Raw genomic sequence first — 72089 nt, 5'->3', positions numbered from 1 at the left:
AAACGGAATCAAATACCAGTACTTAGTTTCAAAATACAATCACAGAAAAGTAAGCGTGTGTAAATACTCTCCTTTCAAATCTGACGTATTCAAAGCAATTCACGTCTAATTTTCTATTAGAATGGTACTAAAGCCAAGGTGGAGGCCGAGGCTACCCCGTTTACAGGTCAACACCAAATGCCAGGACTCGTCCTAACGTGTCTAAACCTAACCTACCTCCAAGTTATAACGAAGTTATCACTGATTCAAAATAAATCACCGATAGGTTAGTAGTGGTTTGAAAGCAATTACCTATACTAAACCGGACTATTTTGGTAAAGATGTCGTACTTGCAATGGTTTAATAGTAGCAAAATTTCTTCCAACATATAAATGTTTAAGGGATTTGTTTTTTCCAGCTAAATCGGCATCGAAATCTGAAAGGACTCGACTTTAATTTGAGCTGTTAGATTGTCATACCTTTTGAAATAACTAGTTTTTCAGGCATTTTCCTCCTGTCGTATGTTTATATTTATTACCAACGTTCCAATCAAGGTACTAGAACCTATTTTGTTATTCCCTATTGAAATTGAATTCATAGTTTGTTTATTTAAAAATGGATAGAGCACACATTCCACTATTTAGATATTCAGGGTGTAGAAAGTAAATTATTTTTAATTGATTTTAACATAAAGAACAAACTATTTAGCTGTGCCAAGTGATTGAAAATAGAGTCTTCAAGTTTAAAGCAATTAACAACGAGATTGAAGTTATTAATCATATGAGCATTCAGTTAGGAACTGCGCTCAAAACTATATTTCCTCGAATGTCTTTAGAGTATATATCAAAAGACCTGGTTTGTGGAGGTTTTTCAACGGTATACGCTTGTACGCGCGATTATCGTGAAGAAGTTGCGTGGGATGTTGACACCATCTACTTGTCACACGATAGCAAAGAACTGTCACTGACACAAAACATTAAAGGAAAAAAATACAAGACTATGAAAAACAAATTCTTAATGACAATTGTAAAGAAAAACAGAAAATAAATGTTTTATTGCACCTTAGTGTATTTTATTGTGGTGGGTTACGGTTAAGGTTTGAAGTGCGACTAGGATGATTATTAGAGTTAGGAGTTGTGGATGTAGAGGCCGCTTCAGATGGTAAGGGCAACCCCTGACTTCTATGTTGTGATCTTAGCCATTGACGTTGTTGCTCGTTCAAACGCCAAAGGAAGGGTATTTGTGAATCTGGGTCCTGTTGCACCTGCGCACCTTCACGCAACATCGGTCTGACCCGTGCAATAGGTAAATTTCTCCATGACGGGTGATTTTTGTATAATTTCTCATTTTCGGTTCTTATTATCTTATTACTTAATTTTTCTAAAATTGCCTAAAAAATATTTAATTATTAAATTCTAAGACCCAATTGGAAATCATAATATCTTTATTTCGTGCAATTTAGGAAACTATCGAAAATTGGTTTTAAAAGTTTTTCAGTTTCTTTAATCCGATGTTTAAACCTCATGTTATTATATAGTTCCATGTTATATCGATCTTCCAATGATATTACATGTACAGTTATTATATGTGAAAAACTAACCAACAATTTTTTATTTTTTACACAAAGATGATTTTCTCTCATCAGGTAAAGTTGTTGCGAATAGCTCCTTGTTGGTGTTTAGGTTATTGGGAGAACTAATATTATCTAGAAGAACTAATTAACCGACTGAAAAATTAACTAGTCTTAATATACTTTTGTTGGTAATTTTGTAAATGAATAAACTTTGAGACTTTATTTGCAGGAAATAGTTTATTTTAGCAAGGTTAAAATTAAATGAACTTCTCGCGTTGGAGGTAATTTCGAGAGTGATTTTTTGAGAGGCTCACTAGCAAGAGACGCGAGACCCCATAGGTCACGTGTCCGTTTTTTATCTTAGAACAGCAGAGGTTTTTTAAGCTGTTATCTTAATCGCCTATATTCTTTTTTTTTACATTGATCTATTTTGTTAATTTTAGACTATACATTATTAATTTTTATGATTATTTGATTTGTTATTTACACAAGATAAAATTACTAATTTTTTTCTTTTACACAAAGTTCTAAAATACTTTTCATGGGTCCGCTTTAAAACCAAATGGCAAAGTGTCCCAACCTTTAATTACACGTTTGTTAAACGTAAATCCAAAGCTTTTTTCTAGTTTTCGACTTAAAAGAGTGGCCGACGTTTTATTTCTAATGACGTTGAAAGGAACGTCCACTTTTAGACGTTTTGATTTATTTTTTATAGAGTTCACTATAGCTTCAAAGTTTATAATTTTCTCGTTAACACGATTAAGGCAAATTCCTTTAACCTTCACGACAGATTGACCGTCCGAAGTTCTGTAACCGTAACTCTTGGGACCATTTGAAACAAACTCTGTAATTGTAGCGTCCCCTAGTTCGTTAACCCAACACCCTAAATTGTTACCCGTGGGGGGCTTAAAATCGTTTTCCCCCGCCACAAATAAAACGCTATCGGTATCCGTGTATAAGGTTTCGAATAAGGTTAATCTTCCGTAGCACGAAACGAAACAGGCCACATACGGATTTCCTTTGAAATATGTGGGTACAAAATCATCTTTGTTTTTGTACGATAATAAGCACATTTCTTCATTAATTGGTCTTAAATCTACCAATTCCTTTGTGTCATCAGATAAGATACGTACAAGTTCTGTACACTCGTTAACAAATAGTGTTTTGGTTTTGTTTGTATTCATACCAAAACGACCCCAAAGACTGTTGAGACAAATCTTTGAAATAGCTCTCAGCGCGGGGTTATGGACTACTTCGTCCATCTTGATACTTATACCTTCAGATTCGTAAATCGATTCAATATATTTTTGTTTTTGCTCGTCAGTTTTAACGGAAGACGGATAGCCGGAATTAGCTTGTTTTATCTTCAAAAAATTGTTAACATAACCGCCAAATAGTCCATCGTTAACATGTTTTTCATACTGAAATGTCTCGTCGAAATGATGTACTTCGTATATTTTGATAATTTTATAACCCATTTCTACGGCTTTGTAAATTTCAGGCGAAGGCCAAATACCCGAAATAATTCGTTCCTTGTCAGAATGTCGACACTCTTCATTATTTGATTCAAGGGCACATGACTTACACAGGGGGAAAAACAATTTTCCATTAAACCTATATGGTAAAACTGGGATATATAGGTCAGTCGGGGGCAAGAGTTCACACGATATTATACCAAAATAGGCATTTTTTTCATAGTTAAAGTTACTATTTAAAATTTTGGGATGTCCTTTTGGGTAGATTCCGTATTTATTGACAGCGGGATAGAGTGACATGAGGTCGTAATAATAAATTTTTTCGTTTTTTGCTTCATCCGGTTTATGATATAATTTGAAGACTTCTGTCCTTCCACCGTATAAAGCCGACCTGGCTAATATTGGCGGAGGTACCTCTACAGTCTCGCAAAAGGTACTACAAGCGACATTTGTCTTTAACAACTTTTCAAACTCGCATTCCCACATTATTATATACTTTGCATTGGGGTGTAACTTTTTTATAAATTCTATTCTATCCAGACCCTTTTCGTAACAGTTTTTATTTGTATCATTTACTAAACTGTTCCATTCACTACCTTTAAAACATTTCGGACAACCGTGATACGCGCAACCATTGAACTCTAGGATAATTTCAGGATCCTTTGAGTAACCGTCAACTAAATAAGGTCCAATTCTTTTTTCTCCTTCAGGAGATAGGGCTGTCTGTATTTCTACCTTCATTTCTTTACTAACCCAAGCCAACCACTTGATTGCTTTACTACTTTGGTTGTATGACCCACGATAACCCGGACTAGGTACCACACCCAATGTATTTTTTTCTAAATATTTGTGTAAAAACACGTTAGTACAGGCCCCCGATATTGTAATAGCTCCGCAATTAAGAGGATCTAGACCCGATGCTTTTTTGTAAAGTTCTCTAAATTTTGTAATTCCTTTTTGTAACACTACTACATCTTGTACAGCGTATTCCTCTAATTCGGTCATTATTTTGTACGTGGATTTTTTACCTTTTTCACTGTACCATAAATCAAAGGCTTGTCGGTCCTTTTCATTCATAAATTCAGGTTGAAACGCGGTCTTTTCAGGTAACGGACCTTCATAGTTTAAAGTGTCCTCTTTTAAGAAAATATAAGGAAAAAACTGTTTTTTGTAACTACCCAATTGAAAGGTTTCTGTAAAGGCTCTCAGAGGAAGGGCCACGAAGGAATAACTACAAATAAACCTAAAATTTTGACTTTTAATAAAGAGAGCTAGAATTTTAGAGCCGTCGAATATGACGTCTGGTTTTACATGGTTATTAATTAACCAATTTAATATAAAATACGAATCAAAACCTTTAAAATTGTGGGCCACTATAGTCAAATTCTCAAATTTAGGTTTACTTATTTTAATTCGTTTATTGTTCCTTGTATAAGATGTCTCATCTTCTGTTTGGGTCAGATATTTCATAAACTTATCAACACAATCAAAACCTCTAAAAATTTGATAATCGTATTCGGTATCATTAATTTGCATGGCCGAAACTAATAGAACTGGGGTATGTTTAGAATTCATATCAATAGTTTCACAGTCAAAATAACAAAATCTAGTTTCTTTAAAAGCATCATCAAGGGGTTGAACGTAACACATTTTGGGAGGGTGCTCAATTTTACATCTAGAACAAATTGTAAGACATTTATGTTTGTCATCGCGAATTTCTTTGCAACATTTTAAGCACCGTTTAATTTTTAAACAAGTGTCATTTTCTATGTGAAATTGGAAACATTCAGGCCCTTTAAAGTATCTATTACAGTTTTGACAGCGAGATATTTCAATCTGAGGGTCTTCGTGAAAGGTCTCAGAGTAACAACGCCAACATTTGGTTTTTTGATTAAAACATTTGTGTTTTTTTGCGTTCTTTGAATTAGTAAACGTTGTTAAACACGTATTACAATACGACGTGGCCCCAAACATACTGGCTAAACTTTTAATGACGTGCATGTGTTGATCTATTTGTAATAGAAAAATGTTTTTTCTCCGAAAACATTTCACCTTGATAAACCTTTTTGAAATTATCATTAGCACTGAAAATAACTATTTGATACTCGGGTTGCAATACTTTTTGAAACATTGCAATTTTGTCTAAACTAACGGGACCAATAGGCACATTAGCCTTGGCATGAAGCTTTAAGGCTTCTTCTTTTTACAAAGGTCTATGACCTAGTTGTATACGTCTATAACGATTAAAATCAAAAGTCAAAGTACTAAGCTTTTGTTTCTTTAAATATGTTAAATCAGCAACCATCGTCCCGCAAACGATTGCTCTTGATACGCATAGTTCGTCATCGTTTATTATGGGTAAAAATGTCCTTCCTTTCTGAATATATTTGTCGAGAGCTATCATCGATCTATTTTTAACAGATCGACGACCTGATATTGGTACATTAACGTTTAAAAATATAGCATCGAGCCTGACATCACCCTCGAGAAAAAAATTTCGCCGGCTTTGACTTACTTGACTAATGGCAGTCATTAATCTTTCCGCCGTTAACTCATTTAGGGCCATAAAATTTAAATTTATAGCATTTTCCAATAAGTCAGACCTAACACAAAATCTAACGTTATTGTAACCTGGAGAAGATTCTAAAATTGTCTCTATAATGGATTGAAAGATTTTTATCAATTGTTCATATACTTCTGTCAATTTGATCATATGAAGGTCTTTAAAAATAATTTTATATTCAGAGGCTAAACAGTTGAACTTTCGAGAGACAGTTTGGTTAACTTTTGATAATTCGTAAAACCTTTTAGGAATGAAATAGGAAAGATCCAAAGGCTCTTCTTCGGATGATGACATGTTTTCTATTTGATCTTAGGCGCGACTCGAAATAAAACTCTTGACGTAGACCTAGGAAACAAACTAAAATATCTAAAATAATATACACTACAAGTTCTAAAATAAAAAAAGTATTAATTTTTCTAAAAATACGTTTTAAAAATTCTTTATTGCGTACATTTTCAAATTTCTTATACAGTTACAGGCATTTTCTTTAAAACTTTGTCTATAAGACTGACAACTTCTGGTACCTCATCAAACTTTAAATTTAATTTTTTTTCGCGCATTTCCCCCCTATATTTTGTTATTAAATAGCCCGTATCTTTAAAATTTTCCAGTTCCAACATTCCCGGGAAACATTGGGTCTGTTTTATGGTACTGCATGGTTTGCTTAAATTTTTTTTAACTTCTTCTATCACGTCTATCGAAATACATATTCCATATATAAGGGGTTTTTTAAAAGCGTATCTTCTAATGTCTATATATAATTTATTGTTTAATTTAACTAATTTTACACCGATATTGTCGCTCTCGTTAAATTTAATTTCGATAGTTTCCCACGTTTGATTTGCCGTCTAAAGACAATAATGATACATTTGGACATGCAGTTTTTAAAAACGTGGAAAATTAAAAAAATCTTACCATGTCTAAAGGCATCGAGAGAATTTAGTTTATGGTCGAGAGATATTGGCTCAAGTGATTGTACGCCGCGACTTGCGGGGTTATATACTATATCTAAAACGGTCGACGTATCACGTTAAAATAAGTACATTTTGAACTACCATAGATGTAAAAAAATCTTGTTTCCGTTTTACAAAAACAGCTGTTAGTTATAAGAGCGAAAAATATATTATAACCTTGACGTCATACGTATATTTCGAATTACCTTTGACGCCAACCTTGTTTTCGCTTTATTAAAACACCTGTTAATTATAACGAAGCAAAATATAACACGGTATAGGCGCTATATTATTCACCTTTAGGTATAACGAATCCTTGGGTCCTAGCTAGTTTGATAGTATTTTATGGAGCGAAGTCTATAACCAACAACTGTTAGTTATAACGGAGTAAAATATAACACGGTATAGGCGCTATATTATTCACCTTCAGGTATAACGAATCCTTGGGTCCTAGCTATTTTGATAGTATTTTATAAAACGAATAAAATACACTAAAAACACAATAAACCATTTAAATTGCAATAAAATATACTAAAAGTACAATAAAACTATAATAAAACACAGTAAAACACAATAAAGCACTCCTCTAAAACTTCACTATACCACAATAAAATACAGATAGGCAGTTGTTTAAATGGTGAAAAGATAAGGTTTTAAAATGGGCTTAAAATATTAATTACATTAAACCTACGTAAAATAATTAGAAACCCATATCATTCAAACATTTTCTTTTTATTCGGATTCTACAAATATTGTTAAACACTATCCCTCGTCTACACAATGTAGAACTTACAAGCGTTTTATTAATTAAGGAAAGTCTGCGAAATACTTATTCGCGAAATAATTATTCGCGTCATTGGATCTCATGTGATCATGAACTTCATTAAACATTAAACTGTGAGTGTTATCACACAAACACTCGGCTAACCTGCAAATCTGCATGGCCTTGAATATATAATGCGTAGCTGTGTCGTTTTCATCACTATAATTTTTCCTTATGGTTTTGTTAGTTTTATATACCATAAACATACACATATGAAGAGCTAAGTTAAGAACTCTTAAGTACTGGTTTGGACAATGAAATTCGTATCCTCCATAATAAAATGTACGAAATTTACATCCCTCCTCATTACGAGGATGGCAACTACCTAACTGACAAATATTTGTGGTTCCATACATTTTGTTCGGTGTCAGGTGTACGGTAAATTCGTGGATACTATCCCCAGTGAATTCTTCCAATTTGAATTGATGAACCTTGTTATTTATGATACATGGAAACTGTCTAACAAACATGTCAATTAATGACCCTGGGGGTAATTGCACTGTAGAAGTTAGTAATCTGTACATTGCCAAGTGTTTCAATCCAAAATTTATATTAGGGCCATTAACGTATTGCCATATATAACCTTTACCATCGGCTACATTATAGACTTCATTCGGTGTGGGGTTTATTAGTAAATACCCCGTTTCGGGATCTGTAGTCCTTTCGGATTTTCCGTAATCTTTATCCCATCCGATAGCACCAATTTTTTCAATTCGTCTTAAGTTGTTTCGTCTAACGACGGCTTCTAAAGTAATGGGTGAATTCATTCTACAATCCTCACTACAGCAGATAGGTTAGGAAGGGGTGTCCGGTGTATTGTCAGTTTCGGAGAACGCTTTTGATTCGTCCCTGATGGTGTAAAAATTAACCAAATACTCTAACTGTTAGTTATAAGAGAGCAAAATATATTTTCTATACGTACATTTCGAGTTATCTTTGACGTCAACCAACCTGGTTTTCGCTTTATAAAAGCAACTGTTTGTTATAAGATATAAAAATATATTTCCAATTATCTTTGACGTCAACCAACTTTGTTTTCGCTTTATAAAAGCAACTGTTTATTATAAGATATAAAAATATATTTCCAATTATCTTTGACGTCAACCAACTTTGTTTTCGCTTTATAAAAGCAACTGTTTATTATAAGAGATAAAAATATATCCTTTACAAAAGTAACCTTGGTTCGCTTGTTAAGGACTCTCGCTAAGGGGATTCGAACTCGTGATACATAGAACAACGAGTTTAAAGGCAGATACGTTAACGAGCGAGCCAATGTTACTTGAGGGTGTATTCGGTTGATGACTATAGTACCGTGGATTTATTAATATAATATGATTCTTTCCCCCCGTGACGAAAAGTATATCTGCTGGATAACCAATGTAGTTTTTGCTAACGCATTAGTCGAAAAAATCGTTTAGTTCTAGTTCTTGATAATATGTCTACTGATAAAATGAAACCTTATCCGACTGGATGTTATCAATGCGGCGAAAGCCTTATTGAGTTTCCAGATCACGCCGGACAAACGTTTTATTGCGATGGAGATCTCGATTGTCCTTTAAGACATCACACTGTTTTTGTAACAAAAAATAATCACATACACCCGATAGAAGAAAAATTTCAACCTTTGAGTCCGGATAGAGTGTGTTTAGTATGCGGTACGTATTCGTCAGCGAAGGACGCTCGTAACGCCGAATGTTCCGAAGAAGGCACAACTTGTCGGTTTACGGCTAAATCCGTTATAAAAGCGAGAGGCACCACGACCGTACACTGTAAAATTTGTTTTTTTTTGGCATTTAAAAAACACCAAATGCGACACGAAAAACCGTTGCTTCAAATGCGACAAACTTTACCTGATGAGAGAAAATCATCTTTGTGTAAAAAATTAAAAATAATAATAAAATGTTGCTTAGTTTTTCACATATAATAACTGTACATTCCCAATAGCAATCCAATATTATAACGATATTTTTCGTTTGAATCAACTAACCATTCCACGAACATCTGTCACGACAAAACGGAAACAGTAGGTGTACCATTTTTGAACATTTTTCTCCCAATGTTAGTTCAATATAAACCAACTAGTTTTTCTACCTTTGGCTGCATAGTGATAATTTTATCTTTGCGTATGAATTTACAATTTGTTGTTTGTACATTTTTTTATTTAAATGAGAAAGTATACAGATCATATACAAATAACATTGAGATTACTTGAATATCAAGTATTGATTAACTTAGTTTTGAAGCTGTTGTTTGTACATTTTATATTTAAATCAACATTTATACAGATGAGATTACTTGAATATCAAGTATAGATTAACTTAGTTTTGAAGGAGTCTATTTTCTCAGGCATACTCCAGGAACATTTCGTGGAGGTTATAGTTGGGCATCATATCGACGTCTAAGACTTATACAAATTCTGTGGGGGCAATTTCTTCTCGCCATCTTACGTAATAAGTTGTTGGGGTACGGCCCTTTATGGCTATAGTTTTCACCCGCAACTCTGACTGACTGTAGTTTATCTATCAAAGATTTACAAGGGTCTCTGCGACTTTCTTCAGCCGTTAATGGATCTAAGCGGTTAGGTTTAGACACGTTAGGACGAGTCCTGGCATTTGGTGTTGACCTGTAAACGGGGTAGCCTCGGCCTCCACCTTGGCTTTAGTACCATTCTAATAGAAAATTAGACGTGAATTGCTTTGAATACGCCAGATTTGAAAGGAGAGTATTTACACACGCTTACTTTTCTGTGATTGTATTTTGAAACTAAGTACTGGTATTTGATTCCGTTTGGGCTGACAAATCTTTGTTCCTTTTGTAAGCGTAACTCTACACCCGTATCATCTCTTATCAATGACGTCACAGCTACAATTGTAGAAGATTTAACCCTTGGCAATGCACGTTCAAAGATTCCATTCGTCTCTTATCAATGACGTCACAACTACAATTGTAGAAGATTTAAGCCTTGGCAATGTACGTTTAAAGTTTTTATCGTCTCTTATCTATGACGTCACAGTTATAGAAGAGACTGACTTTTAATTACCATTAAAAACAATACCAGAATCAAAATAAACTCCTTGAAAAAAGGTTAAAATTTTGAGTCAAACTAAATATTACAATGGATTGCGCAACTTTCAGCCTATCATTAACCCTTGGCCATGTACGTTTAATAAATTCTCGTCTCTTATCAATGACGTCACAAATACAGTTGTAGATTTTCCCGCCAATGACGTCACAGATACAGTTGTAGATTTTACCGCCAATGACGTCACAGATACAGTTGTAGACAGGACTGCCAGATACCCGCGCAATGTTTTCCCGCCAGGGGGCACAGCCGCCAGGGGGCGCGCGGGTGCCCGCGAGTTTTCCCGCGAGGGGGCGCGAGGGGGCGCGCAAGTTTTCCCGCGAGGGGGCGCGCGCGAGTTTCCCAAGGGGGCGTGGCGAGAGGGCATTGACACTGTGACCTTGACATTCGACACCTACACTCTACACCTACGGAGGTACGAAGTGTAGCCCTATACTACTGTGTTGTTCCCTTCAGATAAGGCTTCTTCTACTTTCATGTCAATGAGGCTCATTTGCCCCGTTATGACAGAATTTTGTGTTTTCAGTTCCTTGAGTTCAGCCATTACGCCATCTAGTTTACCATTAACTTCTGGATGCACCACTAGCAAGGGGTCTTTAGGAGATGAACCGTTGTCCAGTGATCCTTTTATATCCTTGAGACTTGTGGATATGGATTTGTTTTGCAACTTTAAATCCGAAACTTCGCAGCCAATAGTTTGCAGTGCATCCATGATTAAATTTTGTTTATCCGTGGTTGGTTGATCTGGTCGAGTCTCGAATGCACGATCCCTCAGTTCCTCTATTTTCTTAACAAGTTTTGGGTATTGCACACGGACGATGGATCCAAGATCTTTTGTCGTATTTTGATGAAACTCATTTTCGTCATTATGCTTCGCAAGTGAGCTCTCCCTCATACCTTCGAGTTCTGCCTTAATTTCAATGTTCTGTTCTGTGATAACTGCAACCTCCTATCTCAATGAGCAGATTATCTCGATACTCTGGTTGTTTTCTTGGTCCAGTTGTGTGTTAGGAGTAGGCTTAAGTTTAGGATCATTGATTGTTGTAGGTGTAGTAATTGTCTACCTAAGAAGCGTAACTTCCTCCATCAGCTGTTTATGTTCAATTTCCATAGCTTTGAGTCACTGAAGAAGATCCTTCATAATTCCATTTTGGTCACATAATGCGTCACTTAGGCATTCCGGAATGAACTTATTAAGAAAACTAACTACTGCTTTACCCGCGGGTTTAAGATCTGTTTTTTCCTTAAGTGTTTTACCAGAAGTTTTGTTGATTATATGTGTTCTTGTTTTGGAGTTATTAAAGGAGAGCGATGGTGTTCTTAGGTTACTTTTTGGAATTTTCTTTATGTGCTTATGGCTCATGGACCCTTGAGTAGGTCCACTTAAGAGCGTAGTCTGTGCTGTGCTGTTTGGACTCAGATTAGGTTCTGAGGCAGTCACAGAACCCGATAGAGATGGGTCGCAATAGCCACAAATAAAGTCACTGTAATCTACATATACGTGCTCAAGGCAGCCTGTATGAACCCTAAAGACACACTTTGTACATTTTATACTCTCCTGTCTACCATGGACCTTATCGTTACAAATTGGGCAAGAATGTTTATATGGAGCCATACTATTATTCATTACCAGAAAGAATGCTTACAATTTTAAATTTTGCTATACCATTCGAAAAACTAAGGAGGGTCCAAAACTTAAAAAAAAAAGTTTAAAATTTGATAGATTGACAATCTAACCGTAGTCCGCGGATTCAAAAGAATGACTGATAAGGTTTTAAAATTTAATCGTGACTTTAAAAAATCAAATGTTTTTTAACCCTATCTCGGTGTATACACGTGGCGGAATAAGTTTTTAATTTATTTTTTTGATTTTTAAACTTTCCTTCCCTAAGTTTAAACCGGTAACTGTTCTTGCTTTGAGAGGTAAGTAATTGAAATATTGACTTATCTTCTTTTATTCCAGGTGCTTCCAGGACAAGGCAGGATACGTTGGCAGTTTGCGCGGAACGGAACCCGTAGAGTGGGCCTTGGTCACAGGTAAGAGTACTTTAAAACTCCAGGTATAACTTTAAAATTTGATAGACTGATAATCTAACCGTAGTCCGCGGATTCAAAAGAATGACTGATTATCAAATGGTTATTAAAATGCTAAATTGAATAATGTTTTTACAGATCTCTCTTATCATTCAACTGTTGCGGGTTCCGGTAAGCAAAATATTTTCGCTCTTTATTTACTCAATCTTCTTGATTATTTGAAAATAATAATAATATCATTTTTATCTTTCTACTAATAATAAAATGATTTTTTTCTATCTACTAATAATAATATGACTTTATCTTTCTATTATACATTTTGTTTTTTTTAATATTTATTATAAATTTTCTCTTTTTAATAATTATTATAATAATTCTTACTAAATATATACGTTTCCAGTATTTAAATAAACTTTTTAGTCCAAACATTTTTATGCAGTGCAGCGGGAAAGATTCCTATTGGTTAGTTGTCTAAGCCAACCCGGGGTCTCAAAATTTGATCGTCTGCTCTATCGCAAACAGATGTTTGTAATACGGGTATCATCTTCGCCGATTTTGATTACAATTATGTCGCGTCTGAATCCTTTTGAGGTTGAGCCTGAGTATACGGAAGAAGAAATCTTAGCTCGTGAAAGGAAGACACAAAATGAAGTTCTTGGTAATGCAGAAATTGAAATAAACTTGAATGAAATAAAGAGTCACTGTTCCTGCAATAAATGCGTACCCGAGTGGTTAGGCCTTGGTGATGATGAACAAGTAGAAAATTTAAAAAAATTTATAAATGGGAAGGATATCGGGGGAACTATAATTTGCTGCAAACAAATCGAGGATGTGACAAAATTTTTAAACGATGCTGATAATTTAGAAGGCCCTGTCCAATGCGTAACAGATGATTTAGACTATAAATGTATGTGCCAAAGAAGACGTATTTTAAAAGCAACGTATAAAAGTTATTTGCATTCACGCAGAACACCAGTACCCTTAAATTTTACAAACAGGTAAAAATACTGTTTAGTTATTATTTGCCCTTTAACTGAAGTTAATATTATGTTATTTTATTTTAGGACATACCGTTATACGGCTTATCGTTCTTATACTCATTTAGTTTTTGATAAACTGGGAAGAGCAGTTAGGAAACCAGTTCCGCTTTGCGTTCTTCTTGACATACGGAAACATTTTCCTAAAAATGATGTTCATTCTTACACAAGTTACAAGGCTGGAGCTGAAATTGAAGCTTTTAGAGCTAATTAGGCCATAATTGTGATAATTAATTAATGGTTAAAGTTCAAATAATTTAGTGATGGCAAATTATCTTTTAAGCCATATCTGTGTTTAATAGGGTATTTGATAATTACCATGTACATAAGAGACCATGTACGTTTAATAAATTCTCGGGCGTGGCGAGAGGGCATTGACACTGTGACCTTGACATTCTACACCTACACTCTACACCCCCCTCGCCACGCCCCCTTGGGAAACTCGCGCGCGCCCCCTCGCGGGAAAACTTGCGCGCCCCCTGGCGGGAAAACTTGTGATGGCAAATTATCTTTTAAGCCATATCTGTGTTTAATAGGGTATTTGATAATTATCAGTAGACTTACTAGAACTATTCAGATTTAGGTTCTAAATTTTTAAGTGTTCTTTAGTCCTGACTTAAACTTAATGATATGTTTGGTCAAAGATCTTCAAGTTTTTGAAGTTAAATTTAGTGATGATTAATTGGTCAAGGTTCCTAAATTAAATTTAGTGATCATTAATTTCTCAAGCTTCCTAAATTAAATGTAGTAAATTAGCCAAAGACCTTATCTTAAATGTAGTGATATGAAAGTTGCCAAAGCCCTTATCTTAAACTTAGTGATATTATTATTAAGGGACATTATTGGCAGAAATTAAGTATTTTTATTCCGATTCCTTATGCAGAGTCAAGCTTCAACACAGTTACTATCCTCCTAAAACTTTAGCAGACGACGGGCCCCACGGAGTCACTGGTAACGATTAAACGAACCCACTCTAAAAAAATACTTATTTCCCGCCCTTGGGAACTCAGCTTTTCCTGTTTGAAGCAGACAACATACCACTTAATATTTTCTAACCCTCACGGGATTGGCTGATTTGGCTCTATCCCTAAAGAGGTTTTTATTGGCCGGTAGGTAAGTGCGCTAAAATCGAGACCCGTTGCTAAGCCTAACAAATTTTAAAAAATTTAATTTCCATTGAAAAAATTGTTTGAAAAATCAGAAAAAAATTTGAGACTTCATATTTAATTGAAACGAACCAGGAAAAAATAAAACATGGCACTAAGATTTTCAGCTGAGAGTCTCCCTTTAAAGTCGCCAAAGCCCTTCTCTTAAACTTAGTGATATATAATTTTTGAAAACTCTGGACTTAAATTTAGTGATATTTAATTTTTGAAAACTCTAGACTTAAATTTAGTGATATTTAATTTTTAAAAACTCAAGATTTAAACTTAGTAATATATATATTAATTTGGAGAAAGATGCTATCTTAATTTTAGTGGTATTAAATTGACCAAAGTTCCAAACGTTGGGAAAATACAGCTCACTAATTTCAACCATTTAACAGTAGTGGATGTTAAGTTTTTGTAAATCATAAAGAGTTTTTAAATTGAATACATCATTTAAAAAGTATAAAATAATTCTTTTTCACTCAAATAGCCTTCTTCTTTTTGCCGCATCAATTAATATTTGTTTGTCAGGCCGTGGAGTTGGCGCAATATTACTTCTCTTACGCGTAGCTGTCATCAAATTAGCAAGGGGAATTTCATCTTGATCAGTTAATTTGCGTTCGACAATGCTTTCAAGTATCTCATAAATAAATATATATGACTTGGGCTCTTTGAGAGGCCTTGCGTGCCATTCACCAGTAGCTTTTGAGTAAAAGTATTGAAATTCTTCCTTGTTTGTGTCGTTTATTGACTGGCTTGACTCCTTTTCAAAATAGAATTTTCGTTCAACATTGAAATTGTGGTCCAAAGCTGTCAACATTGTTCGAGCTTCCATAACATCATGGTCAAATTCTTGCTGTTTAGGGCAATATTTTGTTATGAGGCTATGGTACGATTCCAATTTGGACGTATGAGAGAATGCGCAAACGTTCTTTATGTCCTTCAAGAGCCTCTTTTTGTGTACAATGTTTTGAAGAGCGTCGTAAGGGGGGGGGTGTCAGGTGTCAGCCATTTTCTCTTCCTTTGCACTTCGGTTGAGAGAGGCTCATGGATACAACGTTGATGGTGAGGAAGGCTTGGAAAATAATGAACATTTGTGACGTGAAACATGACCGATTCCCACATATCAAGCTTAACATCAGGGCTCACCTTGCAGTTTTCTGCGGCAAACCACATATGGCGGCTGAGGGATTTAATCCAAGGTTGAAGATCCTTGTTAGCCTTTTTTTGGCAATGGCTGAAATATTTTTTGCCAGACTTTTAGCCAAATGCCACACATCAAATTGATGGTCTATTGAAGGATAGTTGTCTCTCAAAAATGCGATTACCTGTATGTGACGATAAGTTGTTATCATGGAGATTTCCATTCCAAAGCTTTCCAGTTTCTTGATGCATCTTTTTAAAGCTTCCAATTCCATGTTGCTGGACTTAAATTCAACCTCATTTTTGCTTATAAGCTCAAAATGGATACATTTATCGCTATCGTGATCGAGAAAAGTGTAACCGCAATATTTAGCAGAGTGTCCTGGTGAATCAAAACGACCATCTGCAGAAATATTTACTCGCGAAGAGTTTTTTAATTTCCCAATAACATCCATTTGCTTTTTTTTTCCATGCTACCCTAATTTCAGGTATGGCGTAATTCTTTTGGATGGAGTAGAAAGTGGTCTTTTGGATTCCAATTAACCCCATGAGGGATAAAATTGAGTTTGTACGTTGGAAAGTCGATCCAGAGAGCAATATACTTGAAGCCAACAGCAAATATCCTGCTGTAAATCTTCCCAACAAAGGCTGTGAGCGCCACATAAAATCATGGCCATTAAGACACATCATATTCACTGTTACTAGGCTCCCGCTGGTTTGTAATTTAAAATTTTCTGTTACGTCAAATGCGCTTCCACAGTTAGGTTTCTCACACCGCAGTTTAGACATCAGCTGGATCAACTGGCTCTCGAACACTATATATTTCTTCTCCTCGACTATTGTCTTTGGAATGGATTTTTTAATTGGCGAATAGTTTGATGATGAAGCCGAGTCCAATAAACTGGGTTCATAGAGAGAAATATTTGGAGAGTTTAAAGGAGAAACCTCTGAAATAGTGCGGGAGATGAATTTCTTTCTGTTAACGCGATAAATGGGGAGTGTGCCGCAGTTTTACTATGGCGGAACAATATCGTGTTAGAAATGGACTTTGTGGGTGTTGTATGTACTATCTTAACGGAGTATGGATGGTCTCTTGACAGTGATTTTAATGTCTCGTCATGTACTGTTAAAATATCATTCCTTATTTCTTCTTCCGTACATGTTTCTGTGGCTCTATCGATAATTAAATACGAGTCTGTCTGAATAGCAATTCCATTACTTTTCAACATCAGTGGATCAGTTTGTATTCCAATTTCCACTGTCTAACCCCATCTCCGTTATACCACTTGAACAGGGATATTCATGAACGTTTGGAATGTTTATCACTCGTCCCTCCACATTTGGCAGGTTTAAAGTTGGTACAGAAACAGATCTCAACAGTACCACTTGTTTATGTGCAGTTCCACCAAACCGAATATTAAAACATTCCGGTGGAAAATGATCCTGGCACACTCTAAAATTATTGCTAAGTTTGTTCCATTCACTATTAGGCAAAGGCTTAGCTTCCCGGCTTATTATTGCTGCTTCAAAGCGTTCTTTGACGGATATCTCTGCGTATTGAATCCATTTTTTTGCCGTTTCTAAATCATTATTGGGATTAGGAATTCTAAAAAGGCTAGGACCATTTGGTATCTTTCGTGTTTCACACCCTTTTATAATGCATCGATTCATTTTGACGATCGCTAAACTGTAAGATTTCGATAGAGCAGACGATCAAATTTTGAGACCCCGGGGGCCCGGGTTGGCTTAGACAACTAACCAATTGGAGTCTTTCCCGCTGCATTGCGGGAAAGACTACTTCCAGGGGTAATTGTAACCATCATAGTATTAATATTAAGGCTAATTATTACTTAATTAATTTTCATTTGAAAAAAAATATGTTCGATCTATGCATTTTAAGCCGTGAAGAATGATTTAACACCAAGAAAAAACTAACCCGAACTATTCCTTTAACGATTCAGAAACGTATATTGGGCTTGTACAATTATTTTCATGGCAACGTACTCGACATAGCAGTTGATCAAGTTGATGTATCTGTTACAATGGGCAAAAAGCATTAGTGACGTAGCCATTATCCCCTCTGAAATAGCTCTAAAGCTTTGCGCGTGCTTACAACTGATATTTATTTCAGCACGCGCATTCTTAGCATTAGGCTTAGCTAGTTTTTCTTAGAATTTTTCTGTTGCTGCTACCATGTAAGTTCAATCTCTATTTAAATCAGTGTTTACTGTTATTGTCCAGTTTTGGCCACTTCATGACAAGCTCCAGTGACAGACTTATGTTGAACATATCTTATGAACTTATGAGTTATCCATGCTCGGTCTAGCCAATTCCATTCTCTATAGCCTCGCTGCCTCGGCTATGGCACCCTAATGTTTCCAATTTTTGCACCGCCTAAAATTTAAAGGGATAGTGCAGTCTCAGTTTATACATAGTTTACAGACTAGGACGATTCATACCATTTACACGGGAGGCCAGGCTTAAGGTGTTACGCAAGGAGGCCTGACTCACTGAATGGGTCTAAAACCAGGCCTCCTTATGTAAATGGTATGAATCATGAAAGTTATTACCAATATAATAAATGTCTCTATTTCAAAATCTAGCCAACAAGATGGATAGACTAATGTCAATATCTGATAACTGTCAAATTACACTAAACATATGTTATGAAGGAGGAGAAATACGACAGGGTCAACGAGACCGCAATAACCCGGATAACAATTTAAACCATCAAAGAGAAGACCCAAGAGAAGACCGTCAAGAGGAGAATGAACCGTTGGTGAAAAGGGAAGTATTAAACCATCGTCCAGCCCAAGAGGCGTTTAGGGCACAGCCTCGAGGAAGGAGGCCTGTAGGCAGACCCAGGGGAGCCCAACAAAATTTTCCAAGAAACATTGGAGAAAGAGTTCACATTCAAAATCCGCAAGGAGCCAATCAACGTAATTTTAACGCCGACCCTCAAAATGATCATCCAAGAGACCATGGACCATGTCCAGGGGGTAACAATTTGAGAGAGTGACAGAGCACATTGTCCCGTTTTTTTTTCATCACAATTTTCATAAACTTCACAAAAAAATTTCTGTTGCCATGAATTCTATATTTCCCTAGGATGTATTAATATTAATTTTAAATTTACATAATTTTAACTGTAACAATTATTAGCAAAAGTCCATAGGTCTTCGTAGAAAAAGTGGGTATCTTGGAAATTTAGGCCACTCATGAGATTTACAGCGCCCCAAAAATTTTCCCTCCAAGCGCGGATAGAAACCTTACGGCAACATGCCCGTCTTTTTCCCAGGAACACGAAAGAAATAGTATTCTCGCGCCTTCAAAAATAGTTCCTCTGGATTTGGTGAAAGCCGATGACGTCATTCTAGAAATGCTCTCTCATTGGCTGAATATTTAAATGTCTATCTCCTTCGCCCATGCCGAGGCCTGAGGCCAATTTGAACTTACGCAGTTACGAACTTAAGCTGTTAAAAATTACAGCATCGGTTAAATCAACTTCTATTATTTAATATCTTCAGTATGAATGAAAAAGATAAACTAGAAAAGGATGAATTTTCGGTGCGTTCGATTTTAAATTACTATCAGGATGACTTTTTTGTTACTGATGAATTAAATAATCGTCGAGCAGCCCTAGAAATTATGGATCGGAACGGATGTTTGGATATTTTAATCGGTAAACTGGCCAAAAAATACTCATCACTAATAGACGAACACAGATCCAATTCAGGTGCCCAAGTAAAACTAATCTATTCATGGAATAAGTTCCTAACTAAATTGATGAATGACACATCTTGCGAAGCCTTTGGCATAGTGTGTGAAAAGATTGATCTAATTCTAATTATACGCTGGATCAGTGACAAAATCATGGATGGTCATGCTTGAATCAAGAGACTTGTAGATTTAAGTAACATTTTATCAGACCAGAATCCACTACAGCAGTTAGAAAACACATTACGTGAGGGACACATGCGCCCAATTAATAGTGACCGATTGTACTCGATTAATCGACTGGGTGGAGGTTGCCTAGGAGAAATTTGGAAGCTGAATAAGGCCAACATGCAAATCTACCAAAAAATTAGAAAAGCATTGAAACCTCTAACTCAAATCCAAAGAGATAAAGCTCATATATTATACAAAATCAGTCTCTCCCTGCGTAACATGGATCAGTTTGCCAAAGATCTGCCACCAGCCCTGATTCACATCAATGAAGGTGGATTAATAATACCACACATCACTCTTTTCGATTACGTTTCAAAGATTAGTGATATTATTGTAGTGGGATGGAAGAAGTTTCAAGCTGGGCCAGGCATAAACCCATCATTTGTATTAAGTATGTTAATTTTCAATTTGCATAGGCAGTTATCCTTATATATTTTTTAATTGTTTAAGAAGAAACAATGAAGCTGGTAATGGAAAATCACGATCTTAAAGACGAATTTCACTCCCAAATGTTGAAGATAAATGAAATTCAAGAACGCAATTTTTTATTTCAAGATTTAGAAGAATTTAGAAAAATTTGGACGAGGAAAATTTCGCATGCCAAGCTTGGAGACTTGGTTCGTGTGAAAATACAAGCACGAAATGATAAAATGGGGAAAAGAGGATTAGGTGGACAAAATTTAAGATGCTACCTTTATAGAAATAGTATTAAAACCAAAAAGGGACCAAAATTACCAGCCAAAAGATCTGCTGTCCAAAAAGTTAAGCCAAATATGGATAGAAACCAAAGTGATGCCAAAAAATTGGCTGTTCTAAAAAATAAATCCAAAATTGTGATAAATAAAAGTGATAACAAGCCTCTAGTCAAAAAGGGTGAAAGCAATGGAAGTGGTAAGAATCCTCAAGTCAAAAAGAAAGGAAGTCAGAAAGCGTTAGTCAAAAAGGAGCTCATTAAAAAAGTTTCTAATGTTACGCCCGCAACAAGGTCGCAGTCAAAGAAAGAACTAAACAAAGTTGAAAAGTTGCGCAAAAAATTATTTTATGAAACAGTACAAAAATTACCTTGAGAAATAACAAGAAATTGTTGTAGGAAACCCTGCAGACCAGTAGTACTTTGAAATATTACCTCAGCATTTGTGATATTAAAATTAATTTCAATAAATGGTCTTGTGCTACCAAATTATTATAAACTTTTATTTCATACGTACATTATTTGGAATGTTTTTTTTATATTTAGGCCTATACAACATTTAATTCAACCTTTCTATAAGAAGATTCGGCATTCTGGGCTGTCATGACAAATTTGCTTGTTTGTAGAGCTCTTTTACCATGGCTGTAATTTAGGCTTGTAGTTTTTCCCCCAGTTGCATATTTTATCTGACTAAAAACCGTTTCAACCGCTGAGCCATTTATTCGTACGGGGAATATCCATTTATCAGGGTAACGAGATGTAAAATCCTCTATAAGATTGCAGAAACCAAATATCGTTAGTCGCAAGAGCTCCCAAGTTTGCCAAGCCAAAAACCCAGAGGAACTTGTAAGTTTCTCTTCACATAAAACTCTTTCAGTTGCCCAACTCTCAAAAAACTCGAAGCCTTTAAGCATGGATTTTATTGGAATAGAATAAAGGGAGTCGGCTTTTTCATGCGATAGCAAACCCTTCTCAAGCATCTGATGACACGCGTATAAATAGTCATGGCATGCCATTACATTATCTTTATCAAGTGGAGCGGCTTCTGTCATGGGATTTGCGTAGTTAAAAAGTTCGCCTATAACTTTCAGATCTTGCATTATAAGCGCCGGATTAACATTCAGTTTCGTCCACGAATCCCTTTCTACGTAAGCTAGATTTAAACCCTTAACTTGAGCAAGTTCAAAATTATTTCTTCTATCCACCTCCCTTTCATACATGTTGATAATTTGTTTCCACCCAAATGTAACGTCTCCCATGATTTTAAAATCTTTAGTTCCGTAATCTTGAGAGTGATGCAAGGCGTTTATCATGCTTTTGAGCTGATGGGTGGGACAAATAATCCAGTGAAGGTAGCGATTCTCAAAATATGGATGGGGGAAGCTAGGCTTAATGGTAAAGTCAAAAGTGCAGTCTTCTTTTTCATGTGAGAAAAATTCTTATCCATTTCCAAGGTACTCCTTAGAGCAGCGACGTTGCTACTGCCACCATCGCAAACCAGGGCAATGGTTTCCAACCCAACAGTTTGGAATGCCCAAATTACTTTGAATAGGGAGTCCAAAATAAAAGCACATGATGCTGGTTTAGCCAGTTTGAAGTATGGTCCTACGATGTCAAACTTTCCTGCTAAACACCTCCATAAATACTGAAGCACGTATTCCGCTTCCAGAGTTTCAGATACTGTGCTCTCTTTGTATAAATCTTCCATACTAGGAAACTGATCGGGTGTAAGAGCGCTTCCAATAAACTCATTATTGCTAGAGTTCCACATTAACTTTTCTATCACTTTGACTTCGTCAAAAATAAGGGCGCCTTCCTTCGGTGGTTTGTTATTCTTGAAAGAATTTTCAATATAATTTTCAAACCGCTTAGCTTCAGCTTTCAAATGTTTCAAATCCAGCCCTTCCTTGCTCGGTATCTCTCTAATTTTCTTTCGCATTGTGTGTACACTTGGTAGCTTCAGTATATTAAAGGAAGATAATGCTTCATAAGACGCGGGAGACCTTGAATAAACGCTTAAAGCAACTCTATGCGTTAATGGACTCCAACGGTTTCCCTTTGATCCATTAATGTTTTTTTCTTGATCTTTGAAGAAGCTGCTGCATTTGCTGTCTGATTTCCATGCTTTTCTAAGAGCCAAGCCTAACATCTTGTTCTGGGCGGTGGCTTCTTTAAAAACGCCTTGAAGATCTTTTCCTCCCTTTGAATTAATTTCCTTTATAATACCACACATTTGTTTGTTCTGATCATCACTTAATTGTAGACTAGATTCATTTAACTTTTTTTCAAGCTCTCGAATCTTTCTGAACAAGGTGCCTCGAACCCTGCGATTTTCATAAATCCTTTTCTTGAGGGACTTTGGTGTTAGCGTACTTATTTTGCATCTCGATGAAGCCACCGTTCGTTTCAACTTAGTTCGCGGAGTAACAGCTTCCTTTTTCTTCATTTGATCCAATATATAGCTACGTAATGAAAAATAATTAAATATTTAAGATATTTCAATCAGAATCTATGAATTCTTACCGATTAAGGTAGCGGCACATAGAACATTGATATATGTTGTCTTCAAGTAAATCCCTAGGAACAGAACATTGATATATGTTGTCTTCAAGTAAATCCCTAGGAACATTTGTTGGTGGCGTATGCATAATGGGACAGTGAACTGACTGAAACCTTTTGCAGGGATATTGAATTTTTTCGAGATTCTTTATCATCGAGAGACCACAGTCCGCCTGATAGTGAACAGATAAATATTAATTAATATTTTTAAGTCACATTCTCAATCAGGCTTTTTTTAGCGAAAAACACAAGCTTTTGACTGAAAAATCAATGCTAAAGGCAAAATCGAAAATTTCGACCCGTAAATTTAATTTAAATATAAATCTTGATTGGAATGGAATTTAAACATCAAAAATATCAATTTTGATTGGAATTTAAATATCAATTTTGATTGGAATTTAAATATCAATTTTCATTGGAATTTAAATATCAATTTTGATTGGAATTTAAATATCAATTTTGATTGGAATTTAAATATCAATTTTGATTGGAATTTAAATATCAATTTTGATTGGAATTTAAATATCAATTTTCATTGGAATTTAAATATCAATTTTGATTGGAATTTAAATATCAATTTTGATTGGAATTTAAATATCAATTTTGATTGGAATTTAAATATCAATTTTGATTGGAATTTAAATATCAATTTTCATTGGAATTTAAATATCAATTTTGATTGGAATTTAAATATCAATTTTGATTGGAATTTAAATATCAATTTTGATTGGAATTTAAATATCAATTTTGATTGGAATTTAAATATCAATTTTCATTGGAATTTAAATATCAATTTTGATTGGAATTTAAATATCAATTTTGATTGGAATTTAAATATCAATTTTGATTGGAATTTAAATATCAATTTTGATTGGAATTTAAATGTCAATTTTGATTGGAATTTAAATGTCAATTTTGATTGGAATTTAAATATCAATTTTGATTGGAATTTAAATATCAATTTTGATTGGAATTTAAATATCAATTTAGATTGGTATTTAAATATGAATTTTGATTGGAATATAAATATCAATTTTGATTGGAATTTAAATGTAAATTTGATTTAAATAAAAATATAGGCATTTAAATACAAATTGAAGTGAGCTGACTGAAAAATCTATATTTTTCGAAAACTCACGCACAGGCAAAAGCAAGGTTTCAAAAGCTTGACTGAAAATGAGGTTTAGATTTGTCCGTCGAAATAATTCAAGATTTACCTCAGGTATTCCAGGGCAAAATATCTTTGGTTTAGCCAAATCAAACACAGCTGTGTTAATTAATTCAAAATTCAGTTTGTTTTGGTCTGCATCATAAGCAGTTTCATGAGAAGTTGGTTTAAAGTGAGTTCTTGTTAGCATCCGGCCCGATGAAGAAAATTTGAGTTTGACTGGCATGTCGTAGAAACCATCCAATAATATCCAACTATTGTTTTTCACTATCTCCAACTGGAATAATTCATCATTTCTACTTTGGCTGTTAACTAAGATTCCCGCTAAAAAGATTTTTACCCACTTTTAATTTGTTCATTGAAATTTTATAAACTAATTCACTAATTACCTACGCAGTTTCAACCTCATAATGTGATCTCCTATTCTTTTTAATACAGATTCATTTTGTCTCTCGTAGCCAAATGCTTTCAATCTTTTAATTGCCTTACTCTCAGAATACAAAAAACTAAACATCTCATCCTCATCCTCATCAACCTGTTCATCTCTTTTCCTTTTTAGTGTGTCAGTTTGACTGATTTTATCTTCTGAGTGCTTATTTGATGAGGAAATAGTTGGAGTTTTATATTTTTCGATACATAAAGCCTCCAAGAAAAAGTCACACTGAGTATGAACATGTTTAACGTAAATGTTTGGTTCATCAAGGGCTTCCAGAGATTCTGTAGCTACTAAATGTTCCTTCTGAACTTCAGCATTCAAACAATTTGGGTTGTCAGTGTCACTTTGGGAAGTTTGCGTTGATTTTGTTAGGATATACTTAAGATAAAAGTTGCATTGCGTAGCTTCATGCTTCGGATGAACAACGGAACTTAACGAAGCGGGGGTTTTTACGCGGCATTTTAAGATATTTTCTATTTGTACAGCATGAAAGTTTAATGTCAATAATCACCTAGTAATTATCTTCAGCACAAATGGAGTTAGAATGTTAGATTGTAAATATAGTCTATCGTCCAAGGCTTAATAAAAACGTCGCATTAACTGTTTATTTACTTATATATTCGAGACATATTTCCTTATAAATAGGCCTTGCGTAAAATACCGATCTACATAATTGTAAATAAAAACAAACCTTATTAAAGTTAACTTAGTTGAAAAATCCAATTGCAACGTTTCTAATTTCTAAAGCTATTGAACTTGAAGCAGCCGAGTGCCGACCCCGCGAGGACCGCGAACTACTTCCTAATGTCGTAATTTCTACTGATCGCGATTGGCTGAGCAAAACTCGTGACCGAATAGGATCAAACCAATGGCGTTAAAGCAGTCGATTTTTAGTCGTCTCTTCGAGAAACTTCATAAAATGTATGGAGAAAGGTATTTTTGAGATGCTGTAACCCACTTTTTCTACGAAGTCCTATGGACTTTTGATAATACCTGGAGTGGATATAATCTAAATTGTTTTGGGTTACTTCGATTATTCTTATTGCATACTAAAGTGTTGATTTTTTTCATTTTTAACAACGTTTTGCTTATAAGCTTGTTATAAAGAACTATGTTTCGTTTTATATACTACCTAAGTTTTTCAGTCATAAGTGATCAAGCTCGGATGAAATACCAAAGTAATTATAATTGCCATGAAATTAGGAAATTTCCACATAAAAGCAAATGTTTGAAATTTCCACATAAAAGCAAATGTTTGAAATTTATTAACGTAACTTGTTACCAAGCAAAAAGCGGGGCCGTTCTAGTTATCAACGAGAACGAAAGTGGAGAAATAAGTTTAAGCGCTAAAAGATTAGGCTGATTTCTGACCCAAAAGTAATTTTGACGTAATTTCTTTATTAGTTTAAGTACAATACTTAGACTTAATTATTTAAAAAAACAAAACAGGTAAGTTTCTCATTTTATAAATGTTTGTTAATTTAGAAGTATTCCGAAAACTAACAAGCATGTGGTAATGAGGTAAACCTCGATATTGGTATTTAACCCACCAAAATGATTTTCTATCATGCCAAGAACTGGATTTTGCTTACACAAGACAAAGTTGTTTAACAGCGACCGCACTTTGTTGTGAAAGTGCAAATTGACGCTAAGTGGGTCAAAATTCAACAATTCAGCCACCGTCGTCGACTCTACTCCTGGAACATCTGAATTCTTTTTTCTCAAGTGATCGTGCAGTTCCATATCATCGTATTCGGCCGGATTAAAAGTCAAAAGCGAGGCTGGAAGACCAAATTCCCAAATCATCGCCAGGAGGGTGCAACCACGGCGACCCCCGCCGGTAAATCTACCTGCTGCACCTCTTCCCCGCCGTTCTCGAAATCCTCCGGGACCTGCTAACCCCCCTCCGGCTCCTCTTCCCCGCCGTCAGCGACGTGCTCGCAACCCCCCGGGACCTGCTAATCCCGCTGCAGTCGTAGAAGTTGTTGAGCCTGCGCCTGCCGTCGAAGAACAAAATCCGGAGCATGCCAGAGGGGAAGCTGCGGTGCCGGCGGTCCGCGAAGTTCGCGAACCAGAACCACCAGCGCCTGCCCGAAGGGGGCCAGGAAGGCCCAGGGCGGCAAATAGATAATTAATCTATAATTAATCGCAATTAAGTGAATTAACTCGGCACTGATTCTCAAGTAAAAAAAATAAAAAAAAATTAACTCTCCATTAAAAAACCGGGTATAATTTGAGATGTGTAAAATTTTAAAATTAAATAGTTAAAAAGCTTTTATGGCTAGTCCAACTTAACCGGCGCAGAATATGCCACTAATAAAAAAATTAGATTTAATTAGGAATTATGTTCCTATCTCTATGATCAAAACCGGTTTCCCCCTATTTAAACCTAATTAAAAAAATTAAACAATGTAACATAAAAATTCTTTATTGTTTTGTAGCAAAAGCAACCTAATTTTTGCTCTGGAAGCGCTGTTGTACCAGACACTCCTGGTTAGTCGCTTTCAAAGGCGATGTTGGTGGGTACTCTAATAAGCTTGACGCTTGAACCATGGTGACGTCAAAATGGGATACAGTACAAGCGCCTCATATATCTATAAGTATCATCATAAGTTTATAAGATGTGTTTCATAAGTATGACACTACCTATACTTCGTAACACTAGAGACTTACTGAGAGCTAGTTCGAGAACGACGGCAGAATTGACTACACACGCATTATTTCAGTCCATTTTCCTATTTTTGACAGCGCCTCACCAGAGAATCTTGGACGTTTCACCTACGTTATTATATCTCTCTTTTTTTGAAGTAAAAATTTACGAATTATTAAAGCAGTATTCCAAGCATAGAGAATATGTAAATGGTAAAGCAGATGACATTTTACATCTAATTAGAATGTGCCTTGGACACGTGAAATCAGTTAGCGGGGAAAAAAACAGGAAATTAAGTGTATATTACCAAAAGTTTATTGATATTACTTTGGGAGAAATATAACCTTTATGTGTTTGAAACAGGCCAGTTGTCTACCCCTCAACTGTTATAACCATATATTCTTATTAATAGAAACTGTCTTTGCAGACAAAGACTAGAAAAAGTAAGGGATAAGTTTATAAATTAATTGCCTGAAGTGACAGATATTAAAATGTTGACTTTTGTAGAGATGATTTTAAACATTCAAAATTCTTATCTTATATTAAATATATAAATATCGTAGGCGTTGATAGGGGCCAAGTTCTTTGATAGGGGCGCTGTAATGTTTTCAAAATGGCCGTTTCAACGGGGCCCGTACAAAAATTTACGGCTGCATTTTTCCTGTTAATTAGATTTTTTAGAATCTGCAATATATTGCAAATAAACTGGAATATTCTGGAAAAATACTGGAATAAACCTGAAAAATGTTCAATTTCAGACAAAATTAAGGTGATTCCAGAGAGCAATGCAGAACATTTTAGACGTTTTGCAGAAAAAATATCTTCCGTTGGAAAACTCAGTACAACAGTATACAAAATTTAGCAACTCTAGAGTCATAAAATAGTTACCTTACAGCTAGAAAACAGAGGGGAAATAGTAACTCCCGTAAGAAATCAGGATGTTTGTAGGCTCATTACAGGTACTGTACCTTCCAAATATATTGTATGCATGTTACAGTCAGAAATTGCTAAGTTTGTAGGATAATTGCAGGCGTGTTTCGGATACTTTTTACGATAATTGCAGACGCGTTTCAGATACTTTTCAGGATCATCACAGGCGCGTTTCAGATACTTTTCAGGATCATCACAGACGCGTTTCAGATACTTTTCAGGATCATTACAGGCGCGTTTCAGATACTTTTCAGGATCATTACAGGCGCGTTTCAGATACTTTGTAGGAAAATTGCAGGAGCGTTTCATATAATTTTCAGGACAATTACAGGCGCGTTTCATATACTTTTCAGGATCATTGCCGGCGCGTTTCATATACTTTGTAGGAAAATTGCAGGCGCGTTTTAGATACTTTTTTGGATCATTGCAGGCGCGTTTCAGATACTTTGTAGGATAATTGCAGCCGCGTTTCAGATGATTTGCAGGATCATTGCAGCCGCGTTTCAGATAATTTTTAGGATAGTTGCAGGCGCATGTCAGATAATTTTTAGGATAGTTTCAGGTGCATGTCAGATACTTTGCAGGATAAATGCAGGCGCTTTTCATATACTTCGTAGGAAAATTGCAGGCGCGTTTCAGATACTTTTCAGGATCATTACTGGTGCGTTTCAGATACTTTTAAGGACCATTACAGGCGCGTTTCAGATACGTTTAAGGACCATTACAGGCGCGTTTCAGATACTTTTAAGGACCATTACAGGCGCGTTTCAGATACGATAATTACAGGTGCTTTTCAGATACTTTTTAGGATAATGGCAGGTGCTTTTCAGATAATTTTTAGGATAATTGTAGGCGCGTTTCAGATACTTTTTAGGATAATTACAGGCTCTTTTCATATACTTTGTAGGATAATTGCAGGCGCTTTTCATATACTTTGTAGGATAATTACAGGCGCGTTTCAGATACTCTGTAGGATAATTGCAGGTGCTTGTCAGATAATTTTCAGGATAATTGCAGGCGCATTTCAGATACTTTGCAGGGTCATTGCAGCCGCGTTTCAGATACTTTGTAGGATAATTGCAGCCGCGTTTCAAATACTTTGCAGGATCATTGCAGCCGTGTTTCAGATAATTTTTAGGATAGTTGCAGGCGCATGTCAGATAATTTTTAGGATAGTTGCAGGCGCATGTCAGATACTTTGCAGGATAAATGCAGGCGCTTTTCATATACTTTGTAGGAAAATAGCAGGCGCGTTTCAGATACTTTTCAGGATCATTACTGGCGCGTTTCAGATACTTTTACGGACCATTACAGGCGCGTTTCAGATACTTTTACGGACCATTACAGGCGCGTTTCAGATACTTTAATTTGTACGATAATTGCAGGTGCTTTTCAGATGCTTTTTAGGATAATTGCAGGCGCGTTTCAGATACTTTTTAGGATAATTGCAGGCTCTTTTCATATACTTTGTAGGATAATTGCAGTTGCTTTTCATATACTTTGTAGGATAATTACAGGCGCGTTTCAGACACTTTTCAGGATAATTTCAGGAGCGTTTCATATACTTTGTAGGAAAATTGCAGGCGCGTTTCAGATACTTTTTAAGGATAATGGCAGGTGCTTTTCAGATAATTTTTAGGTTCATTGCAGCCGCACTTCAGATACTTCGTAGGATAATTACAGGCGCGTTTCAGATACTTTGTAGGATAATTGCAGGTACTTTTCAGAAATTTTTAGGATAATTGCAGGAGCATTTCAGATACTTCGTAGGATAATTGCAGGCGCTTTTCATATACTTTGTAGGATAATTGCAGGCGCTTTTCATATACTTTGTAGGATAATTGCAGGCGCTTTTCATATATTTTGTAGGAATATTGCAGGCGCGTTTCAGATACTTTTTAGGATCATTGCAGGCGTATTTCGGATACTTTGTAGGATAATTGCAGGCGCGTTTCAGATGCTTTTTAGATTAATTGAAGGCTCTTTTCATATACTTTGTAGGATAATTGCAGGTGCGTTTCAGATACTTTGTAGGATCATTGCAGCCGCGTTTCAGATACTTCGCAGGAGCATTTCAGATACTCTGTAGGATAATTGCAGGTGCGTTTCAGATACTTTGCAGGGTCATTGCAGCCGCGTTTCAGATTCTTTGTAGGATCATTGCAGGCGCGTTTCAGATACTTTGAAGGATAATTGCAGGCGCGATATAGATACTTTGTGGAATAATTGCAGACGCGTTTCAGATACTTCGCAGGATCATTGCAGGTGCATTTCAGATACATCGCAGGATCATTGCAGGTGCATTTCAGATTCTTTGCAGGATCATTGCAGGCAGGCGCGTTTCATATGCTTTGCAGAGTCATTGCGGGTTTTCCTATCAATTATTGTGAATCAGTAGCCTTATATACCCTAAATTTCCAAAAAAAATTAAAGAGGCTTACGCTTGAGTTCAAACGTCAACAATAGCTATGTTTAAAATGATTTTAGGAAAAAAGTTTCTTAAAACGATTTAACTAGAATTAAGGTAAATTAATGACGATTAAATTAATAAATATCATTTATATTTATTTAAATATTTAAAAATAGCCTCTAAATTGCGTCTCGACTTGGAGAGGTATATTTTGGATTCCCAACTTGTACTCATCTCTTACAAAAATATTAAGCTGTAATTCATCTGAATACACGCTTTTCTGACTTGCTAAAGTAATATCTGAGATGGTCCAACTGTTTAGGTACATGTACATTAAGTTCTCACCACATCTAGATAAGAAGGTCTTTTCGTCTATCTAACATCCACAACATACACACTCACAGAACGTAATCGAAAAATTCTTTCAAACTTATAGCTAAAAACCGATTACAACTGAAGGGAAGGGTCCCGACAGGCTTGTTTTACGTCTATCCGCAACCAGGAAAACTGCTGTAAACTTATATGATAGCGCTAAAGTACTTTGGTTCGCAATTTCCTTCACATTTCGAGCGCCATGGTGATAGTAGATCTTGTCTTAATCGGTTTCTATCCACGCTTGTTTTTCGTGTACCCGGGGCCAGAAACACACACATGCACACACACACAGAAAGCTAGGTCTGGTCTCAAAAACTGGAATAAAATCACTAAAATAAACTGAAATTAATTTTATTTACTTTTTTTGGATGAAAAATTGTTTTTCTACGACTTTTTACCTCAAATAGAAGTAACTCTTATTTTATTAGGTTTTGAATCTATAGAACTTGACTGCCAACACCTTTGAAAGCTTGGAATCCTTATGTTGTTAGTATTGGATACACCTTAAACATAACTGCGTAAGTTCGTAAGATGTGTTCCATAAGTTTGTCACTGGTTACTTCATGAAGTGGTGTAGGTGAAACGTCATATTCTCGTAAAGCGACGCCTGTTGAGCCATTGTCAAAGGCTTAATAAGGCTAAATAGGAAGTTGGACTGCAAAACCGAGTGTATTCAATTCTCGCGTCATTCTCGAACTAACTCTCAGTAAGTCTCTAGCATTACGAAGTATAGGCAGTGTCATACTTATTGAAACATATCTGATAAACTTATGATAACTGTATATACAATACTGGCCCATTTATGACCAAAAAATGTTTCAATTTTCTATCTTTTATGGTGGTTTAAATATTTTTAGGATCGAGACGTGACAGTATTAGATCAAAAGATTTTATTAAGATGAATGAGTAAAGCTTTTTTAAGATGCCATTTTAGGCCCAACCAATTCTTTATTCAAATTTTAGAAAAATAAAAGCAGTAATATTAATGCCTAACAGAAGCAGATAAAAATTTAGGGTGCGCTCGAAGTTGACTTCCCGTACAAAAATTTTAAGCTGTAATTCATCTGCATACGCGCTTTTTTTATCGCTACCACGCTGTAATAGGTATACATTAAGGCTACATTTCTGCAGCTCAAAAAACGGGAAAATTTCACAGCAATTCTAGAACTGCAAATTGACTGCCGTTTCTTCATTTTCTGTTTGTTAACTGTTAACTGTCTAGCCTGGCAGAAATATGCAGCGCAATTCTGCAAACGCTAAGCAAAAGTAGAAATACCAGCTGTTAGTTTAAAACTGTAATTTGACCGTTTTTATAGATATGATACAGGTCTGCAAAAGTGATGGAAAAGTAGAAATCCAGCTGCTAATTTAGAACTGTAATTTGACCGTTTTAATAGACATGTTACAGGTCTGCAAAAGTGATAGAAAAGTAGAAATCCAGCTGCTAATTTAAAACTGCAATTTGGCCACATTTATAGGCATGTTACAGGTCTGAAAGAGTGATGGAAAAGCAGAAATGCAGCTGCCAATTTAGAACTGTAATTGGACCTTTTTTATAGACATGTTACAGGTCTGCAAAAGTGATAGAAAAGTAGAAATCCAGCTGCTAATTTAAAACTGCAATTTGGCCACATTTATAGGCATGTTACAGGTCTGAAAGAGTGATTGAAAAGTAGAAATCTTTAGAGTATGTTTTATTTGACCCAAAATACGCGAAAACCAAGGATTATCTACCCTCAAGATGTTTTGAAATTTCTTTAAGGGGAGGGTGAAATGGAAAATTTAGTGATTTTAGCGATTATTTCATAGCGAAACATCCTTGAAATAATTCTGAATGGGAAATAGATTGCCATAAACTAAATTTATCGTATAATTAAAGAGGCTGTGAAGCCAATTTACTTTAATACATTATCGTACATAAATGAAATAATAAAAGTAATCAGAATAACAATATCCCCTTTTTTATCCACTGTCGGGAGATATTTTGAAATTTCATCAGTGCATATCCCCTCGCGCATATTCCATGGTCTTTCTTAAATTTTTGAACATAAACTATGCAATTTACGAGCCTTTATCCACTTTAGGGAGGTGTTTTGAAATTTCTCTAGTGGATATCCCCTTCAGTATATTGCCATAGTCTTTTTTATGTAATATTTCACTTACCATCCATTATCCTTTTCTCGGGATCTATTTTGAAATTTCTTTAGTGGATATACCCTCGCGCATATGGAAGGAAAACGGCCGCGGACTAGTGGTAGAATTGAGCGCATGAAATCCAGCCCATCGATAGCGAAGCGATGGTCTCTTAGGAGCAAAGAATACCTTTTATTTAGAAAAAAATTGGTGCAAATGGTGGTTAAAGACCACGCGCCATTCCTCACAGTGGAGAAGGGGGGCTTTAGGGATGTATGCCATACGCTGAATCCCCAATGTCGTCCTGTCTCAAGAAGGACACTTGTTCGGGATATGGACTCCCAGGCCAACCATCTTCAACCGTCGGTAAAGGTAGGCTATTTGACTAAATTTTGGAATTTTATTATGGATTTTAAAAAATAAAATCGTTACAGGAGATGTTGGGGAATATTGCCAGTCAAGACATCCATGAAACTCTTGACATATGGAGTAGTAGAACCAGGGATTCCTTCTTGGGTCTACGATGCCAATTCATCGATGAAGATTGGTATTTCCGAAACCATCTGGTCGGCTTTAGTCATTTTCCGGGGAAGCATACCGGAGAGGCCATCAGCAAGAAATTGAAGGAGATGAGCGAGGAGGCAGGATATGAACGTCACAAGGTAAATATAGCTCTCTTGACATTGATATTTTGAAAAGTATGTCCAACTTTGGCAAGGTTTATGCTTTCCATGCAAGGTCTTCTGCGTTTGTGCGGACAACGCGGCGAACATATCCCTAGCCTTGAATATGGATAAAGTTTTTAACGATCCGTGGCCCACAAACCTAACATTAGTTAGGGCGAATGAGATTGAGTCTGAGAGTGAGGATGAAATTGTAGTTCTTGATCAAGGTAGTAAGTTTATTTTTTTGCACTATGATAGTTTTCTCCGTCACTAATGGCTGCATTCCCAAAACATAACAGGCTTAAATGGCGCGATGGGTTGGGATGCAACCTCTCAGGCTTCTTCCGAGGGATGGGACGATTCAGAAGATGTAGTCTTTTTGACCGCGGATTCAAGAAAAAAATGCGTCGCCCATAGCCTACAATTAGTTGTGAATGGAGCACTAAGAAACTGCTGAAGATCACAACGCATGGTCAAAAAAGTCAACGAGTGGATCACATGGCTTCGCCGTTCACCGAAATGGACCGATTCATTTAAGTCACGATCGCCGGGAGGGCGAGACCTGAAGCAGGATGGTGGTGTTCGATGGAACTCCGTTTTTATGGCTATAGAACGATTAATAGAGGTATTTTGTGTTTAATGAAAGTGTGACGTAACATATTTAATATAATTGTTTTATTTTTCTTTTCAAAAGCCTTGCATGATTGAAGCTCTAAGAGCTACAATCCTACTGGCAAAGTCGGACCGAAATGGTCCTGACCATCTGACTTTGCCCAGTGAAAATGATATTTATATCCTAAAAGATATGTTGGCTCTTCTTCGTCCGTTTAAGTGGTCGACTGACCTCTTCCAATCGCAGGCCCCCGTGGCATCCAAAATGATTCCAACACTGCTGGGAGTATTTCAGCAAGTAAGGGAAATAATGAGTCCTTACTTGCATAAACTACAATCTGAGCTCTTGAAGCTCATGGCTAAGAGATTCGAGGAAGAGGTGTCGGATAGCGATTACGTCCTAGCAAGCCTCCTTTATCCAGGAATAAAAGCTTCAGTTTACATAGAAACAATTGAATTTATTATTTTCTTTTAAAAGGGCCTTTCCAAAATCCTGAATGGATAGATGATTATCCAAACTTTAAATGTTGGACAAAAGAAAGAGCAGTGGAGCATTTGAAGACAATACTGACGGCGCTGGCTGAATCAATACCAGAAGCGGAAAATGACATGCACGATCTTTTCCCTGAACTGGAGCAGCCAGACTATTCTGGGCCCAGTGCAGAAGAAAATCTAGAAGACTACTTAGCGGAGCCACTTCTCGAGGATGAGGACCTGTTTTCGCCGCTGGGTTTTTGGAAGCTGAAGGAAAATAGATTCCCTTATTTAGCCAAATTGGCTAGAAGGTATTTGTCCATCCCCGCTTGCTCCGCAGATGTTGAGAGAATGGTCTCAATTGCGGGGTATATTCTCAGAGCAAGACGGTCAAAGATATCGTTCAAGCGCGTGGCTGCAATGTTGATTCTTCGAGAAAATAGCAGCCTGATGACAGAGAAATAGATGAGCCAGAGGTGAGTTTTCGATTCCCTCATTATGCATGCACTTCAATGAAATTGTAACAGATTAGGCCTTACTATGCTCGCTTTCTCATTATATCCCGTTATATCCTGTCATCTGCTCTTCCGTAACCGAGATACTAACTAAACATTAAGCTCCACTCGCACTCTACTAACCAAAGGACTACCCAGTAACTAGTATATCACAGCCAATACCCTTACTCTATCTCAGTTCAAGTGTCACTAGCAGACAGGATATCCCTAGAAATGAACGAATAGCTTATCTTTTATCTTCTTTCTTCTCTTTAGGAGTCCGTCCGTCGTCGAGTCACGCATTGGCGTAAAGAGGGGATAGGGCTACTGGCGAAACCCCTCGGAGTGAAGCGCGTACCCGGTACACTTCCTCCAAACATACATCGAGTAAATTTAATCTTAAGAACTACGCCGCCACGTCGTTCTTATGATTAAACTGCTCGGTTCTATCGTACCTCATGGGTGACATGGAAACGATAGGGTAGATTTTTTTCTCTTTTTTCTTGGGTGCTCATCTCTGGATTACAACTTTACAATATTGGCGTCTTAAACTTAGGTTTGGAACATTACCTGCTTAAAATTGCCTTCCTAATATCACATACCGACTAAATTTTAGACTTAAGGAAGGACACCGTCACGTCCGGCTTAAGACCAAATAACTCTTTTTTTTCAGTCAGTGAACGGTTCTGGATTCACCCACTGCTGGGATTCGTTTTTAAGACTTTGTGCATTTGATACTTGGAATTTAATATAGTTTTAAGCTTTGACGCTGCCACGTCAAAGCTTAAAGCTAAATTACATTCCTGCGTATCGCTGCACATCCCACTGGAAAGAACGTGTAGGCCGAAATTACTAACGAGTTTGCTGATTTGTGACGTCCACTCGGCCGCTTTTCTCCTATGTTTGAAACAATCTTTTCTGACGTAACTTTTTAAAAGATTGTTTAACAAGACTAACGCAATTTATGTTTGTAACCTCATTTTATTTTTACGACTAATAAAATAAAAAAAAACTTGGGCTTTTCCGCCTTGAATCTGAAAGACACTTTAATCAATTGTTACATTTAAACAAGTAACCCAAACCCTTAATATAAGCTTACTAAATTATGCCCAAACTAAAAATCGTATTCATGATAATGGATATAAATATTATTTTTCACTGTTCGCTAACTTGGGTTTAATAACTTAAATTCTACATGGCATAAATTTTAATCGTTTAATGGCAGAGAGTATGCAGCCAGTATGAGCTACAAAGATGGCGGCCACTGTTAAGGCGGGGGAGCCTAGTTTCTACGTTTTCTCTCTTTTTTGGGGAGGAATACCTGTCAATCTTTGATTGATTTTGTATGCTTAAAGGATTTTTGGTAGGAGTAAATTTATAAAGACCATAATATAATGTAAAAAGTTATTTTCTTTAAAAGTTCTAATATTAAAGATAAGTTCTCAATTTGTAAGCTTATAAATGAAGACCATAATGTAAAGTGAAAAAAATGAAGACCATAATATAAAGTGAAAAGTTATTTATTTTCTTTAAAAGTATAGGTTTTAATATTAAAGATACATTTTCAATTTTCATATTAAAATGTATTTGATTAATTCTAAAATAATTTCGTCTATCTTCGTAAGGAAGAAGATAAATTTTAATATTATTTTTAAATCTTACGCAAGGCATCAAGTCGTTCTTTGATATACAAAGCGTTAAGTTGTTTTCTAGCGTAGAGTTCTAGGACTAGTCTTTCGAGATCTTTAGTTTTAACTTTAAAGGTATGATAAAGTTCTTCAGTGTTTTCCATGGGTTTTTCGGGTGTTTTTTCCTCGGTCTTGATTTCGTTATTTATATTTTTGGTGTATGTTTCTGTTTCATCAAAACTGAAGGGTATATTTTTTGTTTGCCCACCTCTAATAAAGTTGCATTTGGGGAAATGTTTTAAATGTTCTTCGTAAGGATTATCATCGGGTTTCCATGCTAATAATATTCCATCACATTCGAAGCACTGTACTAGATCGTCGGTATGTAATGAATAAAATCCCGCTCTGCTTAAAGTTTTTATATAGTTTCCGTCTTGAGGCCAGGAGTAAAAAGTACGATATCTCTGCAGCTCCGAGTTCATGATGAGGAATGAAAATGATTATGGGAATATCCAACTTATACATCTGCCAAACATTTCCCCCCCCCCTTTTCTTTACCTCCCCTCTCACATTCCAAGAATTACCCCCCCCCACATTCCTTAATATATGAAATAAAAGAACACAGTATTAAAAAAGGTGACACATTTATTTTTTAAAGATGCGAAAGAAATTACAAAGAGTATTTTTTAACAAAAGGATTAAGTTATTCTTTACGGGCGCGTTTCAACATGTTTGTAACAATGATGTCATTTTTCAAACCATCTCGTCCAAACTGCTTCATGAATGATTTGTGGCTCTTTCTTTTTGTTCTTTGTATTATATAAGCAATACAGTATAGTCCGCATGTCGAACCTGACAAGTTTTGTAGTCTTCTTTTGTTAAACGACCATTTTCTAGAATTTCTTTTAACAAATTCTTTAATCGAGGGGAGAAAGTTCCCTAAAGCCAATGAGTCAAAATAATGACCACGTCTCTTGCCATCAAAGTAGACGCTGACCCAGTGAGATCCGTCATTATAGTGATTGTCTAAATTTATTATAATGGACGAAGGAAACTTGTCAATTTCTGTGGGTAATAAATCACTTGGATAAACCCCCATGAAATGCGGCGTGAATCTTAGAAATCGTGTTATCTGTTCTGCATTCATTATATCTCTTAACAAACGATTGACACGTTTCTATTTTTATCTATTTGTAACAAAGCCTGGAATTCGGATAGTACGATGCAGCTTAGTGTAGTGGGCGTGGGTTTTTCAAAACCCAATTCTAATCTTAACTGTCCCTGCTTCGTAGGACTCCAATGATCGGAATGACTCGCGCTACCGTCAGGTGTCAGGTCTAAACAGTATATGGCGTAACCCGAGGCAAAGTCATCCATAGAGATATTGTTCCCCTTGTCGTTGTAGTGACTGTTTGACCCTGAAAATAAAGTGTAGTAGCTTCGGACAAATTGCTTTTTACTGTAGTGGGGTTTTAAGGCTTTCGAGGGGTATTGTTCAGAATTGATGAATGCTGCTAGATGATTGACATTCCAATGTCCAAAGTCAAAGGGGTTACTATCCAACGTTCCATTGTAAGAGGTATGTTTTACAATAGCGATTGTAACCCGTGAAGGCTGGGTACCTAGATAGATGTTTCCGATTGATGTGTTTAAGATATTTGGCGCAATTGTGAATATTTTAGTTTCCGTTCTAGTGTAACTATATTGGGCGGCTTTAATGCTTAAAGCTTGTTCGTGAGCAAATAGAATTTTAGGAGCTAATTGAAGCTTTAAGACGTATAATACGGCTTCAACGATTACGGGTTTATAACCATTGCCTGACGCGTTAAGTTTACCCATAAGACAAAAACTAGCTTTGCTTCTATGTAATTTTAATTTCATAGAAACGCCGTTTATCAGGTATCGGGGGATATTGAACATATCTACGTAAAGGCTGGAATACATTTCAATTTCCTCGGATAATGCTGCGAGTTTCTGGCGTTTAACAAAACCCATATTTTCTGTAAGCGAATCCATGCTTCCGCCTGTATCCTTGTAAAACAAGGAGGCACCCAAATGGGATTCTTTAGCTGCCGGACCGTATGACGTCAGGGCCGAGAGCAAAGCAGTGTACGCGTAGTTACTAGCAGCTGGTGTTGTTGCGCAATCGCCCAACTCCAAATCGACACGCTCAAATTGACTATGCTGAAAATTATTTAAGGGGCCAACTGCGTCAGTAGCTGTTAAAGCAGTTCCATCTTCATTTACAATTTTAGTTCTGGTGTACAGCATTGTTAAGGCTGTATCCACGTATTCGCTACCGCTAGACGTTACTTCAAATTCGATAGGTTGGTCGCCTTTCAAAGATGTCAAAGGTTGATAAGGAACCCATTTGGAATTTTCGATGGCTGTTTGAAGGGGAGGGGGAGCGAAAATATCGAAACCCGTGCTGCAAGCTTCAGTCATTTTTAGGGAGAGAAAATATCACGAACCGTTTTGAATGAAAGTTTACGTTTATCTGATTTAAATTTGTTTGTGTTGTTTTGTTTTATAGATTTCTTTCTCTTTGGTGTTTTTTTCTTTTTAGCTAGTCTTTTCTTTGCAACCCCTCTACCGTATTGTTGTTGCACATCATCCAAAGTTTCGGTGAACCTTCTTTTAGCCGAAGTTTTCAGATCCTTTCCAGAGGCGACGTCGCTTATGATATTTGAAGATGTGCCCAGAAACTGTTTACCAAGGAACTTTGCCCCTTTAATTAAGAAAGGTGATACTTATCTTCCGAAAGATTTCAAGAACGAGCCAATACCTTCCCCGTTTTGGCCATGCCCTTGTTGCCCTTGTTTCCCGACGTAAAAAGTCAGACCTGATCCTGACTGCGCTTGTTGGGTATAATAATCCGTGTAAACACATCTTTTGCTATCTAACGCGTTGGACTTGCGCATCTTAAATGAACTTTACAGTGCAACAGTCCAAACTGAAATAAAGCCGGTTCACCCATGTGGTCCTTTATATGGATGCCAACCTCGCTAATATAATGTTTTGACAGAGGGACGTAATGGGGTGAGACAAACGTAAGACACACGGTATCCCCGTGTTTCTTGTCTTCGATGGGTATAATACGTAAGAGGGGGGCGTGGGTGTTACCGACAATTTGTCCTTCAACCAGATCGCAATAAATATATAATTGAGATGGTACGTGATAGTTTAACCTGGCTGGTCTATCGCTCAACCCTTGTATATTGAGAGGATTTCTGTACCCCAAAATTGCAGCTAATGATTCGTGTGTTTTGAAGATAATTTTCGTATCTCCAGTGGCATCGGTTTTTAGTTTTACATGCCCCGTCGTCTCGTTAATATGAAATAAAGAAGAGGTTTTTTCGCATACTTTGGAAGTATTGATAGTTTCCACAATGTGGTTAAGTGATTTGTAATGGCCGGCCGGTACATTATGTAGATGGTAGCTTTCGTAGCTGGTCAGTTTCCCATCTTTTCGTTCAACAAGGTCGGTTACGTCACATTCCTTGGGGTTTTTAAATTTTTTAGAGCTACTTTCTTCAACTAAATCTTCAAGTGTTTTTCTCTTGCTCGCCTTCCTCTTACTCGTTTTGTATATAACATTGTAGAAACTGCTTGTATATATTACTTCTACTAAAGAAATTTCCCATTGTCCTTGTAAATTAATAGGATCGGGTAGTTTAGTGATGTAACTACCCATAGTGTTATTAGGGTAGACATCCATACTAGCGTCGCTGGGTAGAGTTAAACAGAATTCAGATTTTCTCGACATTGACGGCTGTTACCCACGAGTTCTGCGATTTAGGTAGACCGATAAACGATACAAAATATTCTAATTTCCCTTTACGTTTACGTTTCTTGAGTATAGTGTCTATCTTAAACAGTTTGGGTTCCACTGTTCGAATGAGCTGATCAGAGTAAAACAACCCGGTTATATGCATGCTGTCCAAATCTTTCAAACGATATAATACCGGTTTTCTGAAGTTCAAAATAGAGGAAATGACAAATACTTCCGTTGAAAAATTTGGCTCATAACCTTTAGAAAATGCTGGTCTAAGTTTGCTTATTCTTACGTAATCTCCGACACGAAATTTGACGTCTTTTTTAGTAGGCTTAGTACTCATTTCCGGTTTGTAAATATTTTTGTACACTTCCAGAACGTTAGAGGGCGAAACATTGTCGGGTGTCATTTTTATTACGGAATGATAAGAGGCATTGTAGCCTTTAACTATGTCTGTCAAATGATCTATATATCTATGAGAATTGAAATGAGTCAACATTTTGAATATTCGATGTTTCAAAGTTTTAATTAAACGTTCTACAAATGGACAGTGGAATTTTTCTGACGTCATAGAGCCATATTTGATTTTATTTTTCTTAAGAAGTTTTTGCGTCTGTGAATTATTAAATTCTTTACCTAAATCAGACCAGATGGCTTTAGGTTTGCTTTATTCGATGATAACCTCGAGAGCTTTCGTAGCCTCGGTCGCGTGTTTTCTTTTCATGGGTACTACAAAAGCTTTTCGGGAGAAGCAGTCGACGCCCACCATCAGGTATCTGTAGTCGTCATAGTATTTAGAGATTGAACCCAGATCAGCCAGATCTACTTCGACTCTATCCGAGATGTTAAAGACGGGGATTTTACGCCTTTTGAATTTATGTATAGCTGTTTTATGCAGTGTGTAAACGTCAGTGGTTTCTAGAAAGGCTTTGACTTCGTTTCTCGAAATACCTTGAGATTTGACAGCCTTGTACAATGGGTTTAAACCAGTGAACCCTGACCGGTGTTTGGTGTTGAGATAAGTATTCTTTAAAGTTTCTACTTTTTGGAGCTTCGATAAACCTCCCATAATGTATTCTTGGCTTTAAAAGGTTGTTTCTTCGAAATTAAAGGGCTCGTTTTATTGTCAAATGTTAATCTCTTCTTCGCTTTTATATACGTTCGGGGTCGAAGCCGATTCTTCAGCGGTACAGAACTGGGCGATGCCTTGGTTGAGGGGGGCGGTGCTAATGGAGACGTTGATTTGCTTTTTGGCGCTAGAAAGTTTAGCACAAAGGGTTGAAATTCTGTCCACCCCGTCGGTGGAGTACCTACGAGTGAAGGGGCTACTCCGTACTTATTGAAGAAGGTAGGTTGTATAGTAAAATAAACTAGCTGAACTATATCTGAATCTGGGATCTTAAGGCCGTTCACGAAGAGAACCCCCGAGTCATCCCAACGTATACTAGGAGCGTTACTTGCTAAGTGGTCGAATATTTTCTTCGCCGCTCCTCTATATTTCAGGGGAAACATATTAATCCAGCTGTCTTGTTTATTCGATGGGCGGGGCTTGGAGATGTTCAGGTAGCGCTTCATCGCCTCTTCATAAAAAACCCATTTGGTTCTTTCATCTAAAGATTGATTTGAGATAATCGTGCTCATCTCCTTATCCAACTCCGATAACACTGTATTGTTTTTTGAAATCTCATTATTTGATGTTATTAATTGATTTGATGGACTATGACTTTGTTCAGGTTGTTGTTGCTCCAAGGGTACTAATGTCATTTTATTAGCGTAAACTAGTGTTTTATTCATTTTGAGAATAAACCGCCTAAAAGACTCGAAATTATTGGAAAAAGGACACTAAAGAAACCGCTTCCTGTTTGTTTAGATAATATGGTCCTTTTGGCTTTCCAATGAGTATTTTTGCAAGCAATTTTACGAATATGTTTCTTGTGCTTACACAATTTATTATATACGTCGGGTTTCAGATTGACAGCTCCTTGTAAGGCGTTATGACAACACTCGCTGATTGAATCAATAATTTCTCGATTAGAGTTTTTAAGAATAGCTAATCTTTGAGGTTTTTTTAATTGCCCCAAAGCGGCTATTAAATTGATGTTTTTAGCGGCTAAACTTTTCTTTTTAATACCCGATGTTTTCTTGACCTTTCTCGGTGGTGACATCGTAAAGAATGATTAAATTTTAGTAATGTCGTTTAATTATATCGTTTTCTTCTTGGGAGTATAGATGACTATTTGTTCTCCCGGTAAAATATTTGTTCTAAACCTTAAATCGGAATGACATTTCTGGGTTAAATCGCAAAGTAAATACCCGTAAGGTTTTTCTGTCGCATCCAGATAACATTCTACAATAAATTTAGAGTTGTTGGGTGCCAATTGTTTAGAGAGAGCCAATAATTGCATAAGATCTCTCACAGTTTTCATAAGAATCATGTAATGCGCGTTTAAAGAGGCTGTTCTCAAGTTTTTTTCAAATATGTTTTGTAAAAGGGTGATGACGAATAATTTCCTATGGTGAGATTGCTTAGTAAATATTTCTGATAAAATATTATTTTTATTTTCTAACATGAGATCGTCTAAGACGATTAGTATTGTTTTAGAGCCATCGTATATAGTAACGTCGGGTAAACCTTGACGCATTATTACGCCCATTTCTTTCAATTTATCGTAGCAAGGCTGATATCAGGGTTGGCAAGTTTTAAACAAATTGTTTTAAACTTTGGTTTAAAACTTGTTTTAAACAGCCATGAAAAAAAAACATTAATTTGTTTAAAACGTTTTAAACAAACAGTTTAAAACATGTTTTTTATGGTGAGGAATTTCGAATATTTTAAACTCGTTTTGTTTGAAAATGAGCGAAAATAATAGAATAATAATAGAAATAATAAGCTTCAGTCAAAACCTTGCAATAATTTGACTGTTTCATATGAGTGTTTAATTGTTTGGAAACCCTTCCAGTTGATTTATCCGTTACCAATCTGTATTGAAGACTGATATTAAATAATTTGATTAAGAATAACTTATTTTGTCGTCTACCTATGGTAAAGGAACAACTTTTTTCTACACTGTTGGTACATTTTACTGTTCTAAAGTGATTACGCGTAATATTTAAAGCCAGGCCCTTGACAGTGCTAAAATTAATACGCTTAATGCGTAAACGGAAAACATGAAGCGCCTACAAAGTAGAAAGCGGTGGTGAAGTTTCAAATGTATGAGTTCTGACCAAGAAACTCTGCAGTATGGAAGCGAAAATTCCTTAATAGTGGCCACAAAAGAAATCAAGCATTTGGACATTTGGGGTTAAATGAACAATTTTACCCATCACCCTCATTTTGTATGCGCTATTAAAAATTACATTTTCGTTTTGAAAAGATCTCTTGGTCTTTTTAAACAGTCAGTAGAACATTTCAAATATTCAAAATAGATCCCTCAACACGTACCCCTTTTAAATAATTAAGTTCATGATAAAATGTTTCCGGAAAATCTAATTTTAAATCGTGTTTTAAACAATAAAAACACAACTTTTTTTACCACATTTTTGCCAACCCTGGCAAGGACCCTTTCTTTCACCTTCAAATTCTAAATTTTAGGAGCTCTTGATTTCGTCTTTTCGTGTTTTTTTTCTCAATACGTTTTCGTGGTCTGTTGGTCAAGCTGTATGATACTCGCTTTGGGTTCAAGTGGTCCCTGGTTCTAATTCCACACGGACAATTTCTTACACCTTGAAATTCTAAATTTAAGGAGCTCTTGCTCTTTTTAAACAGTCAGTAGAATATTTCACATATTCGGTATTGGTCGCTTAACACGCACTCCCTTCAAAATAATTAATATCACAAAATAATTTCGGAAAATCTAATTTGTTCTTGAAAAAGCTCAAATATGTTATTTTTCAATTAATTTGGAGGGAATAAATCGATTAACAATTAAATAAGTTGATTGAATTAAATTGTGATTAAGGAATAAATTAATATAAATAAAGAAAAATCGCAATGTCGGATCTTCAGTCAATTGACAAACGTCACTCTCATCGTTTGTTTTTTCTGTCTTGGTCCAAACCAAGACCATTTTGTTTAATCAAGCAGGCTGTGAAAATAAGCGCCTTGCGCTAGCGGGAGTAGTGGCTTAAATGGAGAGCCGCGATGTATAATATATTTGACTATTAGATCTGCAAGAGTGATTTTAAACATGTTTAAAACTAGGTTTTTTTTGTGTTTTTTACTGTTTTTTTCTACTTGTTTAAAAAACAGTTTAAAACAACAAATCGTGTTTTAAACAATAAAAAACACAACTTTTGTTTTTTTTAAAAAAAACTCAATTTTTGCCAACCCTGGCTGATATATACTATAATGCCAAACAACTAAATCGACTTTAGGTTCAAACATTTTGTCCTTATTTTCAATTATTTGTTTACATAAAACTGTTTTACCTGATCCCGAAGGACCGAAAATAATCAAATTTCCAGGTGTAGTGAACGGTATCATGGCTAATACTCGAATGAAATTTATTTGTAACTATCATTCGTACTTAAACGTATTCAATTAATACACGAACGCGCGCGTGCACCCCCCAGGGTCGCGAACCCCAAACGCGGGGTAGGGGTGGGGGGCCCAAACGACACGCGGGGGGAGGGGGAAGCGCGGCGCGGGTAGGCCACCGAGAACGCGTAGAAATAATTTTGAAAAGTAGGGCCATCATGCTGCCTTTCACTATAGGGGCGAAGTTTTTAACATGGACTGTCACTATTTGAGATGGTAAATACGGTTAAACTAAAGACCCTTGTACGGTCAATCGAAGAAACGCTGAAGGGGTTTTTTCAAAATGTCCCCCCAAAAAAGAAAAGTCACCTGAAATACATTTTTAGTCCAATGGCATGGTTTCGTATAATTTTGCCCGCGAAAATTTTCTACCCTTGTACGTACTAAATACCTCGAAGTCATTTGTTTGCTCTCGAACACGCCTTGACCCTAGTAAAAAGTATAAAATGAAGAAGTTGAGACCTCAAAGTTATCATTCTCTCTCGGACCACCACCAACATGAACAACCAAAACCAAGCGATAGACCTTTCCGCAACATGGTAAGAAATACTTTTTTTAAAACTTAGTTTTATTTAAGACTTAGAAAATCTTTCTCTATAGCTACGTCCATGGGGTTTATACCCCTTATTCCCCCGTCGAGTTTTCGGACTCGGCGGATTCTTCCCGCTCTGGGACCCCAGAGTCCCTGGAGCTAGCCCCCTCGCCACCACCTCCAAGACCACTGCGTGGTAGGGCCCAGGCCCCGAAACCAGTCACCGCCACCGAGCCCACCACCGTGCGCCCCCTCCCCTGAACCTCAACTAGAATATCTACCTCTCCCGGCCATATACTATCCGTGGCTAGCTATGCCCCGGCCGGGAGTGGATGACTTAAACATCAACGGGGACTTGTAAGTGAACCTTTTGTTTTACGTTACACTACGGTATTATAATTTTTATTTACAGCTTAGTATTCCAAATAACAACATACCTGGCGGGACTAGCCGAGGTCGTGGAGGATGACGATTTTATGCACGACCTGCTTAATCAAGTAAGGCAGGTCGTGTATAACAACTGCGTGTTCATACCCCACGAGTAAGTTTTCATGCATTATTTAATGTTTCGTTTATCTAAATTTTAATTTTTTCTCTTTTAGCCTCCTGGCCTTCAACTGTCGCGGGTTCCGGTGAGTTAATTTCTTTATTATTTGTTGTTATCCAATACTTTATTTATTAACTCTCTCTCTCTTTTTCTCTCCCAACAGAGTGACGCAGGAGCTCGTGCAGTTGTTGACGTACCGCCGGGTACGGTTCCTAGAAGTCCCCGCAGGCCACGCACGAGTGTACGAGAACCGGGACGACGTGATGTTCGAGGGGGTCCGTACACTCGTGCGAAACCTCTCAGTCGATTGAGTGGGGGAGGGGGGAGTTAAAAAAAAAATTGTTGTAAATATTTTAAATAAAATAAATTGTTTTTACCTTATTTACTTCGTTTTATTTAAAATAAGTTCCTATCAAAAAATCGACAAGTTTTTCCTACACTTTAGTTATATCTACTTTTATATTTCTTAGGCTTAAAATTTAAAAACTAGAAATTTATATCATTTCTGTGTTGTATTAGTTATATAAAATGGAACAGTTTTTCAGTTTTAAATTCAATTTATTTTTGAAACATCAATGAAAAAAAAACAAATTATCAAACAGACATAAATTTAAAAATGCGTTAACATGTGCATTCTCTCTTTTAAAAATGTTATTTGACCCGAAATTACCGAAAATACATTATAGTTATAAAATTTACTTTCAAGATTTTCTTCTTCCAGTACATTATTAAATTTCATTACCACTTGGTATGATGTTACGAAATTGGTGAAGTAACCCACAACTGCGTCGAATTTTTCGGGCTGCCCATCTAAACACGGTATGCGATCGTGTTCGCCATATAAATTATCATAAATATCATTATAAAATTCTATAATAATATCAGCCATGTGCGTGAATACAATTTCATGGTTACTTAACTTAATAAGATGCTCCTTAACGGCGTTCAAAACTCGGTTCAGTGCCGCTGTTTCTAGACTGTCCAAAACAATGGAATCGTCATTTAGTAAATCTTTAATATGACACGTATTATGATACGCCACAACAGTTGTTTTTTCATTTGCGTTATCGATCAAAACGATTTCAAAGTTATTGGTTTCGTGGCCCTGCTAATACGGGTAAACGCGGGATCAACTTCTCCCATGTACTTGTTGAAATGGCGAAACTTTTTACCGACTGCTTCCTACATAAGCGAATCTCGGGATCGAGGGTGCCGTTCACGAACCCCGTTGTCAGGAACAACTCTCTAGAAATGTGGAATCTACCGTTGATTTTTCGTTCGTTAGCTACGCCAATCTTCCTCTTAACAGCTTCTTGATTTTCCATGTTGCACGTTTAAGGTCTTCTCGAATTATGATACACTCCTCTGTCGTGTTCCACGGTTTTTATACTAAATTTCCTAAGTAGCTATCGCGAAATATCTATTGTCCTTGACTGTTCCGTTGTTAGATTGTAGGCGTATTTTTATGTCAAAGTTCTGAAACCATAGATTAAGAAATTCTAACATTCCCAAAATCAGTAATATAAAGAATACAATAAGTAGTTTTTGAGGGTTAACCTCCAAGATCCGACGAATTCTTGACAACCTTTGTGTACTTGCCTCCATAACAGCTGACGAGTAAGTAAATAACACAATAGTAAACTTGACCTATTTATCTACTATGACCCACATTCCAGACCTGTCAATATTTGATTGACGAAATATTTTCCTAACATCTTCAAAGACCTAAGGTCATTGTTGAAGAACCCTCTCCCCTTCTTCGATTATAAGCGTATTTTTAGGTGCGTTTTTCAAACCAGGGATTAAGGAATTCCAGCACTCTCAAGACCAATAAGATAAATAGCACAATGAGCAGTTTTTAAATCTCCAAGATCCGACGAATTCCTGACAAGCTTTGTGTACCTGACAGTTGAGGAGTAAATAAATTACACAATAGTAAACTTGACCTATTTATCTACTATTCTCAACATTCCTTAAATAGAACTGTCACAATTTGATTGATTGAAGAAATTCTTTCCTAACATTTTCTCAATGTCATTGTTGAAGAAGTCCCCACCTAGTGGAATGTCGCACCAACTCTTTTGTTATAATTATTCCTTTTGTGGAATTATAAAATCTATTGCAAATTCGTTGTTTTGTTATACGACTATTTGACACCCTGTCAAGCCATCGTACGTCTATCTTATATCACCTATTGTTCACTGTCAAACAATGTTAGACGTGTTAAAACATGTCGGAAATCAGCTGCGATGGCCTTTGCTAGTACCCTGTATTGTTAGTCAATAATTTCGAAAAATCAACTGTCCTTGACCCCCTTGAGAGGAGGAAGAGAAAGGGGGGGTAGGAATCTAGTATAAAGAACGTGAGAAAATAACAGTACTTCACAGTCGAACATCAATCGTCAAAACCTCAACATGGACGCTGAAGCACTTCGCTGGACACTTGACGAAATGGCCGTAAATAAGCCTTGGAACATAGTCGAAATATACAAGTTTTATTATTTTCTATGCTCTTATTTACACTTAGATCCTGCTAATATACCTTCAACATTACCCGGTTTTATCATAAATGGCGGCTTAAATATTATTCAAACGTTCCTCGATCTAGTAGACTATATGAAGAACTTTCCTCGTACACCTGAAACCTGTCAAACACATGACGAATTGGAACATTTATATAATTTAATTCCTACCCCTTTAAAAATTTCTTACTTAGACCGCGTGAAAAGACGGAAGCAAGAAATGGAACGGGATAACCATGAATCTTCAAGACCCAGTTTCGATAATTCACAAACTGGCAGGGAGATGGGGGAGATTCTAGATAACGCGTGTCAACAAGACGAGACGGAGAACGACCCTTTTGAATATATGTCTCTGAACTTTTCCGATTACGCCCCCAGCGAAAAGAGCTCCATCGTAGATTCGGAGGAGGCGGAGGCGAATGTTTATGATCAATGGGGTGGGGGGTGTCCCCCTTCACCTATAGAAGATGTACCCTCTTGCGAAATTCTAGAGCAGAGCGAGAGATTTTTTGAACATTTTAATATGTATGGGAGGGAAATAACTCTAAATATAACTGATGATCCGGTGGATAGTATATGTGCCATTACGGAACACGTGTTAAGCGAATATAGAGCAACAGATTACGTGCAAATAACTTTACGAAGTCTGGGTATAAACTGTCGTTCGGAAGTTGAATTATCCTTTAAAAGACTCGATCAAGTAGACCCTTCTATTCTCTTTGATCAACTAGCCGAGTTACTTTATGATGATGAGATCGAACATTTTTTTCAAGGACCTATAAAAATGATATTTAGTATAGTCAGAATACCAGAAGGGTATGGACGGTCTAATCGTAGACAACTCAAGCCCTTCAGTATTTTTTCAAAGGATCGAAGGGGGATTCGACGAATACCAAACACTGATAATCTCTGTTTAGCGCGTAGCCTTTGTGTGGCTGTCGCTCATCGTGTCCACATGAACAATAAAAACAACACAGAGTTAAAAAATCGTTACATAACCATATCACGAGCAGGACCCCGATACACAATCCAAAAACAGAGGCTTTAGATCTTTGTCAAAAGGCCGGAGTTTCTGTATCCGAATGCGGTACCCCCGCTTCGTTCCAGAAATTTAAAGCTTACTTATCCTCCTATTCTATATTCGTCTATAAATTCGAAAACAGAGTTCCAATTCTAATTTTAGGCGAAAATGACCCTACAGATACCCGACCACGCCTCTTTCTACTTAATGAGAATAATCATTATAATGTCATAACAAATTTAAAACCATTGTTTAGTCACGAACACTTTTGTGAGAAGTGCCTCACACCTTACCGGCGTGTTCAATCTCATAAATGCAATGATTTCTGCTTTAAATGTATGCGTCCGACTGTTTGTCATGGACGTGAAAAAACATGCGACTCCTGCCTACGAAAATTCTGGGGTGACGATTGTTATAACAGCCATTTGGTTCCTGTTGGTAACAAAAAAGCCCTTTGCGAGCGGCTTTACCATTGCAAAAGTTGCTTTAAAATAATTGATTTCGTAAAACGTACTACTAGACATAGCTGTGGGGAGATGTTCTGTCATATATGTGGGAAGCATCAACCCAGCGATCATTTATGCTACATTCAAGTGATCAAAGACAAAACAATCAATGTTAACCCTGCTTAAAAACCACGCCTTAATCTACCAGAACTCATGTATGTTTTCTTCGACATTGAATGTATACAAACGAAAAGATGTACGGACAAGTTGGGAGCGTACGAGCATCAAGCCATCTTATGCGTGAGCATCTCTGTTTGCGGAGACTGCATTGACGAAACTTCCCTCGATTTTAATTGTATTAAATGTAATCAATTTGGGCCTCGCAAACAACGCTTCACAGGTGGCAAACCTATTGGCTCGTTCCTCGACTACTTAGTCCTCTTATTCGACGTGAAGAAAGTCATCGTGGTGTCTCATTTTGGTAGTAACTATGACAACCAACTATTAATTAGAGAAATAATTAATCGTGACGAGAAATTTGTACCAGAATCATTGAAAATTAACGGAACTCGGATTTTAGAAATGAAACTATCAAATATATTATTCCTTGACTCGTACAACTTCATCCCAGTCGCTTTATCCAAATTTCCCGCTACTTTCGGTCTCCCTAATGCCGCTAAAGGGTATTTTCCTCATTTCCTTTTCAACGTAGTGGACCACGAGTTCATTATTGACAGACAGGAAGAGACTAACTACGTATTGGAGGACACTCTACCACCGACAGAAGCTTACGGGTGTCAGTATTTCACCAGGAAAAACTTGGACACTTTCTTAAAATGGCACACTTCAGAAGTCCGTAAGGGTAAAGGCTTTAATTTTTTAAACGAACTGTATTATTATTGCGAGAACGACACTTTACTCTTATTTTTAGGGTGCCTAACTTTTCGGTCCCTCCTACTTAAAGTTACTAGCGTAGACCCATTTAATTGCGGCTCAGTTACCCTCCCAGGCGTTTGTTCCTATGTCTATCGTAAAAATTATCTCAAATCCAACACCATTAGCATCATCCCATCAAACTACTACAGACTTGGCGAAAATCAATCTTTTGGCGCTATTGAATGGCTAGAATGGACGTCTCACGAGAGAAACATTCTTATTCAATCCTCTTTTAGAGGTAGGGAGGTTAAAATCCAAACCCTAAAGGTAGATGGTTATTGCCCCACAAACAAAGAAGTGTTCGAATTCATGGGATGCTACTATCATGGCTGTAAAGTTCACTTCCCTATAAACAGAAACATGATTTTACATGGTGACCCCACTCAAACATTAAATACGAGGTACACAAAAACCGAGAAAAAAATTTGTAAACTAGAAGCCCTCCACTACAAAGTGAATGTCAAATGGGAATGCGAGTGGCTACAGGACAAAACAAATAACACCGAAATAAATGATTTTTTAAAACGTAACGACATTCGTATTAAAACAGCCAAAAGATTGAACCCACGTGATGCTTTCTTTGGAGGTCGTTGTAGCGCTAACAAACTATATCATAAAACAGCTGGTACAGAAAAAATGCACTACGTTGATTTCACCAGTTTATATCCGTTCGTGAACAAAACGGATAAAATTCCTATTGGACATCCTCAAATTATTTTAGATAATTTTCCTGACATATTTTCTTTTGATGGCCTTCTCAAATGCGACATACTTCCGGCTCAAAATCTCATACATCCGGTTTTACCCGCACGGATAAATGGTAAGCTCACCTTTCCCCTATGTTACACCTGTTGTAAAACTCAATTTCAAGGTGACTGTTCACACACACCTTATCAGAGGGAGCTGCGGGGTACCTGGGTTACCGACGAGTTGAGATACGCCGTAGAGCGAGGATACAAAATCACGCGCATGTACGAAGCCTGGTCCTACAAAATAACGCAATACAACACAGAGACTAAACAAGGCGGTCTTTTTAAAGACTACGTAAACGCCTTTTTAGAGTACAAAACTCTGGCTAGCGGTTTCCCTGCCGATTGTATCACCCAGGAGGACAAAGAAAACTATGTCAGGAACTACAAAGAAGTTGAGGGGATAGATCTAGATATAGATAAAATTGAAAAGAACGAGGGGTTAAGATGCCTCAGTAAGCTTATGCTTAACTCTTTTTGGGGGAAATTTGGACAGAAAACTAGACACGCCTCAACAGACATCATAAAAGACGCCAAGACTCTATACGAATTGATCCTCAACCCCGATAAAGAAGTAAAAAGTCTCATGACTTTAAATGACAACACCATCTTAGTTAAATCAGAAGACATTACCGAGAATGAGATAGCTCATAAACACACTAATGTCGTCATAGCCTGTTATACCACAACTATGGCACGCCTTCATCTTTTAAAACATCTGGAGATGGTAGGTGACCTCTGTTTTTATATGGATACCGATAGCCTTATCTACCTCTCACCAGATGGCGTCCCAATACTCCCCACGGGTGATTATCTTGGCGAATTAAAAAATGAACTAGAACCTTACGGAAAAGACGCATATATTTGTGAGTTCGGAAGTGCTGGGGCTAAAAACTATTCCATGAACATTTACGATCCCGCAACTGATAAAATTACTAACATTATTAAAGTTAAAGGATTCTACTTAAACACATCTACAGAAAATAATGTTAATTTTGATATCATGAAAAAATTATTGGGAGTGAACAACCAGGGGAAACCTGAAATAAACTCTGTGCAGGTACCCATTGGACCTCAAATACGTCGCCTACCCAATCATACTTTAATTACGATAGATCAGACCAAAACATATCAGGTGGTCGTAGATAAAGTTCGCGTTTTCCCCGATTATACTACAGCACCTTATGGTTACATTAAATAATTTTAAATTTGTAAAATTTTATATATTTTAATTGACTGGGGCTTTGTCTGCAGACATTTTTATTAACATAAATTAGTCTTCATTATTCTTGTGAAATAAATATTTCTCACTTTATATTATAATAATAATAATAATAATCTAAGCTTGGTCTAGGAAGGGATATCCACACTAAGTCAACTCGCGACTTATTTACAGGTGGGTCCCTTTACAATGCATAGAGGGGTGGTGGCTAGCCCCTATGCCACAGCTAACCTACAGCGCCCTACACTAACTATTACCGTTAACCTCTGCAAGTTTTGATGGAAAGGAGAAACCGGGTTAGACCGCGGAGGAAAACTCCTTTTAACAAGCGGGGAGAGAACTTGCAAACTCTACGCAGAAGGATTTCTTCCCAGATTTTTACCCGGTGCCACAGTCCGGGATCGAACCCGGGATCCTCTTGCTGCGAGGCGAAAGCGCTAACCGCTACGCCACCCCACTATGGTCTTTATAAATTTATTCCTACCTTTAAGCTTACAAAAAAAGAGAGAAAACGTAAAAACTAGGCTCCCCCGCCTTAACAGTGGCCGCCATCTTTGTAGCCCATACTGGCTGCATACTCTCTAATGGCCGTAATATTTGTTTAAACTTTAAGACAATTCAACAGAAACAATTCCAATATTTTTCCTTATTATTATTTTCATTACCCTCATATAGCGTGTATAGTCAGTCTATGTCAAAAGAGACAGCCGGGCGCCAGTGTTTAAAATCTATCTTCCATTGTTTAAACTGGTGCATTTCACTGGTGACTTGCCCCTCGGGTTGAAGAATCAACTAAGCCTCCTTTTTTTCTAATTTTTTTTACATTGGTCACAGCTGTGTCTCACCCTGGGAATTCAGCGTCGCCAATCGCTCAAAGCAATTATTATCAATAGCATTAATAGAGTTATCATTTCGGTAAGAGCAATTGAACTCCGATTGTGGGATAGCTTATACGAAGAAAAATTCAATGTTTACCCTATAATCCGAAAAGGGATCAACACCCGCTCACCTGAGCGCCATTCGAACTTTGGCTAGGTTCTCTTCCCCCTTAAAATACGGATTTAAACCATCCAACGTTGACTGAGAAAAAAGAGAACGCGGTGGCGTCAGTCCTGTCGTGACGGGCCTTTATTGTGCGTCATGTTTATATTATATGTCGATCAAATCTTTAAAGTGGAAACTTTCAATAAAGGGAAAGTTAACATTGAAAAGATGTCCCATGTCCTCCTATCCACAGTGCAAATTTATTATTGACCATTTCACCATAAATCCTCAGCAGGAAATAATTCGTCCAAGAAACCTTTTAAGCTAGTTTCACCCCCGTTCAGAATCCCCTCTTAATGAAGTGGTCCGGAAATTGCAACATCTCATTATAAATATGGAAAGTTTTGAAATAAACCATTATTATAGTCTTAGCAGAAAACTTAAGCACATCTCATCTTATAAACTTCTAACATGGATAAAGAATGCGCGTGAGGAAATTTGTTTTCACTCTACAGGGTAGGCAACTCCCCATCTAGTTCGACAGCTTATTCTGTAAATTCTCTTTTACAACATCGGTTGTCAGCACGCGCAAATATATTTCTCTATGGAACGTAGCTTTGTACGTGCTGACAAGAGGCTAAAAAACTTCAGGATATTTTAAATCCTGAACATGAATATTTCATTCGTCTTTTGTCAGCACGCGCAAAACTACGTTACATACATCACCTAGCTTTGCGCGTGCAGACAACCGATGTTGTAAACAGAGTATATACAGAATAAGCTGTCGTCCGAGATAGGGAGTTGCCTATCCTATAAATTTCCGCGCGCGTATTCTTTATCCATGCTTCTAACATAGACTCACGCACATCTCATCTTATAAACATCTAATCTATCCACATTATCAGCATATTTTTATTAGGGTTCATCTCTAGGAGATGCTTTACATGCGTTCACAGGATATCATTTGCTGTGTATATTTTTATTTAGGGTTATATAACTTTAATTTTATTTTTATCTTCACTTGTATTTCAAAACAAACCATTTATATGTAACTTTAGTTATTTTTCTCCATATGAATTGTAATATTTAAAGTAAAAAATTATAAATGTATATGGCAGCACATACAAGCGTCGACATTGTTTTCAAAGTTATGGACGAAATAAATCAAAAAAAAAATTATAATATTCAAACTTAATTTCCAAGAAATATAGTTTCCAGTTTCAAAATTGATACATTTGAATTAATTTACTTAATATAAAATTCAAATATGGCGCGGATGCATCCTTCGACAGACAAACCGAATTTAAATTACCAATCGCGACGCCCGACTACCCCTCATAGGCGCCCCCAAGGGGTTTCTATCGGAGGGGAATGCTGGTTGTGGGGGTCCCCGGGAAATTGCGCAACACTAAGATGCAAATTTCTTTGATCATCTGTTTTTATTTGTCAACGCTATAAATTCAGCTTTAACTCATACGCAAAAAGTATACGCCATAATAGCCCCCGTATTGGCAAACCAAATAATGTCTCACATTCATCGTGGATGAATCCCAAATGCGATTCAAAATTATCAAAATACAGAAGAAACATTCTCCAATTAAAAATTGTAAAACAGTTAAACCCACAAGATAATTAAAAATGATTGTTGCTATTAGCCTGCAAGTTCTCAAAATACTAAAAAAAAATCCATTCTCGACGTCATGCAACGAAGTCCTAGATAGACTTACGAGGGGATGACGTAGCGAAAGGTTGGCTAAGGAATTTAAATAAAATACAAAAAGTTCTAACTGGACCTTCCCCGAAAACGAATATAGACTATACCGCCATCTAGTGGCCTTGCGGCTTTTCGCGTGGGGAAAAAATATTGGGATTGAACGTATTTCGTTCCTAGGCATGCTTTCCAAGAACGAGGAGGGAGAGAGGGGGGAATGAGAATGTTTTAAACGAGTGAAGAAGGACTCCTTCGCGAATAATTTTTTCACTCAATCTCTATAGGCTCCATAGCCGCCGCCTCTCCTCAAGGTAGAATGCTTAGATAGTCCCTTCTTATTCTAGTTCCGCGGGAGGGGAAAGAAACGCTCGGGCGATTTCTCTTCCAGGGGGAAAAATGGTTTTTTCATTCCCCCACCGTCTCTTTCGTAGTTTTGCGAATGAGAATGTAAAATCTCCCGACTATCATTCTCGTTCTATGAATATGAGGCCGGCTTGTTGAAACCAAGGGTTACAATTTTCGAAAGAGAATCTAGCATACCCCCAATTTCCCGAATTTGACCACCACTGTCTACATTATGGCCATGACCAAGGCTTAGCTCGCCTTAAATGTTTTTAGGTATTACTAATAAATGTATAAAAAAAGACTCTTACCTTCAGAAAACGGTGGTATTTCCTCGAAAGTAAGTAGAAATACAAGTTCCAAGTGTTTTTTAAAAGATTTTACAGGTGTAAAATTTATAAAATACGTTTTTCTGCTCTTAGCTCGTTTCCGCGATTCGCTAAAAATGGAGTAATGGCATCTCCGAGGGTTTGACTTATTATGCTCTATAGGGAGTTAAAATAGAGTGCCACTACTCTAAGCTCATCCTTATGATAGTTCCAATTTTTGCCGCTATGCCCTCTGTACGCTGATCAGGCATATGGCTAATTGGCATTCACAAAAAGCAGTTAAACCAGGGATAAGGGAGTTAAACGCAGAGTTCGCAAGCATAGACATTAGAACACTTTTAAGAACCTAGAAAAACTATTGCGAGGGGGGTCTCGTGACATTCTGTTACGAAAATTTCCATCCCACCCCTTCGCGTGTGTGATAGGGTTTTTGATACGTGGCGCCCCTATCGGCGAGCGAAGGATTTATTCAATCTGAACAAAAAATAAATACCGTAATGTTTCATCTTGCAAATATTTAAATCTCTGTTAATAAATATCTCTTTATTTTACAAACACTTTTCCTTACATTAATTAATACGGAAATTAATAAAAATTAATTAAATATAAAACGTCCCCGGCGGGATTTGAACCCGCGGTGTCTCCCTCCCAAGTACTGACCGCGCTCAAAGCTGCTTAACGTCGAGTGTTAACATGGGGTTAGTAATATTTTAGTTTACCTTGCCGCATGTAGATGGCACTACAAGCAACTCACCCTATCACACACGCGAAGGGGCGCTTCCATTGAACCCGAATCAAAGCTGAAAATTCAACTGTTCCTCTTGTATCTCTATGTTCGCAAGAGAACAAAGGAAAGGAACTTCAAAGCAGTGATGCCAGGTGGGAAAAATTAAATTTCTCTTTCTAACTCTTAAAAATTCCCTTTTCGGACCAAAATTTCCCTAGTTCAGGGCTGCCAGATTCCCAGCCTAGAACGAAAAGTTTCACTAGTGCAACCACCGTGCGGAGAAAACGCAAAGCTTGATCTAGGGGAAACAAAAATGGCAGGCCTAAGACCTGTAGCATTTGTTTGTTTGATAATTCAGTCCCAAATGAAAATTAGTGCTCGAAATTTCTTGCAATGCATGAACCACAATTTTCAGAAGAGAATATTTTCAAAAATGGTAAGTGTTGAACACCTAATCACCTTAATATTAACCAGATTAGTTATGTAAACTCTTAAGCCTTGGTCATAACATGAGTATAAAAATTGGTGATACTGTTTTCGTTTTGTTTAGTACCTGTTGCTCTCTCTCTTGTCAAAATTGCTACGAGTATTACACATATTTTCCAAAAGATCCTACTGAAAAAATTCGAAAAGCTCTTCAGTCAAACTTAAAGGCAATTGAATTCACACAGTATGGAATTATAAACGAAAAAACTCTTCTTGCTTTAAAAAAAGTAATTTAAAAGTAACGAAGATTGGTTTTGAAGTCAACCCTTCTTATCGATTCTTGGGGTGTTCCCCTGACGGTCTAGTCAACGATAATTTGGTCGAAATGAAGTGTCCAGTCATTGGTGAAAAAGGAAACTTAGAAACAGTCCTCAAGAAAACTCCTTAAATAATCAAGAAGGACGGAACATTTTCTTTGAAACCCTAACTAATGTATTATGGGCAAGTGCAACTTAGTTTGGCCCTTTTAGGACTTCAAAGTTGTCATTATGTAATTTATTCTAAACTGGAAGATGACTGTTTTGTTATATATGTGCCTAACGACCAAAAATTTATTAACAATCTTTTACCAAGATTATAAATTACTTATTTTAAAAGGTTTTTTGCTTATTTTAATTACTACATTCCAAATTATTTGAAATGGAATAAAAAGGACGGAATGTAATGGCGCAAATAAGGCTGAAGTGATATTTTAAGTTCCTTAAAATGTGATAGAATCTTACAAATTTATTAAATAAAATTGTTTTACAAAATTTCAGGAGTCTTGGGTTCATTATTTATTTGCATTTTTTTTTCACGGGTTTTAACAAGCTTGGGAACTGCGTAAGAGTTAATTTAAAATGATTTCAGGTCTGAACTTTACTTATTCCAAACAAAGCTGATGAGCGGTGAATGAAATCAAATGCCAAGTTTTAGTTTCATGAGTGTCAAAAATACCCTATCTCGAGACTCGTAGTTTCCCCCATTCTTGGCCCATGCTTCCTCTACCTTATTTGTCCATGAAAAAGGGGTATGAATTTACTGTTAATATTTTTAATGATCGCATCAAATAGACCAGTACTTTGTAATCCTGTTAATGAAATTATAGAGGTGGCATTCAATATTCCATTAGAAGCATTAACATAACATATATGATTTTCCAAGGTGTTGACCATAATGCATTTACAGGGTTGCCACGGAATATTCAAAACCAAATTCCCTGACTTTTCCAGGTTTTCCTGACCTTTTTCTGATATTTTCCCTGCCTTTTAGGCCGAAAGTGTAAATGTTTACAGCACGTTTTAAGTGCTTTTAATTAAATAAAGTCTCTACATTTAAGTTTTCCAATGTATTTTTCACACCAAAATGATTAAGAAACATTTTCGCCAAAATGATTAAGAAACATTTTCGCCAAAATGATTAAGAAACATTTTCGCCAAAATGATTAAGAAAAATTTTAACTATAAATAACAGTCTGAGAGATTTCTTTAGAGAGCATTAACTTTACAAAAACAATTCTCGACATTTTTTAAGATTGCTCTAGAGTTTTCTGTGTTAAGAGAGGATGAGAAGAAACTTTCATTACTCTTTCAATTAAGACTTATCCCCAGAAATTTTACCTACTAAAATAAAATTCCCTGATTTTTTCCTGACTTTGCTGAAATTTTTCAAATTCCCTGACTTTTCCCTGACCTTTTTGGCCCATTTTCAAATTCCCTAACTTTTCCAGGTTCTCCCTGACCCGTGGCAACCCTGATTTATCATTGGGGTTTGGAGTGGTGCATTTGTCGGTCGTAGTTTCCTCGGTAGTTTGTTGAACAGCATCAATCCCCAATCTTTCATCTAGAATTTCTGCATCTGCTGGTCCATTTATTTCAGCTGTTTCACTTGCATGCAAAGTTGGAGATTGTGAGAGCTGATTCCTTTTTTTCAGTCTTTCCAAGCTCCCATTAGCCTTGAACTTTTGTTGATCATGTTTCCTTAACAGGAGTTTTTTGGAAGGAACATTCAAAGGTCCAAGTCTGGGAGGGTAACTTAACTTATCTACAATAATAACTCTTATTATAATGGGTTTTAAATTAATATTGTACGCTTAAAACATACCTGACTGTTCATATTTCGGTTGAGGGCGGGTAATCCTCTTCTTTAAAATGAAGGGAGCAGACAACCATGGACTTGGTGTGTGGTTTACCCAATTTTAAAGCTATATCCCATTGTTTCGAAATTGGTGAAAGCGGACACCACTCATTGTGGCATTATTTTTACACCCATACACGCTGCAATATTTAACCATTGTTTAATTACGTTTAAATAAACAGCAAAACTGACAAAAACTAGCCAAATTATCGTTGAGCAGATAGTTGAGTTGTTGATTTAATTTTATAATTATCTTTGAGCAATTCAATTTAATTAACTTTAATTTAACCATGAGTATGTTGATTGCGTTTGTCATTAATGGTATCGCCGGGATTAAGTTACATTTAAACACCTGATTAATTAAACTATCTAATCATAGATCATCCGTTAAGCCTTGGACCTTGCAATAGGAGGCAGCTGGAGGCAGAGAGACAACAAAAAACCAAAACAAACTAGTATTTATGACATCTCATGTTGCCCTCTATTGAATCTCTCAACAACTATCGTTAAATTTATTACTTAAATAATATCTTTTTAAATATAATAATCATATTAGCTAATTATAATTATTTAACTTTAAATGAGTAGGTTTCATTGATTTAAATCACATTGCTAAAAGTTATTGCCACGCGCTAGGCAGTCATTCTCTCTACTCTCTCTCCTCTCCCACTTACAAAATGCAGCTGCAGCTGGTTGGCGCGCGTCGGGGAGGGGAGGGTGGGTGGGTGGGGATCCACATAATTCTACCTCTCTCTACTCTACAGTCTAACTTAACTCGGGTTTTATACTAAGCAAGCGTGGCTTCGTGGTAGCACGCGCGGGCGCCTTCACTGGCGTCTCGTATGGATTGGGACATCGCAGGTTCGAGGCCCGGAACCGACGGGAAGATAATTTCAATTGAAATTAAATACGTTACGCCACCTATGAGGTGTAACGTGGTTACGTGAACTACGAATGAATTTCGAGTCAAAAATTCGCGGGAAATTTGAAATTCAAAATATTTATTTAGCTGGAAATATCCGAACGCGCACCCGAAAAAAGGGGGAAAAGGCGCCCAGCGTTCCAGCAAGGGTCAGAACAATACTTTCGCTGCTCTAAAGAGCGCAAGAGTAAAAACGAGAAAGATTGCACTAATTTTTGCACTTGTGGTACTATCGGGGCTAAAACCTTACAGTGTTAAAATATTAGTTTTAATGGTTCCGTTACAATAATCAATGATGGTTCGAAAACTAGCCGTGAAATACAAGTTACTAAGGAAACCGTGCAGCTGGTGAGTACATAGTATAATCAGTTTATAAGATCAAGTCTATGATCTTGTATATATATTATATTGTAGAAAAAAAAAGTAAAAAATCGCCAATAGATGAGCCGCCAGCAAAAAAAAAGTAAGAAAATAACCAAGGCATTGGATCATTAAGAATATAGGGAGGAAGAGACAAAACAAAATCTTCGCACGAAGAATGAGATGCTATGGAAAAGTACGTTTTTTACCCCATTACGATATTGTATAAGATAACTACACAGATCGTATATGCTACTAAACTGATGGTGAAAACTAACATTTTTCGTTAAAGGATGAAGTTAACACGATGGACATAGAAAAACTAAAACAAATTGCTTTTGTGCTGGCTCAGCGAGTTATAGAGCAGGACGGACTATTAGAAGAAGGTACTGTGCAATGATATGACACTCCGAGACTAATCGTTGTGTGGTAATTAATAATGGATAGTCATTTCTTCGGTTTTTAATGTATATCTGATTTTTTATGAAAATAAGTCGTACGTGATCTTTCGTAGAAAACACCGATTATGAGTTTATGGTATATTTAAATATCCTATTTGACCAAGTAAGATACTAGTGATAAGAAACTTACCGCTTTCCATTGAAACTAAAATATCTCAATAAGGATTATGGGGTGTTGTCGTAGGTGAGTTTGAATTCTTTCAGATTCCATATATTCTATACTATACTTATTTCTTCGTTCTAGTGATACGGTATAAAAGTATCGTTCCTTCCTTCAAGAACCATCATTCCTGAATAAGATTTTCGAGTTAAAGAACAATTTAATATAGAAAATGGCTACGAGTTCTGCCGTTGGGGAAGAAATAAAAGCCGACCTTAGATTTACGGCCAACCTGGGGCCATTACAGGGAAGAGATGATCTTCCAGTATTTTCCTTCCGGGATTTAGAGGTAAGAATTGATTTAACAATCTAATTTATATTTATATTAAAAATTAAATATCATGACGACGTTTTTATTCTTTTGTTTAAGGTGATGGTACGTTCTATCCACATCGGATTCGTCATCCGATTTTACCAGATGGAACCTACTGCATTGTAGGTACCATTTTGACAAATGTACATACATGCTTATATGGGAGCACATTATCTTCATATTTTGGGCTAGATCCACCAACGGTAAAACACTACTTTGAGTATGATAAGCATTAAAATACCTGGAGTATTTGGAATGCATCATGAGAGCATCTCTTGGTCTTGTAATTGTTTTCCTAATGCGCCTATTTTGATAGGTAATCATTGTTTCAGGGGGTAAGTAGTGAGTTTAGTCAGGCTTATTTTTATAATGTTTTTGCAGCTTTTCTGTTGGGAATCTTGATCCAATGGTCTCAACGCTGGTGTTGACTTGTGATTTCAGCGTGTTTGTTTATTCAGTCTGGGAATCTTAATTAATTACAACTGTCATACCTTCGGCTCATGTTTCTGGTTGAACGATATTTTTTGAGAGGCAAAAGAAGATGAGTTTTATAAATAACTAGCTCCTCGGCAGTCAAAATAATCTCTCTCTCCGGCCTCTCTAAAAGTAATCTCGGATCGAGTGGAAAAAGAAGGGGGATTAGTTTCAAAAAAATTGCAGAGTTAATTTGGATGCAAATATTGCAAACAATTTCCATGCAGTCAGTTTAATTGGAATTCGTTTCTAATAAATAAATTGTATCATAAATTTTTGTGGGAATGTTCTAAAGGTGAGTTTGATTGGGATTTATTTTAAGTAAATTGCAATGCTATATTGGATTCAAATATTCCACAGCGTGCTCTAACGGTGATTTTAATTTCTAGTAAATTAATTGCACTGTTATTTTGTATGAGGTGAGTTTCTTTGGGAATGTATTTGTGTGAGAATAAGAACTAATTAATTTCCATTAAAACAGTGTTGAAAAATGAGGTTTATTAATTCATAAATTGTCAGTCAGTTTCTGTAATATTTCATTCATCATCACTCGCTCCTTTCTCTCCAACTGGTATCTTTCTTACCTATGTTTATTTTCAAGTTATTCTCTTCTTTCTTTTAAATCCAGCTCCCTTTCTTTTAAATTAAGCTCTCTCTCTCTAATTTCTAGTTCCCTGTTTTTTATTTCAAAGTTTTTGAAGGCCTTGTCCTTAATATGTTAAAACATATCTCCTCGTGCCGTTTTAGAATAAGCCCGTTGGGCTTGTTTCTTCATCAGTAGCTAATAAACAAAGACTCGTTTATTAATAGAATAAGAATCATTTTACATTTGTTATACAATTTGGAATGTGTTGGGAGAAGTGTGCAGCTTTCCTTATCTCAACGCCCTTGGCATTAGCTTCTTCAGCTTTTTTTGAAGCTGGACATTTTTCAGCAAGTTACTTGAAGCGGATATCGCTTCTTCCTTTAGTTCTTTGAGCTCTTGCAAAAGCTGTTCTCTTTGAGCGATTTCCTCCTCAGTTCCCGATTCTTTATATTTTTGGAGTCTTCATTCTCATAAATGGAAAGCAGCAAGGTGGCTCTTTCTCTGCACCTTCTAGCGGTTACTTCGCGAAGGTTTGTAAAGCGAATATTTTTACATATTTTGACCGATGAAGTCCTGGTATTTTTTAATTGGGAGGGTCGAAAATCGAAACAAATGTTCAAACATTTCATGCTCACAACACAAATTATTGGTGAGTTTAAATAAGAAATGCTGTCGCCATTCGATCTGATGTGCGAGCCTTGATTGTCTTCTTTTTTATTTGAGTCATGCCGGAAGTTTTGCACATGGCTAAAAAAATTATAGGCTCGGCCAGACCAAATTTATGTTTAATATGTATTATTTTCAATAATATAGCGGCAATTATGTCAGCCGACAATTTTCAATGCACGAAGAAAGACGTGGAAGACAGTATCAAATCAAGACTTCGTCATGCTCAAGGAAGTTTGGATAAGAAAAAGGCCTAACTTTATTGAAATGAAATTAATGCAGCTAAAACTCCTTCCTTTCAAGTCAAATGATTTATTTCTTCGCATAAGTTTCAATAATTTTGTATAGATTGCCTGCCATTGAAATAAAAAGAAACCATGCTATTCCATTTATTTCACGTCTTTTTAAGCACAAAACAAAACGATATCATTTAATGTCCAACCAAATTCCCACTTAATATCCTTGGGATGAGAGCAGGAACATCTTGGACATGTTTCAGGGATATATTGGGGATAAACAGTACACATCTCTAGGATATCGTACAAATATCTGAAAATATATACACGGGAGCCACGTAGGACATAGGGATTAAGGACATATGACTGGCCTAGGAACATCGTGTGGATGCTTCAGGGATATACTGGGGATAAACAATACACATCTCTAGGACGGCCTACAAAAATCTGCAGAGATATCAACTGAAGCGACATGGGGCATAGGCATTAAAGAGATACGGCTGTCCCTGGAACATCTTGGATATATTGGGGATAAACAATACACATCTCTTGGATGGCCTAATGAAATTCAAAAATATATACACGGGAGCTACGTTGGTCATAGGGAATGAGGACATCTTACTGTCCCAGGACCATCCCATGTTTGAATATCTGGGATATAGAAACTTCCTAGGGACATACCCTTTGTTCCTACGATATATCCATGGTTAGGCCCACAGACGTATTTGCGTTTGCTGGGTGGGTCAGGGTCTACGAGACTACTAAGAAACTTCAAGGGTAACCAGAGTCCACACGTTAAAATTCTACTATTTTAATTATCGACTGCTTTAGTTTAGTGGACGACGTGCTCTGGTCAATGGTCACGGACCAGTTTATTTATTCTAAGTCAGGAGGGTGACTGGCCTAATGTCCAGTTTAAAAAATCTTCGGGTACGTTCAATAACGAAAATCTCTGTTTGGTTGATGGGCTCTAGACGTCATAGTGACGTCAAATGTTGTTGAACGGGTAAAGGAGAATATTAAAGTCAGCGCTGTTTTGGAAAAACTGGAGTCGGCAGAACATCTAAAGGCCCATTCGCAAAGGCGCTTTTAGCGCAAGCTGATTGCTGATAGAACAGAGTGCAGTTCCCGCTTGCAATTTACTCGATAAGCGTCTGCTTTACGCCATCAGCTTCAGTTTCCGCGAATTCGTTCACAGAAACGTTGGTTTGGTCGCACTGATTTCTGAATCTAATCACTGGCGTCAAAAATATAGAGGACGAACACAGGGAGCCCAGTTAAAACTTCAAATTCCTTTCATGACAAATAGAATTTTATAGGAGAAAAACTGTGTTTTTTTAGGCAAATATTGGAATAAAAATGATTTTATATAGATTTATTTAGGCCTAAATCATGTAGAAAAATCTCATAAGAAAAAATACTATACTTTGATAAGAGGAACCTAATTAAAATATAAATTAAATCTGAGCAAGCAAAGAAAGCTCCGCAATTTCGGTGTCTAGTCAAATGTGAGCGCGATAAAAGAGTTAAATATTGATAAATTTGATGCTACATCATAGGAAAACTTCGACATAGTCAAAAATATCGGATAATTTAGAACCGTTCATGAAATTATAGGATAATATAGGGCATGTTCAAAAATATAAGATTTAAATCAGAATTGTGAGAAGATAGAAATCGAGTTTAAGTTTTGCTTTTATTGTTGAAAAGGAAAAAGATCTAAACCAAAATTATCAATATATTTCGCTCTCTGTTCAGCTTTTAAAACCTTTTCGGCTTCTTTTTTATTTTAGAGACATGTCACTCGCACAAGCACGAAAAGTTCGCTTCTGTGTGTTTTAGCAGACGACAAAAAATAACGCTGATCAACTATATATCTAGCACCGATAGATCGAGGCTGATTCCGACAATCAGCCTCTCTTACCAGCGTACGCCCGTATGAAGCCCACCTAAGCTCTTTTGAGAACAGTCATAGAAGACGCCGAGAGCGAAGTCCGCCTACTCTCTCAGCAATCAGCGTCAGCTAAAAGCGCCTTTGCGAACGGGCCTTTACCATGGAAGAAAGTATGGAAGGCCGACTCAGCCCTTTTTTAGAAAGGGGACCGGTAGCCCTGCATACCACAGCGCCCCTAGCTGTCATACTGAAAACAAATATGGCGGCGTCCTTATTTAATTTATTTCTTTTGGTGAAAAGGGTGGGTTTATTAACGGGATGGCGGGGGACCCTAGTAAGTGGACCTATTACGGGGGTTCTCGTTGTTCATTTACGTAATGTTCAAATTCACATGGAAAATCGAATAAAGACATTTCCTTTTTCAACTACCCAAAGGATAAATAAAGGTAAGATTGGATATGTATTTTAGGGCTCTAAACTAAATAAGCCTTGGTATGTTAAAAGATGTAAACAGTGTTTGGAAAACGCTGGTCGAATTGATCTATTGGAAAGAGGAGTTGATTTTGTTTATAAGAAGAAGTATAAAGTTTGTAGCGTACATTTTAAACAGGACCAGTTCCTATCATTAAAACCAAGGTATGAGAAATAACTTTAAATTAGTAGTTCTTTTATTACACAGCCTTCAAATTGAGTTTATTACATCTAGGCGTACGTTAGTTTGGAACGCAATCCCAAATAAATTTGACGAAAATCTTATTCCAGTACATAGTCCAGTATCTCCCCTCAAAAGTCCCAGCTCCAATCATGGCTCTTATATTGAGTTTGCAGGTCCAAGCGAAAGTGGTATCATCTTCCATTGTGGTATGTTGTATAATTACTAAAACCAAATGCTTTTGAGCCCGGTGGGGATTCTTAGACACATATTTAGTAATATATTATTCTTCAGATGATAATGTAAGTTTAACGCCAGTGACGTGCAAAAGAACTAAAAAGATATTGAGAGATCAAATATCTAGTCGTAGAAAGAACTCTATTGATAGTGGTAAATATATTCCAAGGCCGTCAATGAAGTATAACTCACAATATTTAATCTAGGTTCAGTTGTTAGTTTAACACCCGTGGCGTCAAACAGTTATGCCAATGAAGATTTTAAAATTCATAGTCGCAAAAGAAGTTTTAGACAGATGTATCAAATTTTAGAAAAAAACACAATTAAATACCCCCATAAAAAGACCAAGACTAAAGAGAACGTCTTTATTTCCACAGACCCCTGAAAGTGTTTCTACACTCTAAGAAAAAAAGGTTCCACTTTGCCGAGAAAAGGGTTCTTAACGCTTGTCCCCTATTTTAAACCCTTTTTTGATCTACATAGAACTCTTTGATATGAGTTCTCTATAAAGCCCTAAGGAGTTCATCTACGATCCGAGCTGAGCGTTTTTTTTTAACCAAGTTAGTTTCTTTTGGAACCGTATTAGGTTCCTCCCTGAATCATGTGGCGTGTGCATCAGAACCTTGTTCAGTTGTAATCGGAACCATGTGTAGTTTGACTGAGAACCGTGTTGAGTTCGACTCTGAACCCCGCTTCGTACGGCTAAGAATTGTATTGCGTTAAACCCAGAACCCGGTTTAGTTCGACTCAGAACCCTGTTTAGTTATAATCCGAACGCTGTGTAGTTCGACTCTGAGCCCTGTCAAGTTTGCCTCTGAACCCTGTTGAGTATGACTCTGAACCCGGTCGAGTTTGAATCTGAACCCTGTCGAGTTTGAATCTGAACCCTGTCGAGTTTGCCTCTGAACCCTGTCGAGTTTGCCTCTGAACCCTGTCGAGTTTGAATCTGAACCCTGTCGAGTTTGAATCTGAACCCTGTCGAGTTTGAATCTGAACCCTGTCGAGTTTGACTCTGAACCCTGTCGAGTTTGCCTAAGAACCCTTTTTCGTACGGCTAAGAACCGTATTGAGTTAGACCAAGAATTCCATGTAGTTTGGCTCTGAACCGTGTTGAGATCACCTAAGAACCGTGTTGCAGTCAACCCAGAACCCGTGTAGCTCGACTCTGACTCCGGTTTAGTTCAAAGCTGAACCTGATTTATTTTGACTCAGAACCCTCGTTCGTGTCAAATCCGTTGGAAATATATTATATCATGTGACCAACTCATAGAGGTTCTTGTTTTAACAGTGTTAGGTTTCAATCATGACAATGATCTTCAATTTTTCTCTCTTGGTGACTCTTTAAAAACACTTCACCATGAAGTATAAGTTTACACTATATATAGTTAAAGAGTAAACACCAAATTTGAAATATTAATATAAAATAGTTTCTTGGAATATTGAAATGAAACAGAGCTTTATAGCTACAAAACTACTAAAGGAATCGTAATGCCGAAACATATTTAACTTATTTTCATTTAATATTCAGCAATAAGAAAATGTTATGATTTTGTAAAAGATCAATTCATCCTACTCGCTTTAAATTAACCTTGTGTTTCTATTCATATGCAATCTTCATTACTCGTCGATATAAACTTTCACTTGTGCCGTTCCAAAGAAAAGAAGATTATCTTAAATAATTAAATAAATAAATATAACTGATATTAATTTTTTAAATCGTCAGTATTTTACCTTAATTCTAGTTAAGCCGTTTTAAGAAACAATATTCTTAAAATGAATTTAAACATAGCTATTGTTGACGTTTGACTTCTAGCGTACACCGTTTTCATAATTTTTGGAAATTTAAGGTATATAAGACGATTAATTCAGAAATGATATGAATAAGCGCAATTGCATGAGCATTTGGTGGAAGCCCGGCCATTGGGAGGCTAAACGTTTCTCGTAACCGTACATCTTAACCCCAACGATGATAATGGTGCAGAAGCCAATGTTGCAGATTGGCGGGTATGTGGTATACACATAAGACCAATATATGATGGTGTTGTCCGAAGCCAATAAGTACAGATTGGCGTGTATTTACCATAGGAAAGACAAGTGTGGAGAGAGCGTAATGAAGTAGAATTTTCCTAATTTCTGTTAACTGTGAACGCGATCCTAAAATTGCGAACACGGTTGCTCCGATTTGCCAACTGAGAACGTGGTGATAGACAGACACACACACACACCCACGTCCAATGTTAAACCTCTTCGTGACGTCATCGCCACTCGGAGAGGTAAAAACCTGTGTTACGGGAAAATTCAAGTGATTTTATGAATTCCTCTAATTCCAAGACATTCCAGCATATTGAACTCTCCGAGAATTATTTTCCAATGAATGAAAAATCAAAAAAGTATGAATCCCCTCAGATATTTAGTATAAGGTAGACCGAAGAATTATAAATTATTTTTGATTTTTAAAATCTTTGGGATTTTTTAGAATGTTTCACTATGCAGGTAGAATTAGTAGATGATTTCTCTCTTCACCGTTCACGCTCTAGGCTCATATCGAAAAACGTTTAACTTAAAAATACACCATATGAGGTAAAAAAAAGTGTTAAGTAAAGCCCTAAGGTGTTTATCAGCACCATTCAAACAGTTTTATATTAAACAACAATGCGATTCGGAATTGGTTTGGTTAAAAACGGTTGTGTTTACACGTGGTTTCAAATCGTTTCCAATGCGTTGGCAACGGTTGTGCAAGCTCGTGTAAACGCGGCTTGTATTTCCATTGAAAAACATTTCAATAAGGATCAATTAACACCGTGCCGTTTTCCTAAGCACCCATTGATAGAACACCTTCCAACTGAAACAAAAATACCCTGCAGATTAAAGCACACCTGGAAGAGTTAATAAAACCTAAAGGTGTTTCTACGTACCAGTGAATCGCCAATTCCTTTAAAAAATACCTAAAATGAGTCAACTAGCACCTTTTTACGGAGAAAACACCATCTCAGTACAAAACACTTAAAAAAGAGTATATAAACACCTCAAGGTATTTCCAAACACCCACGAAACACCTATTTTTCTAACAGTGTTCTTTCGCGAACCTTTAAGGATCTTTCAAGAACCTGTATTTTTTCATGAACCCTAAAGGATCAATCGAGAACCGAAATGCTCTTTCATGAACCCTCAAGGATCTATCGAGAACCTGAATGTTCTCTCACGAACCGTGAAGGATCTCGCAAGAACCCAAATGTTCTTTCAATAACGTTCAAGGATCTTTCAAGAACCCGAATGTTGTTTCAAGAACCTTCAAGGATCTATTAAAACCCCACACGTTATTACAAGAACCCTTTTAATTAGATACGATCTGTTAAGAACCTTCCTGTTCTACTGTGAACCTTCATCCACGTCTGGAAACCTTTAGCGTTCCAACAAGAACGTAAGAGTTCTATTCAAAACCCTCGAAGAACCCTTTTTTTTACAGTGTACCACCACTGCGAAAACGCCAAGAGTCACTTCTAAATTAGTTCAAGCCAAGCCAATTTCTAAAAGCATTAAAACACAAACACTCAATATTATTTCTGCTCGCAAAAGAAATCTTCAAAAGCTTTTGCAAAAACAATATTTGAGAAACTTCAGGTTGTCGAAAAAGGTTTCCAAACAATAAATTAGCAAAGAAACATTGATATTAGAAATACGAAAATATCTCCCAAAGGAAGGAGCAAATTTCTTTGCCATGCAAGTAAGAGCAGGTGTCCGCAAATCTAAAGGAAGGCGATGGTCTCCAAAGGAAAAACAGCTATGCCTAACATTACACTATCATGGCCCTAAATCATATTTACTCTTGAAGAAGATGTTTTGCCTACCAAGTTCTAGCTGTCTTAAATCTTGGCTTAAAAACATTCCGTGAGGAGTTTTGGGAAGTTTTGGAAAAAAAATTAAATGTATGACTGAAAAAGAAAGGTTGGCAACGCTGACATTTGACGAAATGGCACTGAAAGAAGGCCTACTTTACAATGAAGGAGAAGATCTTATCGAGGGGTACGCAAGACTCACATTTAGCCAATCACGCTACTGTTTTTATGTTATGTGGGATCAAATCCAAATGGAAGCAACCACTGTGTTACTATGTAACACGCGGTGCCATGAAAAAGGAAGACCTCCATGACATGCTTTTAGACATTCTTCATAGTCTAATTTCATTTAAATTAAACGTTAAGAATGTTGTTTGCGACCAAGGCACAAACAACCAAAGCGTTTATAAAAGGTTGAATATCAATGAAAAAACCCCATATGTATATATAGATAACCGAAAAATATTTTTCATACATGACCCTTCACATTTAATTAAAGGTATTCGTAGTAATTTAAAAAATCACAATGATTTAATTGGATCGAAAAGAGCCTCTTGGGACCATATAGAAAGACTTCATTTTCTAGATTCAAAAGAACCTTTAAAAATTGTTCCCAAGCTCACTTTGCGCCACATAAACTTGACACCGTTTTCCAAAATGAAAGTGAAACTAGCGACACAGGATCTTAGCCATAGTGTTGCTATGGGATTGATATTTTATGTTGTAAAAAACTTGCTGCCCATGGAAGCGCAAGAGACAGCAAATTGTAACTCGGAATTCGACAAAATCTTTTTCTGTCCAAACTCCAACTCAAAATATGACGCCAAAGAATACAGAAGTGCAGTAACGAAGAACTCTAAGCATTTGGAATTTTTGAAAGAAAAATTAAAATGGCTCGATGAACTTCAATTTGACTGTGAAAGGCAACCACCGGTAATTCAAGGGTTTAAAACAACTATATCATGTGTTATCCAGCTTTCGGAAGAACTTCTGGAAAAGGAAGAATTGGAGTATGTTCTGACGTCACGCTTCAGCCAAGATGTTTAGAAAACACCTTTGGTAAAATTTGTAGACTGGGGGGATGCTCTGATAATCCCACACCACATTTGTTTCGTTTGCATCTCAGAAAGATTATGGCTTCTTCACTATTTCAAGTGCCAGAATCTGCCAATTGCGCAACAAACAGACACCGATACCTTTTTAGTGGAACTTTTAAGCCACCATAAAAGCGAGCGGAACAAGTCATTATCTCAAGACCCCATACCTTTTTTTGGTCAAGAAGAATCTATAACTTGCGCATTCATCGTTAAACCTGAACATTCTAAAAAT

General features: G+C 36.6%; 2 protein-coding genes and 2 long non-coding RNA genes across 4 annotated transcripts; all 4 read left to right on the top strand.

Moving 5' to 3' along the window:
- The first annotated feature begins 30816 nt into the window (after positions 1-30816).
- LOC149677916 (uncharacterized) lies at positions 30817-31227 on the top strand. The gene is made up of 2 exons (XR_016366395.1): positions 30817-30964; positions 31039-31227. It is a non-coding gene; the product is annotated as an uncharacterized LOC149677916 (long non-coding RNA).
- Positions 31228-33443: 2216 nt separating this feature from the next.
- Positions 33444-35933, top strand: LOC149677915 (uncharacterized). The gene is made up of 8 exons (XM_089837411.1): positions 33444-33482; positions 33545-33772; positions 33849-34005; positions 34075-34205; positions 34314-34400; positions 34470-34794; positions 34866-35229; positions 35912-35933. The coding sequence occupies exons 1-8, from the start codon at positions 33444-33446 to the stop codon at positions 35931-35933; spliced, it is 1353 nt and encodes a 450-aa protein (XP_089693537.1).
- A 14642-nt stretch (positions 35934-50575) lies between these two features.
- LOC149677914 (uncharacterized) lies at positions 50576-53248 on the top strand. The gene is made up of 3 exons (XM_089837410.1): positions 50576-50843; positions 51075-51224; positions 51294-53248. The coding sequence occupies exons 1-3, from the start codon at positions 50576-50578 to the stop codon at positions 53246-53248; spliced, it is 2373 nt and encodes a 790-aa protein (XP_089693536.1).
- Positions 53249-66536: 13288 nt separating this feature from the next.
- Positions 66537-66881, top strand: LOC149677913 (uncharacterized). The gene is made up of 2 exons (XR_016366440.1): positions 66537-66671; positions 66742-66881. It is a non-coding gene; the product is annotated as an uncharacterized LOC149677913 (long non-coding RNA).
- Positions 66882-72089: the final 5208 nt, after the last annotated feature.

This window comes from Phalangium opilio, unplaced genomic scaffold (assembly GCF_054372755.1).
Source record: "Phalangium opilio isolate 3A_F unplaced genomic scaffold, DU_Popi_V2 ptg000043l_1, whole genome shotgun sequence".
NCBI lineage: Eukaryota > Metazoa > Arthropoda > Arachnida > Opiliones > Phalangiidae > Phalangium > Phalangium opilio.
The sequence above is the reverse complement of the archived record's forward strand: the minus strand, read 5'-3'. Positions and strand labels throughout refer to the sequence as shown.

What these genes read in the sequence shown, in the direction of transcription:
- LOC149677915 (XM_089837411.1), top strand. Translation starts at nt 33,444, where the DNA reads ATGGACTCCCAGGCCAACCATCTTCAACCGTCGGTAAAG. An exon ending in CCCATAGCCTACAATTAGTT is followed by an intron (nt 34,206 to 34,313) that starts GTGAATGGAGCA and finishes GATTCATTTAAG; the next exon opens with TCACGATCGCCGGGAGGGCG. An exon ending in TAGCGATTACGTCCTAGCAA is followed by an intron (nt 34,795 to 34,865) that starts GCCTCCTTTATC and finishes TTCTTTTAAAAG; the next exon opens with GGCCTTTCCAAAATCCTGAA.
- LOC149677914 (XM_089837410.1), top strand. Translation starts at nt 50,576, where the DNA reads ATGTATGTTTTCTTCGACATTGAATGTATACAAACGAAAAGATGTACG. An exon ending in CATCGTGGTGTCTCATTTTG is followed by an intron (nt 50,844 to 51,074) that starts GTAGTAACTATG and finishes TTTTCAACGTAG; the next exon opens with TGGACCACGAGTTCATTATT. An exon ending in CACTTCAGAAGTCCGTAAGG is followed by an intron (nt 51,225 to 51,293) that starts GTAAAGGCTTTA and finishes TCTTATTTTTAG; the next exon opens with GGTGCCTAACTTTTCGGTCC.